This window comes from Grampus griseus (assembly GCF_964374135.1).
Source record: "Grampus griseus genome assembly, chromosome: 17".
Classification (NCBI taxonomy): domain Eukaryota; kingdom Metazoa; phylum Chordata; class Mammalia; order Artiodactyla; family Delphinidae; genus Grampus; species Grampus griseus.
The window spans coordinates 1,200,650-1,269,848 of NC_139011.1; the positions used below are offsets into that span (position 1 = coordinate 1,200,650).

Consider the following 69,199-nt stretch of genomic DNA (forward strand, 5'->3'; position numbering starts at 1 on the left):
CCCGCCGGAGTCAGATGGCGACAGGAGCACGTCGGGTCTGGCAACCCCACCTCCCGGCGCCCCCCGCCCTGGGGCACTCCCACCTTGCGGACGCTGCCCGCCGCCTGCAGCCGGGCGCTCTCCTCGCCGGCGCCCGCACCGTCCGGCCTCCCCTCAGGGACCATTGCCGCCCGCCGTTCGGGCCGCGCCCGCCCGGAAGCCAACGCTGGCGCAGGAACCCCGGGCGCACGGGATCCCGCACTGCCCTCTCCCGGAGCGGGTGGGAGGGGTGGCCCAGTCGGCTGGAGGGGCGGGGCGCTGGGCGCCGAGCGTGCGAAACTTTCCGCTGCCCAATCGGCGGCAACGGAGACTCCGACGGACAGCAGCCTTGGCCAACCAGGGTGCGAGGGAGGTGGGTCCGCGGCCAGGCCCCGCCCCCCGCGCCCGCGGAGCCCCGGGGGAATGCGGTCGCCCCTGGCAACCGCCGGCCGGCGGATAAGGGAAAAACACTGCGCCGTGCAGGGCCCCGGGCTGCGCGGGTTTCACCCGCACCGGCTGGGGGGCCTCCGCGGGGCTAGTCCGAAAACATCCGCAATGGGGTTAACGGTTTTGCTAGCGCGAGCGCCCGTGCAGCTCTTAAGATCCGCTTTCCTGTCTCCGCGCGGGTACCCAGGCTCCGGCCTGGCCCCAGTGAGGTGCCATGGTCGGCCGTCCATTGTCACACCTCCAGAACCCGCTTCCAGAACCTTCCTCTGGAGCCCACACCCCAGAATCCTCCTCCAGAACCCACCTCCACAACCTGCTTCCAGTATCATCTTACCTGACTTGCCTCCAGGACCAGCCTGCTTCCAGAATTGGACTCTTTCCGTAACCTGCTCTCCCTGCAGGGTTGCCCCAGCGATGTGCCTCTGTCCAGGTCCTTTCATAATTTCTCTAGTTATGGTGACTCTGCAATGCATTCAAATTTCATGTGGGGCTCACCTCACCTAAGAACACACCGTTTGTAGGGGCAGGAACACCAGAGTAATAAGTAGCTCTAGTTTATCAAGTTCCGATAAAGTTCCAGCTTGTCCGTCCTCACCATCTCCCCTCCGTGCAGAGCCCTAGGCTCCTTCTCTCCAAACGTGTGCGCCTGATCCAGCAGTTCCCCAGTGCTAAATCCTGTAAACTAAGCTCCTTGGCCCACCCTGGCCATCTGCAACAATAACAACTCCAAAATAAGGTAATTGTTAACTCCTGGGAAAATAAAAAGTAACCACAGAATATAACCTGACTCAGCTGTGTATTTCAGGATGTCCTGGCATCTTGACCTCAGGACCATTATAACGAGTTTCTGTTAGGAAGAGGGGAGAGGGGAAGAGTGAAGAAGTGGGTGAGAGAAGCTGAAGCTTCATCCTCCTGAGGCAAAGTCAGTAGGTAAGGCCTCAGTTAGAAAACAGAGTTCCGGATGCAGAAGTATGTTGTTCGGAACTGTGGAATTCAATACCAAATCGGCAGCTCAAAGAGTTACAAGAGGTCGCCCCTGGGGAGGGCGGTAGGGCACTGGAGGAGGCTCCTGTTTGGCTAATCGGGTCTTGTAGAGCTAAGGTTGGTGAAACTCTGCACCTTCTATAACAAAGCAATCCCAAAGCTTAGTTTTGGAAGAGTGGATGTCTAGAAATGGACAACAGAAAACATCCAAAATGAAAGGTAACCATCGGAAGTGAGAAGGTATTTCTAAACAAGGTTTGAAATAGAAGAAAGAACACTAACTTCACATTACCTACAAAATAACCTGAAGGCTCCCCGGTGGCGCAGCGGTTAAAGAATCTGCCCACCAATGCAGAGGACACGGGTTCGAGCCCTGGTCCGGGAAGATCCCACGTGCCGCGGAGCAGCTAAGCCCGTGCGCCACAACTGCTGAGCCTGCGCTCCAGAGCCCGCGAGCCACAGCTACTGAGCCCACGTGCCACAACTACTGAAGCCCACGCGGCTAGAGCCCGTGCTCCGCAACGAGAGAAGCCACTGCCATGAGAAGCCTGCGCACCGCAATGAAGAGTAGCCCCCGCTCGCCGCAGCTAGAGAAAGCCTGTGCACAGCCAAAATTAAAAATAAATAAAATTTTAAAAACCCAGATCATCTTCAAAAATGCAAAGCAAGAAAAGAGACATTAAAAATATATAAATAAATAAATGCCCGTGACGCCAGGGCACACCTGCACAGTCACTGTCCAGCCCCAAACATCGGCAGGACACAGTCACCCACAGTGGTCATCTTAGTCCCATTCCTTTAGCCATCCATAGGCCTACACGCATGGGCTCAGGATGTAGTTGTGGCCAGTTGGGCAGGGGGGATCCTCAGAGGGCCCCTGGGAGAGCCCCACAGGAGGAGTAGTTTGTAACTTTTAGTTAAGGAAATAATGCAGGGAAACTAAATACTAGGGGAAAGAAGACAAAATTATATGCAAATGACATGATTGCATAATTTAAAATCCCAAGAAATTCAACCAAAAAGAAACCCTATTAGAACTAATTAGATAATTTGGTAAGGTATCTAGTGTTAAGCTACGTTATGGACTGAATTTTCTCCACCTTCCAAATTCCTATGTTGAATCCCTAACCTCCAACGTGATAGGATTTGGAGGTGGGGCTTTTGGGCGGTGATGAGGGTTAGATGAGGTCATGAGGGTGGGGACCCCATGATGCGATTAGTGTCCTTGTAAGAGAAAAAGACACCAGGGAATTCCCTGGCAGTCCAGTGGTTAGGACTCCCTGCTTTCACTGCCGGGGGCCTGGGTTCGACCCCTCGTCAGGGAACTAAGATCCCACAAGCTGAGTGGCATGGCCAAAAAAAAAAGAAAGAGAGACACCAGAGTTTGCTGTCTTAGCCACGTGAGGACACAGTGAGAAGGTGTCCATCTGCAAACCAGGAAGAGAGTCTTTACAAGGAGCTGAATAAGCTGGCACCTTGATCCTGGACTTAGCCTCCCGCACTGTGAGAAGGTAAATTTCTCTCCACGGCAGTACATGGAAAGTGCCGATGGGCTCTGACTTACACTTTTATACTGATCGACACTTTGCAACTATGAGCCAGATAGGCTATCGATGCGAACGTGAACACCCAGGTTTTCGAGTTGGGAGGAAAGTTGGGCTCTGTTCTGAGCCTCTGCAAGTTCCAGAGGAGGGCCTGGCCATCTGGAGTGTCACCGGCTTGCCCAAGACCCAGTGGCCGGAGAGAAGCCAGGACCCTTGCAGCGTCCAGCACCTTCTCTGCACACAGCCCGTTTCCTGGTAGGGACTGACCGTGGGGAATGCCCCGGGTGAGCCAAAAATGCCATCAGGAGGAGGAGGTGGGACAGAAACCTAGAGAAAGCAGCTGATTCTAGAAAATTCCCACCTGGCCTGGATTGGGCCATTTTGACGGCTGCCTCGTCCCCAGGAGGTGCTGAAGAATTTGGGTCTGGGGTCTTTTGGTTCCGTGCTAAATGCTGAATGACTTGGTGAAAAGTGGCGGCACTTCCGTCGACCTTCTCTCTGGTCCCAAGTCTCAATTAGGGACAGTGCTGACACTGTTTATTTACATTTGCATTTTTTCAGAATGAGGGGCAGAGGAGTCAGGCTCTGGAGGCACGGGATTGGCAAAGAATTCCTTTACTCCTGTATTCGCTCACTGTTGTGGCATGCTAAGATTTTGGAGTTTTGGTGTGCGCCTGTACTTACAGGGTACGCAACATAAATTGAAGAATAAATAACCGTGAAGCCCGAAGGGAGCATGATATACTGCTGTGTGCAAGCCGCTCGTCTGTGACAAAGGGCGTACCAGGCACTGCGGGACCACAGGAAGCCTTAATCAATGGAGGTAATAGCCACCAATGCATCAGCCGTGCGGGTGTCACTGAGGGACCGACGCTGGAGAAGAATCAACGGAACGTGAAAAAGGAATCGTTTGTAAACACAATCAACGATTTTGTGTTCGTGAGAAAGCCATTCATCATCTGGAAACCACCTTTAGGAGAAGATGCGCCTGGCTTCTCAGTGAGACGGGCCATCAATCCCACCCAAGTCACGGGGCCAGCTCAGGGCTGTCAAAGGCCCAGGGAACAGACACACATGTTTATTCTTATTTGAAGGCAAGTTGACAGTCATTTGGGAAAAAAAAAAAAAAAAAGAGCCACTGAGAGCATTGGCTGCAGAGGGCACCTGGAAAAGCCACCTGGGAGCAGAGAGCGTGCCTTAGAAGAGGCTTCTTCAGGGCGCCCAGCCCAGGGCCCTGGTGGGAGGGGCTCTGTGGGCCCTGAGTACCCACCACACTCTGGACCCTTCCCAAGCCACGTCTGTGCTCTCGCCCCTCCTGGACGCAGAGGTGCACGTGGGGAGGGAGGGAGAGGTCTGTCTCCAAGCAAGGACGGTGGCTTCTGGGGAAACGGCGCTTTTCGGGAATGAGGTCCAAGGAAAGGGGGTGGGTACAAATCATTGTCCTCGTAAGTTTGGCATCGTGGCCTGGCTCCATGGACATTTTTCTGGCCACTTTGGGGAACTAGCTTTATCCTTTGAACAGTGCGAGGTGAGGATGCCCAGGGCTCCCCAGAGTGTGGTGTTTACTGGTCTGATCCCTGGCAGACGGCTGAAGGCACCTGCATGTTCTCCCCCACTGAGGCCTCCCCACGACCTTCTGCAGAAAATCCTGCTGCCGAAGGACCACCCTGGGCTCTGGAGGAGTGGAGGCCAGGTGAGGCCAGGTGGGGAGCGGGCTGCAGGCAGGGCCACGTGTGGTGGGGCAGTCATGGGCAGACAGCTTGGCAGTTCATGGCAGTGCCAGGAAGAGGAGGAGCAGCTGGGCCAGATGCCCCCCAGAAACCTGGGGACGGACACGGTCCGAGGAGCACCCGTGAATGAGGCATCATCCCACATTGCTGATGGTCAGCGGGATAAGGCCAGGGAAGGTGGTGGTGGGTGTTGGAGACCTTGCTGGGGGCCATCTCAGTGGGGTGTGGGGACAGAAGGCTGCCTTAACGGGGATCAAAAGTGAGCCAGAGGACGGGAAGTGGACACACGTCTGGGGAGTTCTGCTTGGCAGGGGGCGGGGGGCAGAGAACTGGTGGGACATGTGCTTGTGGGGTCAGGGGAGGGCTGAGAGCCTTCAACAGAGGTTCGAACAGTCCAACCACAGCGACAGGAGGAGGCAGAGGGATGGCAGACACAGGCAGGGCACACGTGGGGCTGGGAGGGTGCGGACACTCCCTGTGCGCTGTTTCTATGTGTCGATGACATAGGAAGCAAGGCCCCCGCTGAGAGTGGGCCGAGGAGGGGTGCTGGAGGTCACAGGAGGCAAGGAGGAGGATGGCTAAGGACAGGGGGGTGGGGCTTCCCGGTGGGGCGGGGGCCCCAGCTGGCATGTGGCTGCCCGGAAGGCAGAGGGCTCGGTTTCACCAGGGTTTAAGGGGGTGAGAGGCCGCAGGCAGCCGAGTGACGCTTTGCACACTCAGCCTCACTGATGGGCTGCGACACCTAAGAGAAGGAAAACACCCGTCATTCCAAGGACTCATTCGTGACCCAATCCAGAAAGATTCAGATTCTGGATGGCGGTAACTCTGATGTCACAACTGAATACCTTGTTGTCAGACGGTTTTGGATATAAGTTATAAAGTGTTTTGTTTTTTTTTCTTCGTGGTACGCGGGCCTCCCACCGCCGCGGCCCCTCCCGCCGCGGAGCACAGGCTCCGGACGCACAGGCCCAGCGGCCACGGCCCACGGGCCCAGCCGCTCCGCGGCACGCAGGATCCCCCCGGACTGGGGCACGAACTCGCGCCCCCCGCACCGGCAGGCGGACTCCCAACCACTGCGCCACCAGGGAAGCCCTATAAAGTGTTTTTGACACCTGCCCAGTCAGTCAACTGACAACAAGGCTCTTACCCCAAATCTGGGACCACCTAGACATAGCTAACCTCGAAAATATATATCATTGGAAAATATGCATCCTTTATTTACCAAGCAAAAAAGAGGCATAATTCAGTGGAACCAAAGCTTCCTTTTCCCTGAAAACCTGTTTCTATTTTCCACGTATGACTAATTTTTAATCTCAGTGACTGAGTGGTAATGCCATTGTCACTGATGCTGACAATGGGGTTTTTAAAGAAGCATATGATAGATGTTGCCTTCATGGTATCCTTTTTTGGTTATCGTTCCGTGGCGTTCTGAATAAAATGAGTTCAGCCTCCGTGGGGCTCCAGCAAATCCAGGCGCAATTGTAGATTCGATGCCATCTTTATGCAAAGCTTCCGCAGCACACACTGGGCTGGCAGTGAGAGGCCGTCGACACGACAGAAGGCTTCCGTCTGGCCATTATTCACCAAAGCAGGAAAACAGCCATTTACCTAACGTCCATTTGTTAAGAAGGCAGGAAAATTGCATCTTTAATAACGTCAAACAAAAGCACCAGAACTTATAAAACAACAACCAAATTGTAAAGTAAGGAGCATGTTTGTAATAGCCTCCTCTGTTTTCACCAGAGGTATGTTTTTAGACGGTTTTCCTGTGATGGGGTTTTAGGGTCAGAGGACAGCCCCACCCACGCAACCATGCAAACTGGAGCCCTGGGTGTCATCCTCAACTCCTCTTGTCCCCACCTCCACCATCCTCCGCTGGCCGACCTCATTGCCGTGTCCCAGGAAAACAGGCACTGCGTCTCCCGCGGCCTCTCTGCCCCAATAACTGTCCTGCCCACTGAGGGTCACTCATCCCTCTAAATGCAATGGGAGCACGCTGTCTTTCCTAACCTGACAGTCCCCGCCCCCCCTCCGCCTGCACCATCACATCCACGCCCCGTCGGTCCTTCCCCAATCCCAGCCCGCGCACGCAGGTGCACGTGCACGCTCACACATGCACGCTCACACACCTGGGCCAAGATCTCCCGCGGGGCCCTTGACCCTGGGCTGCCCCCTCGTCGCTCCTACCCACCCTGCCAGGGCCCAGCTCTGCGCCCCCCACCTCCCGCGCCGCCTGCGACTGGGAGTTCGCGCCCCAGACCCCCACCTGCCTTGCCGCGCAGGAGCCCCGCCCCACGCTTGCGCCTCCTCCCTTCCCGGCGGCCCCCGCGGCGCCGAGGCGCGGCACGTGGTGGTGGCGGCGCCGCGCACGCGCGGACCTGACGGCAGGAGATGGCGCGTCGGTAGACGGTGCGCTCGCTGCGGACCCGAGGCTTCGAGGAGCCACAGGTGGGACTTCCGGAACGCGCGGCGGGTGGGGCCCGGAGGGGGACGTTTTCCCCAGTCTCCCCTTCTCCAGGGGGACGTTTTCCCCAGTCTCCCCTTCTCCGCACGATCCAGCGTGGCCCGCGGGGCCTCCTGTGCCTGACCAGCTCCCTAGGAAATGGGCGTGGACCGGCGCGGACGCACGCAAATCCCTCGGTGCCCGGGCTCCAGTCCCCGCCGGAGGCCGCCCTGGAACCCGAATATCCGCCTTAGGGCCTGGGTTGCCCTCCTCGTGGAGCCGCCCGCCCCATTGCCTGAGTTCTGATCTGCCTTCTTTGTCTTTACCACCTGCTGGCGTTCATCTCGTTAACACCACGAGTTTACAGCTTTCTTTTCCTTTTTCCTTTTGGTCTGATGCATCTAAAGCCATAAGTACTCAGCTGGAATTGGCAAACAGGCTATTTTCAGTGCAGCTGTTGCCTGCCTTCAAGATAGTTAATTGTGACGTTTCAAAATGTAAAGAAGATGATACATAAAATGCGGCAAAATGCTCAGGACCTGTTAACTGAAGCTGTTCTTTTTTTTTTTTTTTTTGCGGTACGTGGGCCTCTCACTGTTGTGGCTTCTCCCGTTGCGGAGCACAGGCTCTGGACGCGCAGGCTCAGCGGCCATGGCTCACGGGTCTAGTTGCTCCGCGGCATGTGGGATCTTCCCGGACCGGGGCACGAACCCGTGTCACCTGCATCGGCAGGCGGACTCTCAACCACTGCGCCACCAGGGAAGCCCTGAAGCTGTTCTTGGAGACTGTTTCTGTAGTAATGAGGTCAAGAGTGACACGCATCTCCTGGTGCGCCTGTTCTATAGAGACCTTGTGAACGGTGGACCTTTGCTCTTCTCTTAGTCGTGGGTTGATGTGAGTTAGCTGTTGACCTGTTTTAGATGTAGACTCAGCCAGTGGGACCACCAGCCACAGGCATGACAGGCCATAGAATGTCCCTGCACATGGGCCCAGGCTCACCTCCTTTCCGCCTGACCTGCTCCTTACCTGGGGTCCTCTTTGATGCGTCTCAGCTCTGTTTTCTCACAGTTGGAGACACGCGATTACAGGTAAAGAAGAGGCTATGGGAGATGGTCAAATGTCCGATTTGAAGCCATTCTCGGTGAAGGGTGAGGTTGCCCTCACAAGGTAACTGAATGTTTTTGGGAAGAAGGGGCCTTTGCTTAGTGGATTGTGATTTTTTTTTTTTTTTTTTTTTTTTTGCGGTACGCGGGCCTCTCACTGTCGTGGCCTCTCCCGTTGTGGAGCACAGGCTCCGGACGCACAGGCCCAGCGGCCATGGCTCACGGGCCCAGCCGCTCCGCGGCATGGGGGACCTTCCCGGACCGAGGCACGAACCCGCGTCCCCTGCCTCGGCAGGTGGACTCTCACCCACTGCGCCACCAGGGAAGCCCGGATTGTGATTTTTATTAACGAGCTGGCTCACCTCTTGAAATGCCCTAGTCTAATTGACCCCATCCCTGCACTAGTGGAAAATGGAATGGGAAGAGTGTGTGCACACAGACATGGCCCAGGTGGTGTCGAGCAGGGAGTCTGGCGTCAGGCTGGAGAGGGAGAGGGCGGGGTGATCCGTCGCCTTTCTGTGCAGCTTGTGTTTCTTCCAGACACAGACATCATTTCAGTGTTGGCTTTACATTTCCTCCCTGGGGATTTGCATTAAAATTTGTTTTTCGTTAAAGGAAGAGGGAGAATACTGACCAGATGAACCTAGAAAACCCGAAGGAGCCAAACCAAAAACATCAGGGAAGATGTGGGAAAGACCAGGTTTGAATCTTTCATTTACTGTTAATGTCCTGTTTTTAAACTTAACGGGCTTCAGTAAGTTAAATTCTTCATTTTTTTAAATCTGTAAGCCTTTCTTAGTGTCTATGGCATTTTGATAGTTTTAAAAATGTACACTTTGTGTGTAAAGTACATTTATTTCTAATTTCGGAAGGCGTGCTGCTTTGTGTTGTGCCCGGGCCTTGGAATCAGTTCTGGGAGGGGTGGGTTTGGTTACGCATTACTCAGAATCCTTTGAGTGGCTGCCACCCTCTTGCTGAGTTCTAAGGACCCGGAAGCTGCCGGCTGGGGGCGTCGTGGTGTCCTGGACCTAACTTGCTCACTTCCTGAGGGTCACGTTTGCTCTTCCCGGGGGCCACTTCAGGACACAGTGGTGGTGGTCTCTTTAGTGTTTTAACAGAAGTTCTAACCATTACTGCAACATGGAAATGTTCTCAGTAAAACTCTCTGTCTTCTTGTGACTCGTAGCAGTGCCTGAAGGAAGAAAGTCCATTCTCCATTTCAGAAGATATCAGGTAGGGTTTGTTCTGTGTCTCTTTCCTCTGTGCAGGAGGTGAGGTAGGGTGGTGAGGATGCAGCAGTGGGAGGGGCAGCGACATCACCTTCAGTCCTGAGTCCGGCCTTGGCATTGGAATTGGGACCTGCACTCCCTGTTTTTATCCAGTCTTTGCTCTCACTTGAGCAGAAGTGAAGAATCTGGTAGAACCACAGAACGATTGGTAATGGGAGCTGCTGGCTGCCGCGCAGGAAATCAGTCTTTTGCGCGTTCTGTGAAGGCCTTCTGTGAAGGCCGAGGACTGGCCCCCTTCATCTGCTGTCGGTCCTCTCTTTTGTGGTTTTTATTTTATCAATAAATAAAGGATCTTGTCAGAAATAATTGTAAACTAGGTAACAATCAACGTAACCACATCTTTTTCAAAGAATAGAACCAAAAGTTGTTTAAAAGGCATTAGGCATATGGTTGTCTCTGACCTTTCTTTACCTCTCCTGTTTTCTACCACTTTCTTGTCTCAGAGGACAGTATAAATAGCTCTCTTTGTCCAGTAGAACAAAGAAAAAACCTGATGGAAAAAAACCGTGGTAGGTTTTGCTTTTGGAAACTTTGGTGTTGGAAACACGTGTGGCTTGATGACAGGATTTGCGTATCAGTTCACGGTGAAAGGAGTCCAGGCTTCAGAATCAGGCAGTTGAAGCTGTTGTTCTAAATAGTATTTCCAGTTTTGAGTGAAGCACCTGGCCTCGGAGTACAGGATTAGTTTAATTTGATGTTTTCTCTGAGTCATGTCAAATCATGTTTATTAGTTTCCCGTAATCGGGTGGGGGGGAGTGGGGTGGGGGAGGGCGGGCCCCTCCCTTTTCTGGCTGCCGTTTGCTCCCTCCCTCCCTGCTGGACCCCCGCTGTGAGTGATGGATGAACTTCTGAGCAGGCCCCTGGATATGCAGCTCACACACCATCGACGTGGGGATCGTCATGGTGAAGCGTCTCAGATGTTAATGTTGCTGAAATTTTACAGAACTGCTTGGCCAGACAGACAGAAACGTGTGCGACCTAGGTCTAGCTTGTGGGCCTCATCGTGCGGCCCCTGTGCTGTGAACGGAGGCAGGATTTCTCCTGTGCCTGGTGTTCTGTCCCAACTCTTCTTTTTCTCTCATGGAAAACGTCAGAAATTTTGGGAAACTTTCCTTTTGTGTTTGTTTTTGTTGTGATAACATTCATATAATGTAAAATTCATCATTTTAACCATTTCAGAGTGTACAATTCCTTGGTACTAAGGACATTCACAATCTTGGGCAGCTATCAGCACGATCTAATTCCAGAATTTTTTCATCACCTCAAAGGGAAACCCCATACCCCTCATTTCCCTCCTCCCCCAGCCCCTGACGACCTCTCGTCAGCCTTTTATTTGTACGAATTGGCCTGTCCTGGGTATGTTGTACAAGTGGGTCACACAATGTTTGTCCTTTTGTGTCCGGCTTCTTTCACTTAACATATTTTCAAGATTCATCCACATTGTAGCACGTATCAGCACTTCATTTTTATTTACGTAAAAAATTATTTATTTATTTTTGGCTGTGTTGGGTCTCTGTTGCTGCATGCAGGCTTTCTCTGGTTGTGGCGAGCGGGGGCTGCTCTTTGTAGCAGTGCGCGGGCTTCTCATTGCGGTGGCTTCTCGTTGCAGAGCATGGGCTCTAGGTGCGCAGACTTCAGTAGTTGCGGCATGCAGGCTCAGTAGCTGTGGCTCGCGGGCTCTAGAGCGCAGGCTCGGTAGTTGTGGCACACGGGCTTTGTTGCTCCACTGCACGTGGGATCTTCCCGGACCAGGGCTCGAACCTGTGTCCCCTGCATCGACAGGCGGATTCTTAACCAGTGCGCCACCAGGGAAGCCACAGCACTTCATTTTTATGGCTGAAAATATTTTACTGTTTGAGTGTAGCGCCTTTTGCTTATCCGTTCATCTGTTGATGGACATTTTGGGTTGTTTCCACCTTTGGGCTCTTGTCAGTATTGCTGCTGTGAACATTCCCTCACAGTATTTGTGTGAACACCTAGGAGTGGAGCTGCTGTGTCTCGTGGTAGCTGTGTGCCGCGCTCCGGCACTGCCGCACTGTTTCCCGGGGCGGCTCCACAATTTGACATTCCCACCAGCAGCGTACGAGGAGCTTGAGTTCTCCACACGCCTGCCAGCACTTGTTATTGTCCATCTTTTCGCTGTAGCCGTCCTAGTGGGTGTGAAGTTGGTCAGTAGCCTGGTCGCGGGCCTCCCTTGCCCTCCGTAAGCCAGTGCCTGGCACCCCAGTGCCTGGCCCCCCAGGGCCTGTCCCCGTGGCGGTGTTTGGGTGGCGGCTGCAGGGGCTGCCCCGCGCTCCTGCTCGGGCCTGTTGTGTCTGATCTCTCTGTTTAGTTTGGGTTTTGTTTCTGAATGTGTTTCTTGCAATTACTGCTTCTTCAAGGCTACTCTGGAAGGACCGTTTTTCTAAATTGATGATTTCCTGGCAGTCGTAGTTTTTTTTTTTCTTTAATTTTTAATTTTTTTGGCGGCGCAGCATGAGGGATCCTAGGTCCCCAAGCAGGGAAGCGTGGAGCCTTAACCATGGACCACCAGGGAAGTCCCATGGCAGTCACAGTATTGACAGGGGCCGGGGGTGGGCAGAGGTGGACCTGGTGGGTGACAGGGCTGGCTGTGCCATCTGCTCTTCCTGCAGCCCCCGCGGGTCTCCTGTCGGCAGGACGTGCGCCAGGGGTGCTTTTGCAGCTGCCAGCAGCTCCTTAGTGTCAGACTGGAGTTGCGCTCATTTGCCCCCGCCCGCAGATGTCCTGTGAATATGCTCACGTTCACCACACATGTTGTGAAAAATAGAGAGTCCACTGGAAAGACTGGAGACTCTGTAGTCTGTAATGTAGGTTATTTATCTGTTTTCAGAATGGTAGGCTTCCTAAGTGAGCAGCAGATTTATGTATTTACGTATGGTTTTGTGTTCCAGATCTGCACAGACCGCCAAGCCTGTGAGGACGCGTAACAGTGCAAAGCTTTGCAAGAAACAAGGCCAGGTGACGTCTTCAGGTGTGATTCTCGTGAGCAGCTTTCTAGGCGCTCGTGCTTGCGTGTTTGTTCTTGCAAGTGTAAGAAGACAGTGAATGGGGATTTCCCTGGCAGTCCAGTGGTTAAGACTCCATGCTTCCACTGCAGGGGGCATGAGTTCCATCCCTGGTACCGTGCGGCGTGGGCCAAAAAAAGACAATGAATGACCTTACTGTCTGACTTGTCTGACTTTCTTTCTTTTTTAAAAAAAATATTTATTTTTTTTATTTTTTATGGCTGTGTCAGGTCTTAGTTGTGGCACGCGGGATCTTTTGCTGCAGTGCACGGCTTCTCTCTAGTTGTGGCATGTGGGATCCAGAGCACGTGGGCTCTGTAGTTTATGGCACACGGGCTCTAGTTGAAGCGCATGAGCTCAGTAGTTGTGGCACGTGGCATTAGTTGCCCCGTGGCATGTGGGATCTGAGTTCCCCGACCAGGGATTGAACCCGTGTCCTGTGCATTGGACAGCGGATTCTTTACCACTGGACCACCAGGCAGATCCCCTGTCTGACTTCCTAATAGGAATGTATTGTGAAATGAGTCTGTGGAGCCTGGGTGGGGGAAGTGGCATTGGAATAGCTGCTCCTCCTGTGCCCTTTCCCAGTGGGGTTTGTGCCTGGGGGCAGTGCACTGCCCTGGGTTCCACTTCTGACAAGGGCCAGGAGGGCTGAGACACAGAAGCTATTTTCTGAAGCTCCTTTGGAGGCAGTAGAGGCGCACAGTCTGGATTTGTTGCTCCTCTGATGGAAGCCTCTGTGGGGAAGGGCAGGGCAGGATGTGGTGAGTAAAGCAGTCACTGGGGTCTGCGACCTGGGTGGGTGCTGCCTGTGGGGTGTGGCCCACTCACAGTGTGCTCTTTCTCCTGCACAAGGTTCCGAGGCTACAAGGCCCTGGGGACGAGAGGAAGATGGCCCTTGGTGATCTCCAGGTGTCCTCTGAGGATGGGGCACTGCAGGCTGTGCCCAGCGGCCAGGATGGTGGGAAGGCTGTGTGGCCCAGCACCCTGGGAGAGGGAGACAAGGAGCAAGTGGACACAAGCCAGGGAAAGGATGGGGTGAAAGTGAAAAGCAAACAGAAAAAAGAAAAGGAGCACATATCGGAAGAGCAAAGGCGGGAAGGGCTTAAGGAGAAAGGTGCTGGGAGGCAGACCAAGGCTTCGAAGCTGGAGGAGGGCAGCGGGGACTGGAGGGGTGCACGTGGCCACAGCAGGAGGGCGCCTGCGGAGAGGGGGCGCGGGCCCAGCGGGGAGGCGGTGCATGGAGGCGATGGGGACGCGGGAGCCGAGAGCCGCAGGGAAGACGCGCAGGCGGAGGCGGGGGGAACGTCCAGGACGGGGCAGCTAGCCTACACCGAAAAGGTGGGAGAGTTGGTGGGGAGGAAGCAGCTACGAGGGAATGTCGAGGAGGGGAAAGACATGTGGGCTGGAGAAACTAAGAAAGAAGAAAAAAATGTGGTTATGGTAACGAGTCCGCATCAGAGACTGTGGTTTCCAGAAAAGTCAAAAAAAGGAAGAAGGACAACGTGGGCGGAGCAGGGGCTCCGGAAGCAAAGGAACAGAGACAAGGGGATGGGGAGCTGGAGGGGGATGGGCGGGCGGAGAGGGCCATCAGGTGTGGACTGGGCCGCCCCGGGAAGGACGTACAGTGGGAGAAGCGACGGAGAGAGGAGATAAGTCGGTGTGGCCTGGAGCAGGGCAGAGGCCAAGAGGAGGAGCCGGTCGGTGCAACGTCCCGAGGGAGAGACAGGAAAAGGGACCACGAGGCCACCAAAGGGCCGGAGGAGGAGGGAGAAGGCAGGTGGAGATGGTAAGCCCGCGCCGGCCCCACTGCCCATCACCACCCGCTGTAGGCCGTGCCCCGCCCCTCACCCGGTCACCACCCCTGTAGCCCCGCCCCGCGCTCACGGCCCGCCTCCGCCCCACCCCCACCCGCGGTCTCTTTCACGCCCACGTGTGGGCATAAAGAGAAGGTGGCTGTAAGTGCTGGCTTTTGCTGCGGCTGTGGGCCTGTCGGGGAGGTGTGGTGGGTAACGCCAAAATATTGTAGGGCGGGGGCAGCTTTGAAATGTAGGTGTTACCGGGTGCTAGTGAGAACCAGCGTCCGTGATGCACTTGGCTCTGTGTCTCCATTGCTTTTGGCCAGTCCTTGGCGAGGTAGGTGCTGTTATCTCCACTTACCAGGTTAGGAAACTGAGGTACAGAGAGGTTAAGCAACTTGGCCGTGGTCACAGGGACACTAAGCAGAGGAGCACACATTGGACACCACCGTCTTAACCATTCCTCCTGGGCCGTCTAGCCTGCAGCCACCAGCCGCGTGTGGCTGTGAGCTCCTGAGATGTGGCTGGTCCCGGTGGGGACATGCTGTGGGTGTAAAGTTCATGCTGACTTCAAATAGTAGGAAAAAGAATGTGAACTCATTTTTTATATTGATCACACATTGTAGTGACAATATTTTAAATATTTTGGTTGAAATTAAGTATACTGCAAAAAATCAGATCGGTTTAAAATTCACTTGTGGCTTGTGTCACATTTCTGCTGGTCAGTGCTGTTTCACACCTTGTGAAGGGGTGCAGCAGAGACCACAGGAGGGGCTGCCCGCTTTGGGATCAGAATGGTCTTTATTGGTATCAGATCTTGCTTTCAGCAACGATACGATTCTGGGGAAATTAGATTTGCTGAGCCTCTTTTTTCTTGTATGTGGAATGGGGTGCTCTTTGTGGAGTTGCTAGTATGAGACGTGTGAAGGCTTATGAAGTGGGTGGGTGTGAAGTGGCCTCTCCTTGTGGGTTCGATTTGGATTTCCCGGATGGGTAAGGATGTTGAGCATCTTTTGTGCTTATTGACCGTTTGTATATCTTTGGAGAAATGTCTGATCAGTTTCTTTGTCTATTTTTTTTTTTAGTTGGGTTATTTGTCTTTTTATTGTTGAGATGTAAGTGTTCTTTATATATTCTAAACACTAGATTCACCAGATACATGATTTGCAAACATTTTTTCCCTTCCTGTGGATTGTCTTCTCATTTTCTTGATGTTGTCCTTTAAAGCACAAAAGGTTTGAAATTTTGATGAGTCCACATTAGCTGTTTTATTTTTCCTTGCTTGTACTTTTTTTAAAAAAAAATTGTTTTATTTTTGGCTGCGTTCAGTCCTTGTTGCTGTGTGTGGGCTTTCCCTAGGTATGGCGAACGGGATCTACTCTTCGTTGTGGTGTGCTGGCTTCTCATTGCAGTGGCTTCTGTTGTTGCAGAGCACGGGCTCTAGGCTCGCGGGCTTCAGTAGTTGCGGCATGTGGGCTCAGTCGTTGTGGCATGTGGGCTCAGTAGTTGTGGCACATAGGCTTAGTTGCTCTGCAGCATGTGGGATCTTCCCAGACCAGGGATCAAACCCGTGTCCCTTGCATTGGCAGGCGGATTCTTAACCGCTGCGCCACCAGGGAAGTCCCTGTTAAATCAGAATGTGAGTCCTCTAACCTTGTTTTTCTCTTTCAAGATTGTTCTGGTTATTCTGGATAGTTTGTATTTCCATGTGAATTTTAGGATTGCTGTCAGTTTCTGCAAAGAAGCCAACCTTTTGATGGGGATTAGATTTTTCTGTGGATCATTTTGGGGAATATTGCCATCTTAGCAAAATGAGTCTTCCAGTCCATGAATATGGGATGACTTTCCACTTACTTAGATCTTCTTTAATTTCTTTCGGCATGTTTTGTAGTTTAAAGTGTACAAATATTTTACTTCTTTGGTTAAGTTCACTCCTAGCTATTTTCATTTTTTGGTGCTACTGTAAATGGAGTTGTTTTGTAATTTTCTCAGGTAATTCACTGCAGGTGTAAAGAAAGAAAACCAATTTTTGTGTATTGATCTTGTACCCTGCGACTTGGCTGAATTAATTTATTAGCCCTAATAATTTTTTGTTGTTGTTGTAGAATCTGGTGGGTTTTCTATACACAAGATCCTGCCATCTGCAAATAAAGACAGTTTACTTCTTCCTCTCAAATTTGGATGCCTTTTACGTCGCTTTCTTGCCCGTGTGCTCTGGCTAGAACCTCCAGGACCGTGTTGAATAGCAGTGTCCAGTTCTGACCTTGGGGCCATGGCACCTTTGCGTATGATGTAGCTGTGGGGTCTTCAGCTGCTCTGTCTCAGGTTGAGGAGGGTCCCTCCATCCTAGTTTGTTGAGTGTGGCTTTTTGCTTTTATCGTGAAAGGGTGTTGGGTTTTTTTGTCAGATGCTTTTTCTGCATTTCTTTAGAGATCTTACGGTTTTTGTCCCGCCACATTCCCGTTTACAAAATTGCGGTCTGAATTTAAAACACAGTGGCCTCAGCATTCTGTGGAAGGAACAGTGGGCCTGACTAGAATGTACTTCCTGATTTTAGAAGGATTATGAGAGAATGTGTGCAAGGCCTCTCAGCACGCTCGGCAGAAGGTGGGCCTGAAGGAGTACCGGCTGCTGCAGTCCTAGTGCGCATGTCCAGCCAGCGGATGCGCGACTTATTCCAGAACGGTGATGACCAGCACCATGGCCCGCCTGGGTGCTGAGATCCAGCCCTTGCAGCCATGCAGCTGTGTGCCAGTGCTTCAGCCCCCAGATGTCAGCGGGGACTGCGGAGTTGGTGGCAGTAGTGGGGGTTAGTGAGGATGTGGGCTTGTCTCTGCTGCATTCCTCTGGTGGCGGGAGGCACGGCAGACGTGCCTGGGCCGCTGTGTACTCTCTGGGTGGGCACTGACAGGTGTGCACCTGTCCACTTCCCCCAGTCCCTAAGCCGCATCTTACAGATGCAGGGGAGTTGGACACCTGCCCAAGGCTGACAAATGGTGGAGCCCTGTCCACTGCTGGCTCAGGGCCCACGAGTGGGCATTGTGGCCTGCTCCAGACCGGGACTGGCCCTGGAGGGCTAGCAGCTGGATCGTGCTGCCCAGGGCGGAAGTGCGGGTCAAACCCAGGGACAGTGAGTGCGGGAGGGAGGGCTCAGCTGCAGAGGGGTGAGAGGTAGTAAGGGGCTGGTCTGCAGTGATTGTGTTACAGGACTTGCAGGAGGCCGCGTGGGCCTGGATGGAGGCGCCCCTGGTGTCTGCACAGCTTCACTTGCAGGCCCTCTGACAGCGTGGAAGCGCCCCTCTTCCATGTCTGGCCTGGTGTGCCGGGCAAGCGTGTGATCACAGAGGACCCACCAGGTGCCCTCGGGAGCTGGGGGGTGGAGGGAGGTGGGCAAGCGCTAAAGCCCTGTGCCGGCCCCTCGCGCAGCTCCCAGGCGGCCTTCCGGGAGGAGCCTCGGGCCGGTCATGGGCCAGAGCTTCGGGACGGAGGGGTCGGCAGGACTGGACTTGAATCCAGGGCCTGTCCGCAGTATCAGGAGGCAGGCCTGAGAGCACAGGGAAGCGGGCGGAGGAGCAAGACGGGGACAAGGGACCGGGCGGAACCACCCTGTGCCTGCCCAGTGCCACTGTGCAGCCTGCAGGAGGCCAGCGCGGTCCTCGTTCATCCACCAAGTCCGCCAGGTGCGCCGGGGTGGGGTGGGGCCGGCCCGAAGATGGGGGCAGGGCGGGTGCGCCGGGCCTCTGCACGTGGGGGGCAGGTTCTCACTCCCGGGGCTTAAGAGGGCAAACGCAGGGTGCGCCCCGATGCCCCCCACAAGGCCCCCAGACCCGGCGGAGGGTCGTCAGCTGAGTCCAGTAAGGTGGCCGAAGACCCTGGGCGGAGGCTCCGGGAGGGCGCATCCGTGCTCCTCCCAGACATCTGACCGCTGCATTCGGGCGGGATGGGAGTGCAGGGGGAGCGCACGTTGCTCTTCGGTTTCCCCAAAGGGGATCTGAGACCACAGGCGCAGCACGTGCCCCGTCTCACGCCTGCTCCCCTGGGGGCCCCCATTTGGGAGTTTCTCCCCCCACTGTTTTTTGTTTTGGTAAGGTCTATTGCTCAGGTAGCTGCGCCTGGCCTAAGCGCCGTAGTGTTTGGATTTGAACTTGATGTGTGTGTGGTCTCACACTGGCCTCTCATTCCATGTTGGATTCTCAGTTCCTCCGTTTCCAGGAGCTTTGGTCCACTCATTCTGTGCACGGGCACATAGCCCGCGATCAGTTCCCCTTGGTGGCTTTCGTGCTGCGACCTGAGGCGTGCCTCTGCCCACAGCGCTCCCAAGCTCTTTCCTGCGGGATGTGGGCAGAGGCCCTGTGGTCACATGGCGGGTGAGTTGTGGCGGGTGTGGAATAGCGGGAGGGAGGTGGGGATCTCCTGTGCGTGAAATGCCACCTTTCCAAAGAGCAGGCTGGGTTCACACCCTCACGGGGCTGCGCTCAGGGTTCCTGTTGGAGTTCTGACGTCATTAACTGAGTGTTTCCAGATGGTGTCTCACCGCGGTCTAACTGGTCCCCGTCTGTGACCTAAGTCCTATCAGTACTTCCACTTTACCGCCAGGGGCCAGAGATTTGCCGTGATCACGGAGTCCCGTCTGCCTCTGGGGGCTCGGGCCCTGCTGGTGGGGGTGGGAGGGATGGTGTCCTGGGAACAGAGGGGTCAGGCCCAAGTGTGGAGCTGGGTTGCAGTGGCCGCTTCACTGGTGCACCTTCACTAGATGCATTCCAAAAAGAGCTGCAAATTACATTTGCACAAGATTGGGAAAGTAGGTTGGAGCCAGACCTGGGGACTCTGGGGCGGCCCTGAAGGGACCCAGCTGGGGGAGCCTCTCTGCCCCTTTTCCTCCAGGTCAGGGAGGTGTGGTTGTCTAACGAGAGGCGTGGTCTGAGGTCAGGCAGGGTCAGTCCCCGCACCCCTAGGGGGATGACCCCTCCTGTTCCTTACCTAGCTCAGCTGGGAGGTGGTCACGGGGCGTCCAGAGGGATGTGCGGGGAGGACCTGTGCTCAGGTGTGGCGTGAGAGTCGGAACCGTCTCGTGTGTCCTCCAGGTGGGAAGAGGAGGAGGAGAGCCCAGGCGGTGTGAAGTGGACGCGGCTGGAGCACAGAGGCCCATGGTTCGCACCCCCGCATGAGCCGCTTCCTGAGGGAGTTTGCTTCTACTACGATGGTGAGGACTGCATGGGTGGCTCGAGTGACTGTGGCCAGGGACCTGCTTCTGCACCTGGTAACTGGCGGCCACCCAGGCCTGCTCCGTTGGTGGCTCTCCCACTGGGGTCTAGGCTGACCTGTGCACCTGGGAGACACTGGCCCTTTGCTCAGGAGCCAGGCTAGGCTGCTTCCAAGTCTGCAGGCTGCTTCAGAGGCTCCCTGAGACATCAGGGGGGCCCTGCCCATCTGCAGCCTGGCACCCTCTCAGAACTGCCGTGCTTGCGGGGGCGGGGGCTGCACATCCAGTGCCCGATGAACCAGGCGGTGTCCTTGAACTTGCCCAGCTTGGTTCTGCCACCCCTGCCTTCCTGCTGTGCTGGCCCACGTGGGCCTGCATCCAGAAGGACCTTCTGGGGGAGGGCCTGAGTCTCTGGGTCCCTGGGTGCTTGGAGCAAGCGGCCTGCGGGCTCCCAGCTGTTACCGTGGGCACGTGCTGACTGGCCCGACCCCGCACTGCCCCTCCCCTGGAGCCTGGCCCTCTTCCTCTCCACCTCTCTGGTTAGGAGCGTCTGCTTAGTTGTTTTTTTTGTTATTCTTTTGGCTGCGTTGCTGCACGTGGGCTTTTCTCTAGTTGCAGCAAGTGGGGCTTCTCTTATTGCGGAGCACGGGCTCTAAGCGCGTGGGCTTCAGTAGTTGCAGTGTGCAGGCTCTGGAGCACCGGCTCAGTAGTTGTGGCGCACGGGCTTAGCTGCTCTGCGGCCTGTGGGATCTTCCTGGACCGGGGCTCGAACCCGTGTCCTGTGCATTGGCAGGTGGATTCTTAACAACTGCGCCACCAGGCAAGCCCCTTCTGCTTAGTTTTGTGCTGCTAGTTTGACCTGTTTCCCCCATTTTCTGCATCTCTGCTAGGCTAAGCCTTCTGAAGGTGGCCCTCCGCCTCTCCTGGGTCAGACCAGGCCCTCAGCAGGGCATGCGTGGGCACTGCACACAGGCCAGCCTTGGTCGCTGGCAAGTCGTCCCGGCTCCTGCCAGGCGCTGCCACAGGGAGGCCTTTGTGGACGGCAGGAAGGACTGCCTCCCCTCCTTCCCCTCCTCTCTCGCTGGGGCTCTTGTAGTGCTTGCCCCTTGCGGGATCTGGTGACCCCGTGGGCTCCTGCTGGGTCACACGTGCCTGTCCCTGGGGGACACTCGGCCAGCACACACAGCCACGCTTTTTCTTTGTTCACCGCGACTCCATCGACGTGGGTGTTGGTTTAGAATCTGGTTTTCCGAGCTAGACTAGATTCCGTGACTGTCAGAGCCCGCCCTGCGCCTCGGGGGCACCTGGGCGGCCCAGCCTTGGGGAGGGGGCGCTGGCAGGGCAGGAGCTGAGCCCCTCGGGCTTTGGCTGCTCAGCTAGTTCTCTGTCCTCCCGAGAAGCTGGTTTTGGGAAGAATTGTGCTGTTTTATCCCAAGTGCCTTTTGCTTACTATCAAAGTAACGTATATTTGTTTTTCCAACGTTTGTGATAAAAATCTTCAAACATACACAACAGTTGAGAGAACTCCGTGGTGAAGCCCCCGCGGCCTTTGCGCTGCTCTGCTGCCTCCCTGCCCTCCACTGAGCCGTCTCTCATACTGATTCTTGGAGTAAAATGTCGGAAGTCATTGGGCAGATGGGAGGGTGTTTAAAAGGTTGCAGCTGCTACAGTTATTCACATCTTTCTGCTTCGGAGCTCTAACTTTTGTCTTACTTTTACGTTACGTGGCGATGTGTGTCCTAAAACTTCTCGTGTTTTTCTTTTTTTTTTTTACGGTACGCGGGCCTCTCACTGTTGTGGCCTCTCCCGTTGCGGAGCACAGGCTCCAGACGCTCAGGCTCAGCGGCCATGGCTCACGGGCCCAGCCGCTCCGCGGCATGTGGGATCCTCCCGGACCGGGGCACGAACCCGCGTCCCCTGCATCAGCAGGCGGACTCCCCACCACTGTGCCACCAGGGAAGCCCCTTCTCGTGTTTTTCAACTGTAAATTTCCATGTAAGCGTAGCAGCAAAATAAATCATTAAAGCAGTATAAACGTGGGCGATTCTGGCCGTTGACGCCTCTACAGAGGCCTGGCCTGTGCTCCAGGATGCTTAAGCCACACCTGTGCGTGGCTGTGCTTGTCTTCTTAAATTTAGAGCCTTCTCCTGAACTAAAAACGTCGGCTATGTTACGATACAATACAACGTGTGTAACCAAGCGTGACTTAAGGGGCAGGACGTTGTGGGTCGGCTCCCTAAATCAGTGTAACTTCCGGCGTCTCCAGGGAAGCCCATGGAGTTGAGCTTAGCCGCTGAGGAGGTTGCCACGTTTTATGGGAAAATGCTGGATCACGAATAAACAACTTCTTTAGCGACTGGCGGAGGGTATGCGCTGCGCGGCCGCGGGCTCTTGGTGTCGGCCTGCTGCTGTTAGACGCTTGCCCACCCTCACTTCTCTCCAGTGGCTGGAAGGCCAGGCAGAGCCGAGCTTGGAATCCCTAGGAAAGGGAGGTTGCGGGGTGCCAGGAGTGGCATTTTCTGGCCCCTAGGAAACAGAGATACTCGTTGGCAAGCTATCTGAAGATAAGGTGCTAGTTGCTTTTTCTTTTCTCATTAAAAACACAACTGGGTTCTGTGCGCACCTGCACTCATCTCGGCTATACCTGTGGACTCCGCCCTCAGAAAGCGCACCCCAGCCCCCCTTCCGGCTGCTTTGGGAGGACACCAGCGCCGCGTGTGTCCCCTTCCCGGCTGGCGGGCACCTGGGTTCTGCCGCAGGGTGTGGTGCGGTCTCACACCTACCCCTGCAGGGACCTGGGGGTTGGTGGGGCTGTGGGCTGTGTGTGTGTGTGGCTGGACTGGGGACCACCAAGCATGTGTGTGTTCCACCACGCGGGGGGCGGTGGGCCGACTTCCCTGGTGGTGAGTGAGGGGCCCCTAGTGCCATGCACGGTCCACGCAGCAGCCAGAGGGGGCGGTTCTTCAGATGCGGCCACGTGGCCCAACTCCGAAGGCCGCTAGGAGGAAGCACTGGGGCCTCAGCTCCCCGACTGTCCACCTGCACACCTGGGCCACCTGCCTGAAAAGGCTCTCTTTGGGGGACAACTGCAGAGGCTGCTGGTCGGGGTGGCCTTGGCGTCTTTGCCCAGAGTCTGCTCCTCCCGCTTCTGGGATGTCAGCGTTCCCCGTGGAGTGGGACCCCTGCCGCGGTGGGGGAGGGTCCCCGCTGCCCCTGTGACTGTTGCCTGTTGGATGTTGAGAACACGTGTCTGATTTTGGGGCAGGAAATGACAGCAGAAGAGAGGAAAGTAATCAAGCACCTGGACAAGTGTGACTTCACAGAAATCCACAGATACTTTGTGGACAAGACCGCCGCCCGGAAGGCCCTGCCCAAGGAGGAGAAGCAGGTCGGGCTGCTCGGGGGCTCAGTCTGGCGTGGGCCCCTGGGGCCCTGCGTGGGAGGCTGCTGGTATGCGGGAGACGACCCCCTCCTCTCACAAAAGCCGTTCCTGTGTGATTCTTCTAGACGAGACCCCAACAGGGTGTGGTGAAGGGGCCTCTGATTCCGCTCCGTTATTCTCAGACACTTTTGAGTTACGTGCCCCTAAACACATTTAAAAAGTGCTCCGTCCACCCAGAGCACGGGGACAGTGACCCCGCCGTGTGAACTAGTGGCTCCGTAGTTCATGCTCCGTGGTGACAGTGGACCAGCACAGCGGCAGCCGGGAGCTGGGGGGCGGGCGTCCCGCCCTGCGCTCGGCCCGCCTGCCTCGCTGGGCCTCCCGGGGTCCTGCAGCAGTGAAGGGGCTCTGACGAGTCTTGTGCACCCGGCAGACGTGGGCACCAGTCTCGTCCTGTCTTCACCACTGATGCTACACGCTGTTCTATGAACGCAGGAGCTCAAAGAAGAGGCGACAAAACTTCAGCAAGAGTTTGGCTACTGTATCTTAGACGGGCACCGAGAGAAGGTCGGCAGTTTCAAGACTGAGCCCCCTGGGTTGTTCGGGGCCGCAGCGACCACCCCAAGATGGGGATGCTGAAGAGGAGGGTCCTGCCGGAGGACGTGACCATCAACTGCGGCAGGTGTGCGTGGGGCGGGGGTGGTGGTGGTGGTGGTGGTTGGTCCTTCCTCTCACCCGGGGGAGTGGGGCCCGATGCAGGGTGTGTCTCCGTCACTCCAGGCTCTGTGGGCCGGGTGGGAGGGCACCTTCCCCACAGATGGACGCTCTGCGGCAGCCCACGTGCTGTTTGCTGAACCAGCTCTTGTCACTCTGCCCCCTGCTTGAGGTTTCACTCCGCCAAGAAAGCGTGTCCGTGTCCTTCCAACGCAGTTTTCCGCAGTTCAGGTGATCGAGATGGTCTGGTAACACGTGAGCGTTTGGAACTTGCGGGCCACGCTCCAGCAGGAGCTTCTGTCCCTCTGCTGCGTGGGCCGCGGCCGAGCCGGGTCGGCAGAAGCATCCTGGGAGCCCGGGCCCATCAGGAGCCCAGCGGCGGCTTGTGTCCCGTGGGGCTGCTGAGCTGGCAGTGTGTGTGGCCTTGGGCGTGGCCGTCCCGGTTCACGTGTGGGAGCAGCAGCTCTGAGTGAGCCCCTCACACGCCTGGCGACACAGAGGCCGCGACGCGAGGGTGCGGCCTGGGCGAGGAGGCGCCTGCAGTGCCGGCGCAGTCGTGGGAGGTGGCGGCGTTTGGCCGGTGTTTCAGGGAGCAGGGTCTCGCATTGTCGGGTTTGGGTCACTCTCCTGCTGCAGGGACTCCGAAGTACCTGAGCCTCCGGTAGGCCACCGGTGGAAGGAGGTGCGGTGCGACCGCACGGTCACGTGGCTGGCGGCGTGGACAGAGAACGTGCAGAACTCCGTCAAGTACGTCATGTTGAACCCCAGCTCCGAGCTGAAGGTGAGCTGGCTCTGACCTGCCGCCCCCGGCTGGGCCGGGCCGCTTTGGCCGGGAGTCCCTGGGGTCGTGGGCGTTAGCGGGCCAGTTCTGAAGTGACACCGTGTCCAGCGGCCGTTTGTCTTCAAAAGCAAGGGCTTTAGATTCACACTGTCTTTAAATTTCGCGGAGTTTGGAGTCTGCTCCGCGGCCCTGAGCTGAGCGGGTGAGAGCGGGCCCGGGAGCGGGGTCGGCGTTGCCTATTTGAAGGGCCCGGGGTTTGCTCTGCTACTCGCTCCCTTCGTTAGGGGCAGAGAGACCGGGAGAAGCATGAAGTGGCTCGGCGCTTGAAAGGAGTTGCGGGCGAGATCCGTCCTCAGTACCGGGCCGACTGGAAGCCAAGAAATGAAGGCGAGACCACGCACCGCGGCGCTTTATTTCATCGACGAGGTGCGGATGGTTCCAGCTTTCCCACCTGCTCTTCACAGAGGCTCCAGTCGGTCGCAAAGACCTGGTTGGACGGGCAGCTGGGGGCACCGTGGGGCTCGTGTGTCCTGAGCCGGAGCCTCGGGCAGGTGGAGGGGTGGGTGTGTGCCTGAGTGCGTACGTGTGCGCCCGTCTGTACGTTGTGCGCCTGAGGGGCGTGTCCGTCTGTGCCGCTGTGTGTGTGCACCACGCCCGCTGCGAGCCGGGCATGAGAAGGAGGAGGGCGAGACGGCTGACACGGTGGGCTGCTGCTCCCTGCGCGTGGAACACATTCAGCTGCACCCAGAGGCCGACGGCTGCCCGTACGTCGTGGAATTCGACTTCCTGGGAAAGGACTCGATCCGCTACTACAACGAAGTGCCGCTGGAGAAGCTGGTGAGCGCCTGGTGTGGGCGGTGGGTCGTGCCCCACGCTCGCCCCTGAGATCTGGGTGCTCTCTTTTGGGGAGCATTGGGAGGGCGCAGGGCCACGAGGCCCATTTTCCCGTCCCGTCGCGCTTGGTGGCAAGGCTGAACTCCCGTAGGCTGAACTGGACCTGCCCTGCAAGGCGCCAGCGCCGCCACTGCCTTCCTGGTGGGTTAGGGTGGCATTCTAGAGGCCAGGATTCCGAGAGCAGGGTGTTGGCAGGGCTGTGCGCCCTCTGCGGCTCTGGAGAGAAACCTTCCAGGCCCGTGGTGTCTGGAGGTGCCCGTGCATCCTGGCGCGTTGGCTCGAGGCTGCGGCAGTGCAGCTCTGCCTCCGTTGTCCCCGTGCGTCTGTCCCTCTTCTTGTGAGGACACGGTCCTGTTGGAGTTGTCCCCCCACACTGTGACCTCGTCTTGACTCATTGCATCTGCAAAGACCCTATTTGCGAAAAAGGTCACGTTTTGAAGTTTTGGGAAGGACGTGAATTTGCGGGGGACACTGTTCACCCCAGCGCACCTGGGAAGGGTCTTCTGGCCGCTGGGCATGCAGCTCGCTGTGGTCACTCTGGCGGTGTCCCCGGTCTCCCCTCTGTGAACGATGAGCTTCAGGGGTTGAGCCTGCTGGCTGACGGCCATGCCCACAGCGCCTGGCCTCGCCCCTGCCGATGGAGGGACGGATGAAGTGGGGGGGGGCGTGGGGGCTAAGTCTCTGGTTTGCAGAGGGCTCTGATGGGAAATCAGGATTTCCACTCCTTCTGGAGTGACAAGCCCTAGAGTGTCAGTCGCCCTGGCCTCCGTCCGGGTGGGCCCCGTGTCACAGCAACGAGAGCAGACCCAACACTGACCACCTGCAACTTACACACACCTTACACACAGACGTGGCTGCCCGAACACAGAACGGGAAGTCTGGGGAGACCGTCGAGGGTGACAGAGAAGCACCCACTCGGGAGGGGCTGCACAGCGTGCCCAGGCATCTGAAACCTGTTCCAGGGCATGAGTTGGTGGGAGCCGCAGGTGAGGAAAGGGGGAGGCTTTCCTTGGGGCAGGAGAAGGGGTTTTAGTAACAAGATAATCACCACGTGTCTCAGTTCAGGCCTCCCTGATAGAGTTCCTGGCCTTGGCACCTCGTTAACAGTGTTTCCGTCTCCTGGTCTGGAGGCTGGAGTCGCGGCCTGGTGTGGCCGTGCTTTCTCACTGTCCTCACGTGGCAGAGGGCGAGGGAGCACTGGGACCACTTTCCTGAGGCACTAGCCCAGTCAGGAGTCGCGGTGCCGAGAGCGGGGGCTGTTCCGGTCACTCTGGAGCTGGGCACCTGGCGTCCAGCCCCGTGGGGCACACACACAGCTGCATGGAGAGACAGGCCCAGGCCGACACAAGCCAGGAGAATGTTTGCGCTCCCTTAGAAGGACGGAAAGGAAAGGGAGGGTGGAGGGAAATTGGACAAAGGGACCTTGAAGGTCTTCTGAGGCGCTGTGGTGTCAGACGAGTCTGACTGTGGACGTGGGGTCACCTGGAGGGACCCGGCGTGGGTGACGGAGGAAGGAGCCAGGGTGTGCGTTGTGAGGGGACGGTGCCAGCCTCGCGATGGACAGCAGCCTGGACACGTGGCACGTGACCCTGCGGTGGTGCTGACTGCTCCCTGGGAGAAACCCAGTCTGCTGGTCTCCCAGTTCTGCTGCACAGCTGGCCCTTCGCGCCCCTCGTCTACCTCCATCTCCTTGGCCCCAGGAGGCTTCTTCCTGCCCGGGGCACGAGGGGGTCTTTGTAAAGGCTGCTTCTCTCTGCCGCAGGCATACGAGAATCTGCAGCTGTTCATGGAGAACAAAGGCCCTGGGGATGAGCTTTGTGATAGACCGACCGTAAGCCTGGGGGGCTCAGAGCAGTGCTGATGGGGTGACCCAGGGCTGCAGCGCAGCTCGGCCTGTCTGCGTCCAGAAGGGCCAGGCTGACGCCACGGGGCGAGCGCGAGCACCGACTGGCATGTTCTCTTGCACGAGAAGGCTGAGGGCCGTCTGTCTAACCACCAGCTTCCTTCCACCCAAAGGTGGGGGGGGGGCCGGGAAGAGTGCTATGAAACTGTCCCCAAAGGAGACCACGTTTTGAGACCCACCTTCTTCCCCGTGTTCAGACCGCCAGTCTGAACAGGCACCTGCAGGTCCTGATGGATGGCCTGACGGCCAAGGTGTTCCGGACCTGCAACGCCAGCCTCACCCTGCAGGCCAGCTGAGAGTGCTGACCAGAGGTGAGGGTCCCTGGCGTGGGGACAGGGCGCCCGCTTGTGGGCTGGTGCCCGGCTGCTGGGTTGGTACGGGATGCCTCGTGGCCGGCGTCCAGGGCAGAGGGGAGCTCCCCTGGCCTGCGGGGACGGGTCAGGGATGCGCAGGTCCCCAGGCCGAGCCATCCCCGCGGGGCCACCCGCACGGTCAGGCCCCTGCCCAGTCTCTGCTCCTCGGCAGAGTCGGTTTTGAAGCGCCTGCCCAGCTCTGCGTGTCCCCCCGTTGTGTGCGGGAACCCTCTTCCTGCCACTCCCACCCCCAGCGGGGGCTCCTGGACGTGGGCCCCATGCTCTCGGGGGGGATCTGGGGCGGCCTCTTCTCTGCCTCTGTTGGGAGGCCCTTGGACTAGGTGCGGACCCTGAGTCCTGTCCTGTGAGGTCCTTCCTCGGGGCGGCAGCGGCTGTTGTCCTGTGGCTGCCGCTGCGTAACAGACTCCTGTTTTCTAGCTGAAGACAGCGTAGCCGCTAAGATTCTGTCTTACAACCGAGCAAATCGGGCCGTTGCCGTTCTCTGCAACCATCAGCGGGCAACTCCCAAGACCTTCGAGAAGTCGATGCAGACGCTTCGGTCGAAGGCGCGCGGCGGGCACGGCGGGAGGGCCTCTGGGGCGACTGCGCGGCTCCCCTCCTCTTCCCTCCCTGGGAGCGCACGGCCCTCGGAGGGGCTTGGGCACATCAGGGCTGCCCGGGGCCAGGTGCTGGCCAGGAGGGAGAACCGGCTAAGGGAGGGCCAGAGGCCATCCTGCACGGCCTTCTGGTGTGGAAGGGCCTCTAGCCCAGGAGGGAGGTCAGCGGAGCAAGGGGGCCAGGTCTGGCTGGAGCAGGTGGTATGTCTGGGGCCGCTTGGCCTCACCCTGTCCCCTGGCCACAGAGTGACCAGTCAGGACCAGCGCTCCAGCACCCTGAATGGGCAGACGGGTACCCGGGGGACCTGGTCAGCTGGGCCCTTTCAGGGCATAGGGCCTGCAGGCTGTGGACGGTGGTCCCTGGGGCTGGACTAGCATAGGCAGGAGCAGCCCTGACTGGGCCCCTCTTCTTTGCAGATTGAGGCGAAGAAGAAGCAGGTGGCCGAGGCCAAGGCAGAGCTGAAGGAGGCAAGGGCCGAGCACAAACGCAGAGGGGACGGCAGGTCCAAGAGGCAAGTGTCCGGAGGCCTTGGCCCATCCAAGTCGTGGGGTTGGCCCTGAGCCTGCTTTTGTCTTCACCAGTTCTCTGGTTTTCTTTTCAATCGTATTTTCTGATTCAAAAGATACAAACTATATTTGCGCCCAAACGTGAAGCAGGGCAGAAGTGCAGGAGGAGAAGCGCCTGTCCTCGGGCCCCCGAGCTCCGGGCCACGTGGTTCTCTCCTTCAGAGGCTCTCGGCTCTGGGCTGCGGGCGAGCGGTTCCGGCTCGTTCACAGAGCTGCGCAGCCATCGTCACCGTACATTTTAGAGCGTTTCCATCGCTGCAAACAAACCCCCTCCCCTCCCCCAGCCCCTGGACATTCGCACAAACGGAATCCCACCATCTGTGGACCTTGTCTGGCGTTTCTCGTTCAGCGTAATGTTGCTGAGGTCCACCCGCGTTGCGGCCCGTCAGTGCTTCAGTCGCCGAATATTCCGTGTGTGGCCAGACCACGTTTTGCTGTCCATGTGTCTGGACGTTTGGGTGTTCCCGCTGTGTGGCTTTCGTCGTAGAATTGTCGGGTTACTCTGTAGCGCCGAGGTTTAGCGTTTTACGAAAGCGCGCTCACGCTCTCACCGGCCGCGCGCTGGGGCCCAGTTTCTCCACATCCTGGCTGGCACTGTTCTCATCTTCCCTCGCTTTGGGTACAGTCCGGCGGATGTGGGTTTGCTTTGCGCTTCGCCGCTGGCTGACGACGTGTGAGGCTCTGTTCTCTGCTTACTGGGCATTTGTGTGTGGTCTTTGGAGAAATGTCTGTTCAGTCCTTTTTCCGTTTTTCAGTTGAGTTCTTTGTTTTTTTTTACTGTTGAGTTATAAGAGCTCATTATTCACTCCAGATACGAGTATCTTTTCAAATATATGATATTTTTTTTTTTTTTGGCCGCGCCACGTGGCGTGCGGAACTTCCCCAACCAGGGATTGAACCTGCGCCCCCGCAGTGGAAGCGTGGAGTCCTAACCACTGGACCACCAGGAAAGTCCTCAAATACATGATTTGAAAAGGCTCTCTCCCATTCTGTGTGTTGTCTTTTTACTTTCTTGGTAGGGTGCTTTGAAGCACAGAAATCTTGATAAGTCTAGTTTCCGTTGCTTATTCTTCAGGTATCACGTCTAATAAGGCTTTGCCTGACCTGAGGTCATAAAGATGCATTTCTAGGTTTTCTTGTAAGAGTTTTATAGTTTCAATGTTTGCATTTAGCTAGTTGATCCATTTTGAGTTATTTTTCGTACATGGTGTGAGGAAAGGATTCCACTTCCTTTTTGCTCACCTGGACCCGGTTTTCCCAGCTCCACTCCCACCAGCTGAATGGTCTTGACACCTTGTGGAAGATCAGCTGATGGCAGGTGTTTCTGGGCTCCGTTCTGTTCATGTTCATCTGTCTGTCTGTCTTCCTGCCAGTACCACTCAGTCTTGATGCCTGTAAGTTTGAAATCAGGAAGTGTGAGCTCCGGTTTGGTTTTCTCATTAAAGATTGTTTGGCTATTCAGGGTCCCTTGAAAATCCAGATGAATTTGAGGGTTGGCTGGTCACTTTCTGCAGGGAAGTCAGCCTGGGTTTTGATTGGGGTGCGGAGCCGCTGGAGGTCCGTTTGGGAAGTACCGCCTTCGTAACCAGGCCAAGCCTTCCAGCCTGTGAGCGCTGGGATGTCTCTTTAGATGCATCGTTCTTCGTTCATTTCGTTTAGCAAAGTTTTGGAGGACGAGTTTTGCACTTTTGGGGGTTAAGTTTATTTGAAAGTGTTTTATTTTCGTTGCTGTTGTAAATGGAATTGTTTTCTTCATTTCACTTTTGGGTGGTTCCCTGCTGGCTTTGTTGCATGTCCCCGAGCCCACCCACAGGTTCAGTGATTCACCAGGAGGGCTTCCAGGACTCGGCACTGAGCTGAGATCCCTCACAGTGTCAGGACACACGGACGGTTCTCAGGCCCGCGGGCCGCTGCACACGACTCATTCCCACTCCTGGGCTCAGAGCCGGCGCTTCCGCCCTCCTCCCCAGGGACCAGGATCTCAGGAGTGTCCCCCTTGTTGTTACAAAATCACGTTCGTGGTCAGTCATCATAACTTTGCGTTGCTTTCTTTCCCAGACCTTTCATCTGGGTTTTGTGCACAAGGGGCAGAAGTGTTGCCACAGAGAAACGTTTGTATGCATCTGGGCCAGAAAGACACACCACATCCAGGCGCTGGCGGGATGGACGCTGGATTTTTCACAGATGTTCTCATGTTCATGTAACGTCTACGTGTGTACGGCTGTATCGTCCTGCTGATCCAGTGAGCAGCAGAGACAAGATGGGCTGCATCTGGGGGTCCACCTGCCCCACTGGGCTGTGTGCCGGGGCAGCCCCCTCCGCTGCTACGAGCTCCCCTTACCTGGAGAGTCTCAGGTGGAGCGCCGAGGCATCCCTGGGGCGGCTGTCCCTGTGATGTGCCCCCCCCGCCCCCCGCTGGCACACGTGCAGGATCACAGCCTGGGCCGCGGGCAGTCTCTGCCTCAGAGACACACGGCCCGGCGCACTTGACTTCTGACTGCCCCGCCAGAAAAACGGGCCTTTTCCCGGGGGCATCTGCAGGTGGCCCCAAGGTCCAGCCAGCAGCTGTGTCTGCATGGTTAGGGTCCCACGAAGGGATGCCCTAAATCTGCCAGAACCCTGGGGTCTGAGGTCCAGTCCTGGAGCCTCCATCCCACTCGCTCTCCTGCTGCAGACGGTGCTGGGTTTCTGCCTAGAGCCAGGCCCAGGCAGCAAGGCCCGAGATTCCCAGCAGACCAGTCGCTTTCCTGCAGCAGCAAAGTGGAGACGCCGCCAAGTCCAAGTCACAAGGCTTCCCTGAGCCCTCAGTCGCTCGTCCATCTGGAGGTTAGAAGTTGATCTGCTCCAAAGGGCACACATCAGGCCAGGTCACCAGCCTGGGTCCCATCTCACGAGAGCTCGTTAGAAATCCACCCGGCTCTCCAGACTCCAGGACGTGTCTCCCTCTCGGGAGAACCCCCTTCCTCACGTGGACTCCTTCCCCAGAGACGTCAGTAGGGAACTCAGAGTAAGAAACCATCGTTTATGGAGATGTGTTTGCTGCACTCTAACCCTCCCACAGGCTGCAGAACACGGCTGTTGAGTCCGCTTGACACTTTTCCTGCGCATCCTTTCTGATTGGGACGATTCCTCTGGCATTTATGCAGTTACACGGATTTTCCTTCTTCTTTTGGCCGTGCCGTGCGGTGTGTGGGATCTTAGTTCCCCGACCAGTGGAAGTGCGGAGTCTTAACCACTGGACCGCCAGGGAAGTTCCAGCCATTTTACATTTTGTGTCAGCTTTTTACTCTGCGTCCAGATGCGGTAGCCACAAAATACAGAGCCATTGCAAGAACTGTACTGCTTTTCTTTTTCTTTCTTTTTAATATTAATTAATTTATTTAGGCTGCTCCGGGTCTTAGTTGTGGTACGCGGGATCTTCATTGCGGCATGCAGACTCTTCGTTGCGGCACGCATGCGGGATCTAGTTCCCTGACCAGGGATGGAACCGGGCCCCCTGCAATTGGGAGCACAGAGTCTTACGCACTGGACCACCAGGGAAGTCCCTGTCCTGCTTTTTCTTACTGCTAATTTTTTCAAATCCCTAGCAGGTAAACCTTTACAGGGTTAACGTTACAGCTGCCTGGGAAGATCCCAGCTGGAATGGGGGTTGGGGAGGGAGAGGGGAGAGCAGCCGTCTTTTCTAAAACTTTGTTCCAGGCTTTTCTGCTTGGAGGGGAGAGCCGTGTAAACTTCTAACAGTTTTGGCCGATCCAGAGCTCAGTTTTGGGAATCTTTGGGTCCTTTCTCCCACCTGGAGAACAGAAGCCCAGGCATCACCTGGGCTGTATTTTCGCCCCTCACTTCAGCCGTGGTGGTCAGAAGCAGCCTGAGGATCTGAGCCCAGTCAGCTGGGGTTGGACCTGTCATCTGCAGGCTCGCCTTCTCACAGCAGCTCTCCTGCTGTTGCACACTGGGCGAGACTCTGGGCCACTCAGGGGCCAGGGCGTGTCCTGCCCCAGCCCTTCGTCCTTCCTTTCCAGAACAGAGCTCGTGCCGTGTTTCACGGGTCAGAGTGCCAGCGAATCCCACTTTCCCGCTGACTCCCCAGACCACCTGTAGGTTCCGTGATTCCGTAGGACTCACAGGACCCTGCACGGTCACGGCTGTGACTGCGTACAGTGAAAGGTCTCGTGGGCACCCTCTGCCTGGCACATCCCGACCTTCCAGACTCCGGAGGAAAGCAGGAGTTCAGCGACCTGTACTGTCGGTACACAACTGCGGGCTCCGTGAGCCTCTCTCTTCTTACTGGTTAGGGAGGCGGGCGCCCTCCCGACATCCAGCCTCGTAGGCAGGCCTTTCTCTCCAGGGTTGGTCGGGCCTGCTGTGTTGACTCGTCCTCTGCAGACCACACAGAAGTAGAGTTGATGCGTGTGGGCTGGCCTCACGCCCTGCACCCCACTGAACTCGCCTGTTAGCCTTAGCAGTTCCTTGGTGGATCCCTTCGGGTTTGAGATCACGTCGTCCTCAAGCAGACAGTTTGCGTCTTCCTTTCCAGCCCAGACGCCTTTTACTTCTTCGTCTGCCTGGTGCTCTGGCTGGAACCTCCAGCGCAGGTTGAGGACAGGTGGTGTGTGTGGACCCCTCGTCTTGTTGCCACCTGACGGGCCGAGCTCGACTGCTGAGGAGGACGTCAGCTGTGGGTTTTCTTAGGTGCTTTTATCAAGGTGAGGACGTGCCCTTCTGTTGCTTTTGTCGAGGTTTGTTGTTTTCCTGGAAGGTGCTGGATTTTGTCCGATGATTTTTCTGTATCTGTTGAGACGATGCAGTGTTGCACTAGTTGGATTTCGGGTGTCACGTTCTTGCATCCCAGGGATAAATCCTGTTCGCTCGTGGTGCAGAATCTCTTTTATGCATCCTGGATTAGGCTCGCTGTTGTCGTGACGAGGACTTTTGCTTCTGTATTTACACTGGATAATGGTGTGTGGCTTTCCAGTGACGTCTTTGGTTCAGTGTCAGGGTGACGCTGGTCTCGGAGGGACATGGGAAGCGGTCTCTCCTCTTCTGTTTTGTGAAAGTTTGTGAAGAGTTGGAGTTAATTCTTCTTTAACCATTTGGTAGAATTCACCAGTGAACGCCTCTGGGCTTGGGCTGTTCTTTGTGGGAAGTTTTAAAATTGCTGAGTAATCGCTTTGCCTGTGTTCCCCGTCGCGTCAGCACTGGTGGCATGTCTCCCGGGAGCTGGTCTGCCCCACCAGGACACGGTCGTCTGTGGTTTCCCTCATCTTCCTGGTTTCTAGCGGGGTGCCCCCTTTTATTCGCGGCTGCTGTGGCTGTGAAAGCATGAAAGATTCCTCAGGTGCAGGCAGGTGCTTCTTAGTCGTGGGGTGAGTGTGTGAGAAAGTCCGGCCATTAGACCGAAGGGCATTCGTGTTCAGAGGCAGCTGCTGGGAAGGGAAGCCTCCTGTGTCTTCCGGGAGGACTCGCGTGCGCCCCCTGCCCCTCCGCTCTTGGTGGCACCAGCAGCCGCCTGCCGTTTGCCGCTGGCACCCTGGCGTTCGGTTGGTGCCCTGGTGGCTACTGCAGAGCGGTGCCTGTGGCTGCGGCCCACCCTTGTGCACAGCCTGGGGAGAGACCCGGCCTCACACGCTCCGCTGTAGTGTCTGTTGGGGCCGCTCAGCCTCTGAGAGCGGCGTTTCCTCCACCCGCGGTCCTTCCACACGTGTCCAGGTGGGTTCGGAGCCGGAGTTCCCGGAACAAGGACTGGGGTCGAAGTTCACGTGCACGTGGATGTCGTGGCTGTGCCTGTCCCGTGTCCTCTGCAGGGTGCCCTGTCTGGCGTCTCGGGAAGGGCGTGTGGAGGGTGAAAGGAGGGTCCTGCCTTGATGAATCCGCTTTTCTCTAAGGCAGTAGGGGTCAGGACTGAGCATCTTTCACAGGTGTGGAAAGGCTTTTGGATCCGATTCTGTCCTTTGCCCCCTTTGTTTGCTTGTGGCCTTCGGGCGCTTCCTGTGAGGTCAGGTCTGGGTGGATGGTGCCTGCTTCGTGCCCAGGGGGTTCCAGCCTCCGGGGGCTCCCCCGTCACTGGGCTCGCCTGGCCTGAGTGGGGCTGGGGGGTACCAGCACGGGGGCTTGTGCCCCTCCTTCTCTCCAGCTTCCTGGAGAAGAGGGGATGGCTGCTGGAGAGGCAGGAGCAGCTCGGGAGGCTGAGCACGCAGGCCGCAGACGAGGAGGAGAGCAAGCAGGTGGCCCTGGGCACGTCCAAGCTCAACTGCCTGGACCCCCGGATCAGTGTCGCCTGGTGCGTGGGCCCAGGCCACCGCGCCCACTCGTGGCCTCGAGGAGGGGACTGGACCCCTGAGTGGCCCCAGTTCAGTCCCCTGGGCCCTGTGGTCAGCACAGGTCCTTCCTGTGGTGGGACCCGACTGGCTGGTGTGTTTAATGCTGAGTCCTGGGTCACTGGTCCTCTCTGCCCGAGAGCTCTGGGGCAGTGGAAGGCTGGGGTGGGACCCCAAGCCGCATACCAGCCACAGAGAGCCCAGCCTGCCCACTGGGGGTGGGGTGACTGGGTCGCCTGTGTGCCCTGTAAGCGTCCCCTGAGCACCCCGCTCGGAGGACAGCTGGGCTGCACTGGGGGACACGGCCTCCTCCCTGCTGCCCTGGGCTGGTGGCCGTGCTGTGGGTGCTGTGCCCAGGAGGAGCAGGTTGGGTCGCCTGGTGTCCTGACCTCTGTCCCGCTCCTCCCAAGAACCCCGGTCTCCTCTTGGCAGGTGTAAGAGGTTTGGGGTGCCCATGGAGAAGATCTACAACAAGACACGGAGGGAGAAGTTCGCCTGGGCTCTCGACATGGCAGGCGAGACTTTGAATTCTAAATGAGCGTCTCTGTGCCTCGTCGGAACTTATTTTTTTTCACCATTAAAGCGGATTGGGGAATTTTGTACAAAGTAGTGTCATCACACAGAAGGTGGCTGATGCCCGGCCGGGTGCTTTCAAGTGTCCCCTCCCCCATCAGGTGTCCCCTGGCCTGGCTGGGAGCTGGTGTGGCAGCGTGCCTGGTCCCAGGCTGTGACTTGGGGAGGGCCCGACTGTCCCATGGAGGCCTATGCCTCCCCACTCCCAAACTCTGCCCCAGCACCGGGCAGGGACCCCGAGACACGCTGCACCTGTTACCTCAACAGACGGGACGGCGGGGCCCTGAGTGCCCATTGAGCCTGTCTCTCCCTGGTGGGTGGGCGGAGTCCACGTGTCCCCGAGAGAGCAGCTGGCAGCACGTGGGGCTGTCCTGAGTTCCAGGCCAGCAGGAGCTGGGGTGTCTGTGCCCTCAGGCCACCTGGTGCGGTGCACAGGCCCTCAGGGGCTGGTTTCGGAGTCACAGGGAAAGATCTCGGGTGGGTGTGTGGCACTCAGTGGCCAGGGACATATGGGCGTGGCTGACGATGGATGGGAGGGCCACTGATGTGGGGTGGGAGGGACACCCCTGCCGCAGCCAGGCCTGTGGTCTGCCTGCAGGCTCCTGGAGCTGGAGGTGGGCAGGGGCTGGGAGGTGTCTTCTTTCAAATTCTAGGTTGGGGGGGCAGATAATTTTTCTTCGTAGTTTATACGTCTCTGGCTCAAGAGGCATCTCATCTACACCCAGACCAGGTGAAACTCACCAGAGAACAGCCTTTGGATGGGACTTCCGGGTGCCTTAGGGGCGGGCATGTTTCGTGTGGAAGGAAAAGTAAGTAAGTGTGGCTACAGCGTGGAGTGTAGAAAACTAAGTGGTCCCAAGTCTGCAGATCCTTGTCATTCCCTGGGGCTCTCTGGGCCCTCGCCACTGTCTGCAGTGGACTCCCTGTTTACTGGACCCCACCCACCCCTGTCTCCCAGCTCCTAGTGTGTTAGGGGATCTTCTTTTTGTGGCCTCCTGAAAAAAAAAGTTTCATGAACAGCAGTGAAAAAATTTCAGTTTGCATGTCTGAAAATACTGTCATCCGACTGTCACACTGGACTCACGACTCCATACGTGTAAACTTACAGGTTGCAAATTATTTTCAGTTGTAACTTTCAAAGCATTGTTCCGTTGTCTTCCAACTTGGGACGTGCTGTTGGGAAGTTCCCCGGGATCTGATGCCCAGTGCTCCGTGGGATCTGCCGTCTGGCCTGCCGCCTCTGAGGTCTGCGTCACTGATCCTCGTGTGTTCTCCATGTCGAGACTCCGCATCATGTTCCTTTGTTGTTTGTGGAGGGACTGGGAGGGGCTTTCGCTCTGGTGATTCATGTCTCTTAGTTCTGGGGTAAAGTTAAGATTATTTCTCTGATAATTTCATTCTCACCATTTTGTTTCCTTTTTTTCCCCCTAGAACGCCTGTTAGTCTTAATCTTTCTGTCTTACCATCCACCTCCTTTTTATTCTTTTAAAAAGATTTTCTCAACTTTACCTCTCAACCGTTTTACTAATTTTTTAAAAAAAATATTTATTTTTATTTGGTTGCACCCGATCTTAGTTGCAGCTCGAGGGCTCCTTAGTTGCAGCATGCATGTGGGATCTCGTTCCCTGACCAGGGACCGAACCCGGGCCCCCTGCATTGGGAGCACAGAGACTTAACCACTGCGCCACTAGGGAAGTTCCCTAATTTGTGTGTGTGTGTGTGTGTGTGTGTGTGTGTTTTAGATTTATTTATTTATTTATTTAAGTTGTATTTTTGGCTGTGTCGGGTCTTGGTTGTGGCATGCGGGCTCTTCGTTGTGGCGCACGGGTTTCTCTCTAGTTGTGGCGTGTGGGTTTTTTCTTCTCTGGTTGTGGTGCACAGGCTGCAGGGTGTGTGGGCTCTGTAGCTTGTGGCACATGGGCTCTAGTTGAGGCGCATGAGCTCAGCAGTTGTGGCGTGTAGGCTTAGTTGCCTCGCAGCATGTGGGATCTTAGTTCCCCGACCGGGGATCGAACCCGCGTCCCCTGCATTAGAAGGCAGATTCTTTACCACTGGACCACCGGGGAAGTCCCCCCTGATATGTTTTTAATTTTGCTTATCACATGTTTTTAAGATTTGTTTCCTTATTTTGAATTGTTCCTTTTAAAATACTACTCTGTTCTCTCTTTTTTTTTTCCTGCAGTGCACAGCATGCGGAATCTTAGTTCCTCGACCAGGAATTGAACCTGTGCCACCTGCGGTGGAAGCGTGGAGTCCTAACCACTGGACCACCAAGTAAGTCCCGTATTCTGTTCTCTTTTAGTGGACACAGTTCCTTCTTGATCTCGTTGAAGTTATTAACTACCATCTCGCTCACCTTTTCTACGTTTCTTGCACTATCTCTGTTTCCTCTGAGTTTGTAAAAAGCTCCTTTTCTGGTTTGACCTCGCATGCGCATCGAGAACCTCCTCAGCTGTCTGGTGCTGGCCTTCCACCCATGGGGACGGGGTGGGGGCGTTCTGAACCCAGGGGAGCCTTGCTGCCTCTGGAGCAGCTGAATGCGGTTGCCACTGAGGTTGGTCTTTATGGCAGGACTTTGGTGTTTCTCTGAGATGGTTCCTGTTCTCTGGTGAGGACCCTGCAGACCCGCCGTCTCCAGTCACGGAGCCTTCCCAGAACTTAAATTGGCGGGCGTCTCACCTCCGGAGGCCCCTTGGCCCCTTGGTGGACTCCTGCCTCTGCCTACTTTATCTTCACAGGTACTGTGGTTCTTAGTTACAGGCTCCTCCTGCCAACCTTACTGTTTTAACTGGACATTGCATCTAGTTAGGTTTACCGTGATTAGGAACCTATTTGGGTGATTTCTACCATCTTACTCTGATTAGTTTTTTTCAGATTTTTCTTTTCCTATTTATTTTTTAGTTGATATAGTAAGTTTTTGTTCATTTTAAATTATTGCATTTTTTTCTATTGGACTGGAAACATATACACCGTTCATATTTAGTAATTAAGCTTAAAGTATGCTATGCATATTTAAAGTCTAAAATTAAAGTGTGTTACAGCCCTTCCCAACAAAGGAGGATCTTAGAAAGTCCCTTCTGCACCCGTGCAGGGCCCAGTGGACGTCCTCACACACAGTGTGGGTTTACACTCACATCGATCTTCTTCTTTGCTCCAATTCCATCTTGTATCAAAGGCTGTCATTCTGAAATCATTTTCTTTTTCTTCTTCTTTTTTTTTTTGTGGTATGCGGGTCTCTCACTGTTGTGGCCTCTCCTGTTGTGGAACACAGGCTCTGGACACACAGGCTCAGTGGCCATGGGCCCAGCTGCTCTGTGGCATGTGGGATCTTCCCGGACCGGGGCACGAACCCGTGTCCCCTGCATCGACAGGCGGACTCTCAACCACTGTGCCACCAGGGAAGCCCTGAAATAATTTTCTTTTTGTCGTACAAATTTTAGAAGTCCTTTCAGTGAAAACTGCTTCATGAAGAACTGCCTCAGCTTTTACTTATTTATATTTTACTTTACTTTTATATATTAATCTTTTATATTATATTATATTATATAATTATATATAATATAGATCATATTATAATCATATATAATATTTTATATATTAATATAACTTTTATATATTAATTTACTTATTTATAAATTACTTATTTATAAATGCCTTATCTATAAAAAATAATTTTGCTGGGCGTGCAGTTCTAGATGGACAGGTATTTTCTCTCAACACACTGAAGACACGAATCCACTGTCTTCTGTCTCTTCCTGTTGCCTTGAGCAGTGTGATAGTGTGACTGTGATGATGGTGATGGTGTGACTGTGATGATGGTGATGGTGTGACTGTGATGATGGTGATGGTGTGACTGTGATGGTGGTGATGGCGTGACTGTGATGGTGGTGATGGCGTCTTTCTCTGGCTCCTCAAGGTCTTCGTCTTGCTGGTCTGTGTTCTCATTGTGTCGTGTCCAGGTGTGGATTTCTTTTTATTTGTGCTGTTGCATATCATTATACTTCCTGCATCTGTGAATTTATGTTTTTCATTAAATACAGAGACGCCTTGCTGGAACACCGTGAGTGGGGTGTAAACTGCAGAGTCACAGTACTGTGATTGTGGCACAGGGGCCACCAGAAGTTGCGGAAGTCCATCCAAGCAGTCAGGCCCTCCATTCTCAGCTGTAGGTTGGCACGACTTGTTGGCAGTTGTCCACTCTGGCTTAAACACTGAAGATATTGATTCTGGGTCTTGAGAATGGCTGGAACTTCCAGGACATAGATAACAATTTCAACAATCTCTCCTTTAATTGATTGTTTCATTGGCCTGATTTTACGGGGAGACTGGTTGAGGTTAAAACGGGATGCAGACACTCATCTTCACCAGATGGGGTTGGCTGTTGTTTCTCTGCCTGGATGGCCTGTGGGAGAGGATCTGCATACTCACGGGGGTCAGTGTAGGGTTTTGCTGTATCTCCTCTCCTTCACTCTCTCCTCCTGGGATTCTTGTCACATCTACGTCAGACCTTATTATCTTCTACAGATCTTTGAACATTTCCTTCATGTTTCCCATCTCCTCGTCCCTGTGGTATTCTGGGCCTCCCTGCATGTTTCTTCCACTACACTAATGCTTTCTTCAGCTGTGTCTAATCTGCTACTTAACCTACCCATTGAATTCTATTTCAGTGATTATAATTTCATTTCTAAAAGTTCTTCTTTAAAAGCCTGCCTATTCATGAGTGGTAGTCTCTTACTGCTTTCTTGTCACTGTGTCTGTCTTCTTTTTTATTCTTTTTTTAAAATTGAAGTATTGTTGATTTACAATGCTGTGTTTATTTCTGGTGTATAGCAAAGTGATTTACATTATATATATATATATATACACACACACATATATATTTTTTCATATTATCTTTCATTAGAGTTTATTACAAGATATTGAATACAGTTCCCTCTGCTACACAGTAGGACCTTGTTGTTTATTTTATATATAGTGGTGTGTGTGTTAATCCCAAACTCCTAATTTAACTCCCCAACTTCGGTAACCATAAGTTTGTTTTCTATGTCTGTGAGTCTATTTCTGTTTTGTAAATAAGTTCATTTGTATTATTTTTTTTTTTTTAGATTCCACATGTAAGTGATATCATATGGTATTTGGCTTTCTCTTCCTGACTTACTTCACTTAGTATGATAATCTCTAGGTTCACCCATGTTGCTGCAAATGACATTATCTCATTCTCTTTTATGGCTGAGTAATATTCCATTGTGTATGTGTGCATATATACACGTAGATATATATATTCGTTTGCCCAAAAAGTTTATTTGGATGTATGGAAGAACCTGAATGAACTTTTTGGCCAACCTAATACCACATCTTCTTTATCCATTCACCTGCTGATGGACATTTAGGTTGCTTCGATGTCTTAGCTATCGTGAATAGTGCTGTTATGAACATTGGGATGCATGTATCCTTTGGAATTAGTTTTCTCCAGATATATGCCCAGGAGTGGGATTTCTGGATCATATGGTAACTCTATTTTTAGTTTTTAAAGGAACTTCCACACTGTTTTCCACAGTATGGAAGCCAATTTATAGGCCCACCAACAGTGTAGGAGGGTTCCCTTTTCTCCACACCCTCTTCAGTATTTATTATTTGTAGACTTTTTGATGATGGTCATTCTGACCAGTGTGAGGTATTACCTCATTGTAGTTTTGATTTGCATTTCTCTAATATAATTAGCGACGTTGAGCATCTTTTCATGTGCCTGTTGACCATTTGTGTGTCTTCTTTGGAGAAATGTCTGTTGAGGTCTTCTGCCCATTTTTTGATTGAGTTGTTTATTTTTTCTGTTAATTGAGTTGGATGAGCTGTTTGTATATTTTGGAAATTAAGCCCTTGTCAGTCACAACATTTGCAAATATTTTCTCCCATTCCATAGGTTGTCTTTTTGTTTTGTTTATGGTTTCCTTTGCTGCCCTTTCAAGCTTTTACATTTGATTAGGTCCCATTTGTTTATTTTTGCTTTTATTTCTTTTGCTTTGGGAGACCTAAGAAAACGTTGCTATGATTTATGTCAGAATGTTTTCCCTGTGTTTTCTTCTAGGAGTTTTATGTTGTCATGTCTTATATGTCTTTAAGCCATTTTGAGTTTATTTTTGTGTATAGTGTGAGGGAGTGTTCTAACGTCATTGATTTACATGCAGCCGTCCAACTTTCCCAACACCACTTGCTGAAGAGACTGTCTTTTCTACATTGCATATTTCTGCCTCCCTTGTCGAAGATTAACTGATGGTAAGTGTGTGGGTTTATTCCTGGGCTCTCTATTCTGGTGATCCGTATGTCTGTTTTTGTGTCAATACCATGTTGTTTGATTACTGTAGCTTTGTAGTATTGTCTGAAGTCTGGGAGGGTTATGCCTCCTGTTTTGTTCTTTTTCCTCAGGACTGCTTTGGCAATTCTGGTCGTTCATGGTTCCGTATAAATTTTAGGATTACTTATTCTAGTTCTGTGAAAAACGTCACGGGTAATTTGATGGGGATCACATTGAATCTGTAGATTGCTTTGGGTAGTCTGGCCATTTTAATAACATTAATTTTTCCAATCCAACAGCCTGTCTTTCCATTTTAAATCATCTTCAGTTTCCTTTATCAATGTTCCATAGTTCTCAGCATATGAGTCTTTCACCTCCTTGGTCAGGTGTGTTCCTAAGTATTTTTGTTTATTTTTTTGATGCGATCTTAAAAGGGATTTTTTTTTTTTTTTTTTACTTTCCCTTTCCAATGTCATTGTTAGTGTAAAGCAACAGGTTCCTGTATGTTGATATTGTATTCTGCTACCCTGCTGAATTTATGAGTTCTAGTAGTTTTTGTGTGGACCCTTTAGGGCTTTCTATATACAGTATCATGTCATCTGCATATAATGACAATTTTATCTCTTCCCTTGTAATCTGGATCTTTTCTTTCTTTTTCTTGTCTGACTGCTGTGGCGAGGACTTCCAGTACTGTCTATGTTGAACAGAAATGGTGACAGCGGGCATCCTTGTCTTGTCCAGATTTTAGCGGGAAGGTGTCTGGTTTTTCAAACACTTCATGTGTAACTACTCTCTTGCCTGCATTATCTGGCAATTTCAGTATCTGCAGTTTTTGTGGTTTTATATCTGTTCTTTGTTGACTTTGTAGACCCCCAGTCAATGAGACTCACCTTCCTGTGTACTTGGTGATTTCTGTAAGCTCACTGCTTTGATCTCATGAGCAGGGACACTACAGGGTCTAAGTAGGAAAAATTTTCCTCCAAAGAGCTACCTGCGAGGCACAGACCTGGGCCCTGGCTTAGCATGGGAGCTCCAGGCTTAGCTTTCCACGTTACCTTGGCCCAATAGCTGTGGTGCCTGAATGCACTCTGTGGGCAACTCTGCCCCTACAGGCTGCGCAACCCTGTAGCCTAAGCTCACACCATAAATGAAACAAGGTGCCAACAAGAGCCCTAGAACTGAGCTACTGTTTTGGAAGTCCCAGCCAGCTACAGGACCCAAATAATTCAGTCAGTAGTTAACTAGAGCAGACAGTTCCCACAAAGTGGCACCAAACCACAGCTTGACTAGGACGGATTTGGGTCCTGCAGCTGGAACCCCAGGACTTGTGGCCAGGTGACTGCTCAGATTTGTCTTAGTCATTACAGTAAACTTTCAATAACATGACCTCACTCAATTTGTTACAGCCGTTTTATGACATGTACAGAGTATCATCCCCAACAAAGACACCTGTCGCTTCCTATCTGGCAAATAGCATTTGTAGGTATCTGTAACACTACCGTACTGTGATATGAAATATCAGATCATGAGCAGTGAGCTCACCTAGACTACTGTTTCACATACACTTTTTGTCTGATCTCCCAGCTACGAACTGGAAGGACCTATGGGTAAGCACACTTCTCATGCTCTTCACAGTCCGCTAGTGTGCCCTTACCTTTGCTTTGTACACATTTAATCCATCTGCTCAGGAATCCCCTCCCCTGGGTGTTCACCCCCGTTTTCCCCTTGCCCCAGTCTTGTTTCCTGCCCTCCTGTGTCACTAGTTCCCTCTGTATACTTCTGTTATTGGACTTTTACCTACAGTCCTTGAATGCAGCTAGCACAGTGGCTTTGTGTTTCCTACAACAGTGGCGTAGAGCCTGGACAGCTAAGTGCTTAGGAAATGTCTGTTGGAAGCACAAACATCTTAAACTTGTTTTATCTTATGCTACCTTCCTAAGCCTGAGAAGAGTTCTGTATACTCCGAAATGGCATGAAAACAAGTGAATCAGTACCTCCTCCTTCCGGCCAAGCCTATGGTCTCTCCTATATGCCTGTCTTTCATAAACTCCCCTGCATATTTCATGTACTTATTTTTTTGTGGAGTGCACATCCTGTATCCGGGGCTGTGCTAAAATAATTTTAGCTACAGGGGCTCATACTTTGATAAAAGACACAGACATAAGCATATAGCTTTGATACAGGGTAGAAAGTGATTCTTGACTTCTCAAAAGAGCTATGAAACTGAAAAAAAAACACGAAAGAACCCCCAAAACCTACTGATACATGGATAAACCTCAAAAAACATTAAGCAAAGGGAAGAAGACATAAAAGAGTATAAATTATATCACTATTTATATAACGTTCTAGAACAAGCAAAACTATAGTGACAGAAACGAGATCACTGGTTGCCTCTCAGGATGAGGGGCTGACTTGAAGGGGCATAAGGAGACTTTCTGGGGTGATGGAAATAGTCTACATCTTCAGAGTGTGGTGGTTGTAAAGGTCAAAGCACATTGTACTGTTGAAACTCATAAAACCAAACACTTAAGATTTATGTGTTCCACTATATGTAAATTATACTTCAGGAAAAAACCCAGTGCTGTGAAAATGAAATAAATTAACTTCCGAGGCACACGTTGCCATCACGTCTCCTTCCCCAAGGCTCCTCTTTCCTTTCCAGTGCTCCTGGCAAGGCGGCAGCAGACAAACTGCAGGCCTCCACGGGCAGGCTTGGAGACCAGCAAGACAGTTTTATCCTCTTCCTGTGGGGCAAAGTACACAAAGCTGGGGGAGTGGGCAAAAAGTGAAGGGTGTTGTACCCACACTCCAATCTTCTTTACTCAATTTTCCACTCCATGTTCACCCCCCAACAGGCTCACTCCGTGCCGTGAACTCGCTGGTGCTGGATAAGATGAAAGCTCAGGCGGAAGGCCCTGCCACACCTGGCACAGTGGAAAGGCTTCTCCCCAGTGTGGATCCTCTGGTGCCGGAAGAAGCCCGACAGGGCCCTGAAGGCGCGGCCACACTCGCCGCACTCGTAGGGCTTCTCCCCGGTGTGGATGCGCCGGTGCTCACTGAGGAAGGAGCTGCGGCTGAAGGCGCGCCCACACTCCTGGCAGGCGTAGGGCTTCTCCCCAGTGTGGACCCGCTGGTGCTGAATGAGGTTGGAGCTCTGGCTGAAGGCTTTCCCACACTCTTTGCATTCGTAAGGATTCTCTCCGTGGTGAATTCTCTGGTGTCGGACGACGTTTGAGCTATGGATGAAGGTTTTCCCGCACTCGCTGCACTCATACAGCCGCTCGCCAGTGTGAATTCTCTGGTGCTTAATGGCATCTGACCTCTGACTGAAGGACCTGCCACACGCAGCACATTCGTAGGGCTTCTCTCCCGTGTGGATTCTCTGGTGTCTGATGAGGTTGGAGCTCTGGCTGAAGGCCTTCCCACACTCCTTACAAACGTAAGGCCTCTCCCCGTTGTGAATGCGCTGGTGCCTGACGACGTGGGAGCTGTGGATGAAGGCCTTCCCACAGTCGCTGCACTCGTAGGGTTTCTCCCCAGAGTGAATGCTCTGGTGTTTCACCACATCTGAATAGCATTTGAAGCTCCTGTCGCAGGTGCTGCATCGGTAAGGCCGTCCTTTCCAGTGGCCTCTCCTATCGGCTGTGGAGGCTGCATTCAGGGTGACCTCTGACCCGGACACACTGTCCTCATGGCCATTCTGCCCTCCAGTTTCCTCATAAACAACTGGTCCCCGAGGGGAACCTTTGGGCCTCTCTCTAGCTTCCTCATGCCCACAAGGGTCTGGAAACCGCAGTGTCCGGGGAGGCCCCCGTAACAGTCCTGGCACAGCCTGTCCACGGCGCCCCCCTTCTTCTAAGGTTGCCTGTCGTAGCATCAGCCCTGGGCTCTGAGCCCCTTGCTCAGCCACCAAAGCAGCGTAGCAGGAAGCCGGGCCGCCACTCGGTGCCTGTGCTAGGAAAGCTGGAAAAGGGGGAGAGATGCACAACTTAGAACTCTGCTGACGACACATGGATGGCACGGGAGAGCCACGTGATGACAGGGAACAGTAAGACGCCACTGGGCAGCAGAAACCCATTATCCCGCCTGTCCTCCTCCTGCCCAGCTCTCCTCCCCGACTTCTAACACCTGTGGTCGCAGGAATGGACAAGGGACTGGGAGAGAGCTAATCAGCAGGCTTCCCTGTGACTCCAGAAAAGGCCCAAGCCTCTAACCTCAGTCTGCCTGGTCTCACGAGTTGGGGGAGACAGACCCCCAGGCTCTGGTGACACCCTGGTACAGCCTCGTGGCCTGGAATGCAGAGAGAAGTGGTTGGCAGCAGAGCAGGCACGTGTGGCCATGTTTGAAAACACTTCCGGTGTCACAGTGGGCAAGGGGCACTCCTGGCACCTAGTGGGGAAAAGCCAGGGAGGCCGCCCCCAACAGAGGCACCTCCAGCCCAAGTGACCAGGAGTGTGCCCAGAAGGCAGAACCTGGGCTGCCAGACGTCCTAACCAAGAAGCTCAGTCCCCTGGCACAGATGCTGGTCACCACTCTGACACTGGGGCCCAGCCCTCAGCCTCACCTCCCTTCAGGCCGTACATCTCATACTATATGCTCAGGCCAGCAACCCAGACAGGGTGCTTTCTCTTTATTCCTTTTCTGAATGGGATGTTTTTGGTAACCTGTTTTTTCCTCCACACACTGTGTATGGTGGCACTTGCTAAAATCTAGCCCCAAATTGTGAGACTGAAAAGTGCTGTCTGGGCCAGATCTGGTCAGGGGTAGGGTCAGACAAGGGAGGGAGACAGTGGCCTGGAAGTACTGGGCCTGAAGGGTGGCTCCATGGCTGCACCTCTGGGTCATCCCCAACTCACACCCTGAGGGATGAGGTGCAGGGACACGGTGGCTGAACCACCCGACACGGGGGTTCTGTGACTTCCTGGGAGAGCAGTTCCAGGTGTGTTTGGGGAGCCACGGTCATGTTCTCCCCAGGCTCCCACTGCTGAACCAGAACCTTAGGGTAGAGTATGATGGGGAAAAGCTTGAAATGGCATGTGTCTTTGCCAAGGGAAGATGGCCTGGTTGTTAGGACAGGTCATGTGACAATTCAACAACAGCAACAACAGGCAACTGAATATGAGCCCTCCCCCAAATGTGGCCTGAAATCTTCAGAACAGAGGGGCCTGGAGCCCGAGAGGGAGGTGGCCAGTGGGCGGGAGGCCAGCCAGATTGTCATCCACCACACACTTCCTGGTCACCAACCCTGAGCCTAGGCCAGTTGACACTGCTGGGCCCTGGTGAGACAAAGCCAAGAATTAATACTCTTGTTCCTCCAAGCTGGAGGCATAACCCTCCCTGACTTCAGACAATACTACAAAGCTACAGTAATCAGAATAGCACGGTACCTACCTAGGGAGACAAAAGACCTGTATGCAGAAAACTATAAGACACTGATGAAAGAAATTAAAGATGATACAAACAGATGGAGAGATATACCATGTTCTTGGATTGGAAGAATCAATACTGTGAAAATGACTATACTACCCAACGCAATCTACAGATGGAATGCAATCCCTATCAAATCACCAATGGCATTTTTTACAGAACCAGAACAAAAAATCCTAAAATTTGTATGGAGACACAAAAGACCCCGAATAGCCAAAGCAGTCTTGAGGGAAAAAATCGAAGCTGGAGGAATCAGACTCTACTACAAATCTACAATAATCAAGGGACAATATGGTACTGGCACAGAAACAGAAATATAGGTCAATGGAACAGGATAGAAAGCCCAGAGATAAACCCACGCACCTATGGTCAACTAATCTATGACAAAGGAGGCAAGGGTATACAATGGAGAAAAAGCCTCTTCAATAAATGGTGCTGGGAAAACTGGACAGTTACATGTAAAATAATGAAATCAGAACACTCCCTAACACCATACACGAAAATAAACTAAAAATGGATTAGAGACCTAAACGTAAGACCAGACGCTATAAAACTCTCAGAGGAAGACACAGGAAGAACACTCTTTGACATAAATCACAGCAAGATCTTTTTCGATCCACCTCCTAGAGTAATGGAAATAAAAACAAAGATAAACAGATGGGACCTAATGAAACTTAAAAGATTTTGCAAAGCAAAGGAAACTACAAACAAGACGAAAAGACAACTCTCAAAATATTTGCAAATGAATCAACGGACAAAGGATTAATCTCCAAAATACATAAACAGCTCATGCAGCTCAATATGAAAAAAACAAACAACCCAATCGAAAAATGGGCAGAAGACCTAAATAGACATTTCTCTAAAGAAGACATACAGATGGCCAAGAAGCACATGAAAAGCTGCTCAACATCACTAATTATTAGAGAAATGCAAATCAAAACTACAATGAGGTATCCCCTCACACCAGTCAGAATGGCCATCATCAAAAAATCTAGAAACAATAAATGCTGGAGAGGGTGTGGAGAAAAGGCAACGCTCTTGCACTGTTGGTGGGAATATAAATTGATACAGCCACTATGGAGAACAGTATGGAGGTTCCTTAAAAACTAAAAATAGAACTACCATATGACCCAGCAGTCCCACTACTGGGCATATACCCTGAGAAAACCATAATTCAAAAAGACACATGCACCCCAATGTTCACTGCAGCACTATTTACAATAGCCAGGTCATGGAAGCAACCTAAGTGCCCATCGACAGACAAATGGATAAAGAAGATGTGGCCCATATATACAATGGAATATTACTCAGCCATAAAAAGGAGCGAAATTGGGTCATTTGTAGAGATGTGGATGGATCTAGAGACTGTCATACAGAGTGAAGTAAGTCAGAAAAAGAAAAACAAATATCGTATATTAACGCATGTATGTGGAACCTAGAAAAATGGTACAGATGAACCGGTTTGCAGGGCAGAAATAGAGACACAGATGTAGAGAACAAACGTATGGACCCAAGGGGGGAAAGCGGTGGTGGGGGTGCGGGGAGGGTTGTGGGATGAATTGGGAGATTGGAATTGACGTGTATACACTGATGTGTATAAAATGGATGACTAATAACCTGCTGTATCAAAAAATACATAAAATTCAAAAAAACCCCACAAAAACCCAGCATGGTATTTGCACAAAAACAGACATATGGATCAATGGAACAGAACAGAGAGCCCAGAAATAAACACACACACCTATGGTCAATTAATCTTAGACAAAGGAGGCAAGAATACAATGGTGAAAAGACAGTCCCTTCAGCCAAGTGGTGCTGAGAAAGCTGGAGAGCCACATGGAAGTCAATGAAGTTAGAACACTCCCTCACACTACACACAAAAATAAACTCAAAATGGCTTAAAGACTTAAACATAAGACAGGACACCATAAAACTCCTAGAACAGAACATAGGCAAAACCTTCTCTGACATAAATTGTAGCAATGTTTTCTTAGGTCAGTCTCCAAAAGCAAAAGAAATAAAAGCAAAAATAAATGGGACCTAATCAAACTTAAAAGCTTTTGCACAGCAAAGGAAACCATAAACAAAACAAAAAGACAACCTATGGAATGGGAGAAAATATTCGCAAACATTGCGACTGACAAGGGCTTAATTTTCAAAATATACAAACAGCTTATCCAACTCAATAACAAAAAAACAACTCAATCAAAAAAATGGGCAGAAGACCTAACAGACATTTTTCCAAAGACATACAGATGGCCAACAGGCACATGAAAAGATGCTCAACATTGCTAATTATTAGAGAAATGCAAATCAAAACTACAATGAGGTACCACCTCACACTGGTCAAAATGACCATCATCAAAAAGTCTGCAAATAATAAATGCTGGAGAGGGTGTGGAGAAAAGGGAACCCTCCTACACTGTTTGTGGGGATGTAAATTGGTGCAGCCACTATGGAGAACAGTATGGAGGTTCCTTAAAAAACTAAAAATAGAATTACCATATGACCCAGCAATCCCACTCCTGGGCATACATCCAGAAAAAACTCTAATTCGAAAGGATACATGCACCCCAGTGTTCATAGCAGCACTATTCACAATAGCCAAGACACGGAAGCACCCTGAATGTCCATCAATAGATGAATAGATATGGTACATATATATATAATGGAATACTACTCAGCCATAAAAAGAATGAAATAATGCCATTTGCAGCAACATGCAGCAACAGATTATCATATTAAGTGAAGTCAGTCAGACAAAGACAAATATCACATAATATCACTTATATGTGGAATCTAAAAAAATGATACAGGGGCTTCCCGGCTGGCACAGTGGTTAAGAATCCGCCTGCCAATGCAGGGGACACGGGTTCGAGCCCCTGGTCTGGGAAGATCACACATGCCGCGGAGCAACTAAGCCCGTGTGCCACAACTACTGAGCCTGCACTCTAGAGCCCACGAGCCACAACTACTGAGCCCAAGTGCCACAACTATTGAAGCCTGCGTGCCTGGAGCCCGTGCTCCAAAACAAAGAGAAGCCACTGCAATGAGAAGCCCGTGCGCTGCAACGAAGAGTAGCCCCTCTTCCCTGGTGACGCAGTGGTTGAGAGTCCGCCTGCCGATGCAGGGGACACGGGTTCGTGTCCCGGTCCGGGAAGATCCCACATGCCGCGGAGCGGCTGGGCCCGTGAGCCATGGCCACTGAGCCTGCGCGTCCGGAGCCTGTGCTCCGCAATGGGAGAGGCCACAACAGCGAGAGGCCCGCGTACCGCAAAAAAAAAAAAAGAGTAGCCCCTGCTTGCCGCAACCAGAGCAAAGCCTACGCGCAGCAACGAAGACCCAATGCAGCCAAAATAATTGTTAAAATAAAATAAATAAAAATATGGGGCTTCCTTGGTGGTGCAGTGGTCGAGAGTCCGCCTGCCGATGCAGGGGACATGGGTTCGTACCCCGGTCCGGGAAGATCCCACATGCCGCGGAGCGGCTGGGCCCGTGAGCCATGGCCGCTGAGCCTGCGCGTCCGGAGCCTGTGCTCCGCAACGGGAGAAGCCACAACAGTGACAGGTCCGCGTACCGCAAAAATAAATAAATAAATAAATTAAATTAAATTAAAAAAAATGATACAAATGAACTTATTTACAAAACAGAAAGACACACAGAAAACAAACTTATGTTTACCAAAGGGGAAAGGGAGCGGAGGGAGGCATAAATTAGGGGTTTGGGATCAGCAGCTACACACTGCTATATATAAAACAGGTAAACAACAAGATCCTACTGTACAGCACATGGAACTATATTCATTATCTTGTAATAACCTATAATGGAAAAGAACACGAAAAAGAACACGTACATATAACTGAATCACTTTGCTGTACACTTGAAAGTAACACAACACGGTAAGTCAACTATAATTTAAAAAATAAAATTCTTGTTCTCAGAGGTCTCCAGGTGGGGGGACCAGAGAAAGAGAGAGCAGGGTATAGAGTGTGTCCAGGAGAACAAAGGAGGGAGGGGCTGAGGGAGCACAGCAGGCATGGAGGTGGGGAGCTGTGATGGTTAGAAGCTGTGATGGTTAGTAGCAGCCAGGCAGATGGACTTGGGAGCCCCGATTCCTAAGCTGTCCCCACGTCCCTGACCCCAGGATGGCCCTCTGGGCCTGCCTGCCTCCCTCACCTGTGCACGTGTCCATCAGGGTCACCTCTCTGGGGCGTTCTGTGGACTCAGGCTGGGGCTCTGCTTGCTGCTTGCCGCAGAAACACCAGTAGTAGGACACCTGCCTGGGAGAAAGAGAAAGGAAGGGTGGGGGTGAGGTCAGAGTGCCTTCAGAGAAGGGAGGCTCAGAGCCTGCCCAGAGGGCCCTGAAGGAGCCACCTCACTATAAACCAAGGTCTGAATAAGCAAACATCCCAGAAACTAGTGTTCCACGGGACACCCTCTGGGAACTGTCTAGGCCATGCTGGCTCCCCCACCCCCGCCCCCCAGCAGATCAGGAGCAGAGATAGATGTGGCAGCACCTGTTACCTGCCCACTGTGGTCTCAGCTCCACCAGGAACCAACGAGCACCTTTAGTCAGTCCTCGGATGTGTGGAAAAATTTCTATGCATTTATATTTTTTCTTGATAATAACAAAAGATCTGAATATAAATATATGAAACCAAAAAAGTAACGATCTGAATGGCGCAATTCTGGATTGAGGAACGCTTTTGCTAAGCTTGCCACCAAAGGTAAAGTGTGACAGATCTAACTACACAAGGATATTTACTGTCAAAAACAAAAGGAAAAAAAAAAAAAACGGAGGGATATTTGCAACACAAAGATTCATATCCTCAATATCTAAAAACCCACTATATATACATGAAAAAGCACGAAAAAACTAGTTAAAGTTATGGACAGGTAACCAGCAGAAGAAAATAAACAAGTAGCTGGGACCTCCCTTGTGGTCCAGTTGTTAAGGAACCGCCTTCCAGTGCAGGGGACACGGGTTCCATCCCTGATCGGGGAACTAAGATCCCACATGCCACGGAGCAGCTAAGCCCGAGCGCCACAAGTACGGAGCCATGCACTCCGGAGCCCATGCGCCCGCAACTAGAAAAGCCCAGGTGCCACAACGGGGGAACCGCGTGCCTCAGCGGAAGTTCCCCCAAGCCACAACTGAGACCCGACGCAGCCTAAAATAAGTAAATATTAAAAAAAAACAATAAGGCTTAAAAACAGTGGCACCTTATGAGCATACAGACAATTAGGGGAAACAGGCACCTTCATACACCGCTGGAAGAAGAAAACGTGCACTGGACGGCGGATAATTCGATGATTTACAAAGGCCTTAAAATTAAACTGTGATTTCACTTCAGGGAACTGTCTGAGGCTGTCCCGGGGCCTTCACACTGGTCGTCACAATGGGCGGGGAAGGCTGTCCCCGGGGCCGCCCCTCGCTTCCGCTCTCCTCCCGGATGTGAGCCCTTTCGCAGGGAGAGCCCAGGACAGATAAGGGCCCCATGCCCCGTAGGGACGGCCCGTCCTTGCGCCCATATTTCTACTTCCCTCGCGGGCGCGGCCCATCGTCTGCCAACCCCTGCCCAAGCCCCGGTCCGCCACCACTTACCCGGAGCCCCCGCCGCCCGCCGGAAGCGCCGCCTCCCTCTCCCGGGCGGCTCGGGCACTTCCGGTGACGTTCTAGGGCGCCGGAGGACCCGCACTCAGCTGCCCTGGAGGCCGCGGGGCGGGGGTGGGGGTGGGGGTGGGCCTGCCTTCGCGAGCTATGCGCGGATTTCCTAGCTTCGCATGCAAGACCCTCGGTTGCTGTCCGGCCACCTTCACACCGACCGCTCCCGCCCCTGCAGGGCTTCACTTCCCGCACCTCTGGGACGCCTCCCGGACCCCCGCCCCGGGCCGCGTGGCCTCCACCAGGTCCAGGCCTGTGGTCCGGGGAGTAAGCCGGGTTAGGTGACCTTGCTGACTGCGGAATAAGCGAATGCACGGACGCATGAAGTCAGCGCCCGTGGAGAAAGGGGGGAGGGGAGGGCGCCCCGAGCCTGCCCGGCCTGGGCGCCAGAGCCTCACAGCGGCTGGTCCTCCGCAGGTGGATCCCCCTCCTAAGCCGGGGGCAGCGCAGAAATCCCCTTCCTCCCGCGCGTCGGGCCGCTGCGCCACATTCTCCGGGTTTCCCTCACCGCTGGTTTTCAGTGACCACACACTTAAGGGCTTGAAGCATCATGCGTTTATGATCTCACGGCTTCCTTGTGTTGCACGAGTCCGGGCACAGCCTGGCCGGTCCTGGGCTGGGGTCTCTCCTAGGCTGCAGGCAAGGTGTTGGCCACGACTGGGGTCTCCCCTGGGGTCTCACGTGGCGGTGGGCAGGATTCAGTTCCCAAGGTCGGGAGTTCTCTGGGCTCCACACGTGACGTGGGGCTGCAGGCTTCCCACAGGAACGGTGGCCTTGGGGTCCTCTGCAGAGTGGGTACTCTTGTGTTTAATCCCGGCTGAGGAACCTTCACAGCGTCTGCCTTAAACACGTGTCGTGGGGCTTAGGCGACGAATGTCCTGTCCCCAGCCCATCGCTGAGCTGTCTCTCCGTGCTCTGGGCACTTTCCTGTAGATGACTCCTGTGGTCTCTCCTCAGCCACCTCATTCTAACCTGCTTCCAGAAACCCCACAGCCCAGAGAGCCCTTGAAATGACTCCCTGCTCCCTGACAATGGCCCTCCGCAAGACTCTCCTACGGAAGTCTGCTGCTCTGGCACCCACCCCGGGTTCTTAGCCCAGACAGAAGCACGGGTGCACACTGGCACCCTCACAGCTGGGCTGGGCCTTTGATGGTGGCCCAGTGCCCGGATGGCAGCAGACCTTACCTCCATCAGCTTCCACCCACCTGTCCAGTGTCACCTCTTCCTCCAGCTCCCCCAACTGTGAAACCAGTCACCGCTCCCTGAACACGCCAGGCTCGTTCTCGCCTCCCTCTGAGCTTTGCCCATTCCCTTCCCTTTCCGCATCACTGGACACAGGTCGCACCTCTCCAGCTGGAATCCTGCAACCACGTGTCCTCTGGGCGTCACGTGGAGGGACATGGTGTCCATGGGCTCTTCACTGGCTAGTGACCATTTTGATCACACGGTCAGTGTCCTCTGGTTTTTTGACCATGTGGGCACCATTTTCCCCTTGCAAGTAATAAATCATCTCGGGAGAAAAGAAAGGCTGAGGAACTGCTCCACACTATAGATTCCTCAGGAGACACAGTGACCACAGGCAGGCTAGGATCCCAGAATGGATGCTGGGTTGGAGGGAAAATGCCACGAGCACAACGAGAAGGCTTGCTTTGTTGAGCATTGTATCAATGTCCAATTACCTGGATTTGGTACCTGCACTGTGGTTTTGTAAGAGAATGTCGTTGAATATAGGAAATACACACTAAAGGGTTACAGTACCAAGAGACATAATGGATGCAATCCATTCTAAAAAGATTCGGGGAAGAAATCTGTATAGATATAAAAAAACTAAAAGGTACATTTCTGCCATGTGGTGTGAACTAGTGTGATTTCTTTCTACTTTTCCCCATTTCCCAAATTTTCTATGACATATTCTGTTTATATAATAGGGAAAACGGGCTTTGTCAAAAGTTTTCTCAAAAAGTGAAATCTTGACAAACAGCAGTCATTGATGATCTTGTAAAACACGGAGAAAGCCTGTTTTGTTTTTAAGCCCCAAAGCAGATCATAAATTGCATACTGAGTTTGTTTTCCGATGGTGCAGATGAGGCCGACAACCACACCCCAGGACGCAGGTGGCGAAAGGTTTTTTTCTCCAGATGTTCCCACGTGTCCCAGTTTCCTATCACGCACGTGTCGCTTCTACAACCAGGTGCCCGGAGGGAGCTTTCTTGTTCAGAGGCTACGACGACGGCTTCCTCACGGGACATGCACTGGCTTTTCTTTTCCGACAGGTTCAGGGGTGCATCTGGGGGCCTGTGGCTTGCTTCTGCTCAGGACCCCTTCCTTCTGGGAATGCTCCTCTCCCTCTCTTCCCCTAGATCACTCTGGAACCCCCACCACCCGCTTCTCCAGGAGCTGGGGCGAGAGAGGGCGCTGTACTCTGCAGCCCGGGCTGAGATGGTGTCAGACCTGGGGAAGGCCGGTCAGCGGTTGGAGCCCGAGGCCACATGGGGCCTGCAGAGATGAGAGGCAGGGAGGGGCCAGAGACCTCTCTGACAGCCTAGAAAATCCAGATTCCTGGGGGTCCTGAAGCAGCTCCTTAATCCTGCGCGCTGCCCGAGCCAGTGCCGAGGGGCTTCTGTCGCTTGCTTTGTTCATGGGTAGTGGGACCACTCAGCTTCCAGGACCAGGCCCTGGCCGGTGCCCAGAGGGCCGGACAGGCTTCAGTGGTGCCAGGGCTGGGCCGGCACGAGGTGCGGAGGGCTGAACTCAGGCTGGCCTGAGGCCCCAAGCGCGCATGTGGTCTGTCCCTCCACTAACAGCCCCAGGGGGACGGTGCAGATACCACTCAGTCTGCCTGCTCCCAGCCACACTCTCCTTGAACAGCCCTGCACTGTGTTCATCTCCTCTTCGGATATTAACCCCCAGAGAGGCTGTGTTTCCAGAGGAAGGAGCTGGGACATGGAGAAGGCAATCACCACACCTCATTCAGTCAAGCCTGACTGCGCTGTGCTGACAGATGGGCACTGAATCTCCCCGCTGGAAGCCAGGGGTCCCTGTTCACCACTGGTCAGCGGCTCTGCTCTGCCCGTCTTCCTCCATCCAGGGCCAACAAAACAGGTGCCACTGGAATGCTGCTGCTGGTCGCTGCGGGTGCAGGACAGAAAGGTGGACGAAGCCCGCTGGGTCTTCCCAGTTCCCTTTTACTGCCCTGAGCAGCTGGGGAGAGATGAAGGGCCGAGCACAGTGGACAGGCCTTCCAGCGGGCGGCTGGGTGGCAGCAGCAGGGCCAGGAGGGGAGGAACCAGGTAGTCTGGACCCCCACCAACAGCCTAAACAGTTTTCTCTTTGGGACCAAAACCAGCTTCAGAATGCAAGAGCTGATGCCGGAGTAGCCCTGAGCTTCCTCAGTACCTGCAACCTGCAAGCCGCAACCTTCCCAACTCTGGACTCCCCGCCATCCCCGGGGCCCCTCTGGAGCCTCTCCCGCAATCCCGCCCAAACGGGGCTCCCCGCACCAGTCTCCTGCCAGCCCACCCTATGTGTTGAGGCTTTTCACTGCAGAGGCATCAGTAAACGCTGAGTACATGCCCACCACGCACTGCATTTATTTGTAACAAATTATAAAAATCATAAAGCACACATAAAAATTAAAACATCTTAAAAAGATGATCTAGGGACTTCCCAGGTAGTCCAGTCGTTAAGACTGCGCACTTCCAGTGCAGGGGGCCTAGGTTCGATCTTTGGTCAGGGAACTAGATCCTGCATGCCGCAACTAAGAGCCGGAAAGCCGCAACTAAAGATCTCCCGTGCAGAAACAAAAAGATCCCCCACGAGGCAACTAAGATCCCGTGTGCTGCAACTAAGACATGGCGCAGCCAAATAAGTAAATAAATAAATAAATATTTAAAAAAAAATGATCCAAAAACTAGAAATAAGCTTGCCGACGCATCACAAGGGAAAACCTCCAGTATCGTGAGGGCTACTCTTAGCAAAAGCAACACTCCAAAAACGCCAGCCCGACTTCCGCTCCTGAACATTCGCTCCCACAAGCCACGAGGCAGTCGAGGGGACTCACCTGAGCGCAGGCAACCGGAGAGCCACTGTGGCCACTTCCCACGAACGTTGTCCATGTCCGGGCCTGTGCTCTAGCCTCTTCTCACGGCACCACAACCAGAGAAAACACCCACTAGTCTCAACTAAGCTCGAAGCTCCAAACTCTTGAACGGTCTTCTGCTCCTGCTCTCCCAGGATCAGGCGCCCCCTTGCGGCGCCCCGCCCCTTGCGGCGCCCCGCCCCTTGCGGCGCCCCGCCCCTTGCGGCGCCCCGCCCCTTGCGGCGCCCCGCCCCTTGCGGCGCCCCGCCCCTTGCGGCGCCCCGCCCCTTGCGGCGCCCCGCCCCTTGCGGCGCCCCGCCCCTTGCGGCGCCCCGCCCCTTGCGGCGCCCCGCCCCTTGCGGCGCCCCGCCCCTTGCGGCGCCCCGCCCCTTGCGGCGCCCCGCCCCTTGCGGCGCCCCGCCCCTTGCGGCGCCCCGCCCCTTGCGGCGCCCCGCCCCTTGCGGCGCCCCGCCCCTTGCGGCGCCCCGCCCCTTGCGGCGCCCCGCCCCTTGCGGCGCCCCGCCCCTTGCGGCGCCCCGCCCCTTGCGGCGCCCCGCCCCTTGCGGCGCCCCGCCCCTTGCGGCGCCCCGCCCCTTGCGGCGCCCCGCCCCTTGCGGCGCCCCGCCCCTTGCGGCGCCCCGCCCCTTGCGGCGCCCCGCCCCTTGCGGCGCCCCGCCCCTTGCGGCGCCCCGCCCCTTGCGGCGCCCCGCCCCTTGCGGCGCCCCGCCCCTTGCGGCGCCCCGCCCCTTGCGGCGCCCCGCCCCTTGCGGCGCCCCGCCCCTTGCGGCGCCCCGCCCCTTGCGGCGCCCCGCCCCTTGCGGCGCCCCGCCCCTTGCGGCGCCCCGCCCCTTGCGGCGCCCCGCCCCTTGCGGCGCCCCGCCCCTTGCGGCGCCCCGCCCCTTGCGGCGCCCCGCCCCTTGCGGCGCCCCGCCCCTTGCGGCGCCCCGCCCCTTGCGGCGCCCCGCCCCTTGCGGCGCCCCGCCCCTTGCGGCGCCCCGCCCCTTGCGGCGCCCCGCCCCTTGCGGCGCCCCGCCCCTTGCGGCGCCCCGCCCCTTGCGGCGCCCCGCCCCTTGCGGCGCCCCGCCCCTTGCGGCGCCCCGCCCCTTGCGGCGCCCCGCCCCTTGCGGCGCCCCGCCCCTTGCGGCGCCCCGCCCCTTGCGGCGCCCCGCCCCTTGCGGCGCCCCGCCCCTTGCGGCGCCCCGCCCCTTGCGGCGCCCCGCCCCTTGCGGCGCCCCGCCCCTTGCGGCGCCCCGCCCCTTGCGGCGCCCCGCGCGTGCCCTGGCCTCAGAGCGCAAAGTGCTCGCTGCCAAGTGTCGGTTAACCCCGTGCATTTCTATGAAAGGGACAAGACTGTTTCGGGTCGGGGATAAGTACCCGTAGTACAAGCCCGCAAATATTTCGTTCAGGACATGTGTTCGTTCGTACATGTCTTTTGGGCATATTAATCCTATTTTTAAAATAACCCTTAACATGCAAGTCCGTTGGTCGCCTGACAGCTGTACACCATCTTCCCTAGTGCCTGAGCTCTCCTGTAGGCCTCGGCCAGGGCTACCATTAGGGGGACCACGGGGCGCTCAGGCCCTACATTTCCCTTCGTGTCTGTCAGCAGCAAAGCCGCTAGGTCTCCCAGGGAGAGAAAGGGCGTGGCCGCCTTGCGTCGACCTTCTGTCCCGCCCGCGACCGGGACTCTGTTCGCACTTGTTTCCCTGGGCGGCCCTGGGGCGGCGAGGGCTGGGGGAGCGTGCGGGCGAGGGGGCGAGCGCCGGCATCTTAACTGGGGTGCAGGGGCCACCTTCAGCGATGGTCCGCGTGCTGCTCTCCCCGCGCCCCCAGCAGCGCGCGGCAGGCATCCATGGCGTCCACAGCGCCCTCTAGTGGAAGGTCGGCTTGGCGCGGCACAGGCCCCGGTGGACCCCTGCGGTCCCAGTCAGCGGAAAGGGTTCTCCCGGGTGAGGACGCGCTGGTGCCAGAAGCAGCCCGACAGGGCCCTGCAGGCGCGGCCGCGCTCGCCGCACTGGTAGGCCTTCTCCCCGGTGTGGACCCGCTGGTGCTGAACGCGGCTGGAGCTCTGGCTGAAGGCCTGACCGCACTGCTGACACGCAAGGGGCTTCTCGCTGTTGTGGAACCGCAGGTGCTGCGTGAAGTGAGAGCTCTGCACGAAGGCCTTCCCGCAGTGGCCGCACGCGTAGGGCTTCTCGCCAGTGTGGACCCGCTGGTGCTTCACCAGGTCCGACTTGCGGCACTGGGGAGGCTTTTCCCTGCTTGGAGGCTGCCACTGCTCCAGGATGTGGGCCCCTCACGGGGCGGCCTCGGGGCGCACGGCCCGGTGCAGTGCTGCTTCGCCCGCCGGGGCTCCCCACGCCTGCTGGATTCGGAGTGGCTCCTCCAGCTGGGTCGCAGCTACCCGGGCTCCCTCCTGCGCGGTCTTCCTGGCGGGTCACCAGGCTGGCTTCCTCGGGACTTGCCTGGTGCACGCAGGCCTTGTGTGGCAGCCCTGCCCGCCCCTGTGAACCCCGATGGCTTCTGCACGGCCCGGCAGGTCCCTGGACCTGTGGCCCGGACCTTAGAACCTTTGTCCCCGGGACACCCTGCGGTTCTGCCCGGAATCTGCTCCTCACTCTGAACTCCGTCCTCATGGTCTGAAACCAGAAAGGGAGGCAGCAAATGACACCAGACTCTGAACCAGAGCACGGAGAGACTTCGACAAAGGCCGCATCATCTCATTTAAATCAGCGGGGCGGGAACAAGGAAATTAGGCCCTCTGTCTGGGATGGGGTTATGCAGGGATCAAGGTCAGGGAGCGGAAGGGTGTTAGAAGGACACAAATTCCCAAAACACTCTTAAAGAAAAAGAAATCTGGGAGCGCTCCTAACCACTTCCAGTTTGGTGCTCTCTGATTCCAAACGATTTTTGCTCAAAAACTCTTAAAGTTAAGACAAAATTTTAAAAAAAGAAAAGAATTCTGTTAAAACCTGTCCTCCTTGAGGACTAGCCTTCCATTTCCCCTGAGATCCGGGGCCTCGCTGATCCCTGTGGCAGGGCAGCAGCGCTGGGGGGGGGGGGGCGCTGGGAACAGCCCGAGGAGGCTGCACACTGAATGACAGATGTTAAGGTCAGGATCTGTGGCCCAAGGGACAAAGACTGGGGCTCGAGAGGGGTGTACCATGTCCCTGGGTCCCCGCCTCCGGAAGAGGAGAGCCTGGCCCGGTCCCCTCGGCAGGCAGAGTGGGGGTGAGGTCACAGCGGGTGACAGCGCTGCCATCGGTGAGATGAGGATTCGTGCTGATCCGTGGAGAGGTCCTGGGGAAAACACACCCCAGCTGTGCAGATGGGGCCGTGCCCAGAGCCAGATGCTCTCCCCAAGGGCACATTGGCCTGGACTTAGCAAGGTGCACCTGGACACTCCAGGATGAGCTTCTCTGAAAGGGAAACCCGGGCTTTCCCGGGATTTTCAAATCTTCCAGCGGACTCCCTAAAATAAGGAGTGGGAGAAGCATGGTTTGGGAACCTGGCCTGTGGCCGTCCAGGCCCTGGGCCCAGCAGGCCGGGGGCGCCCTCCTCGCGCACGGACGAAGCTCGGGCGCCGGGGGTCGAGGCCGCCGGCCATGGTACCGAGAGCGGCAGGGGGCGCGGCTGGCTGGTTGTGCTGACGGCGGGAGGGAAGGCCTGAGGGAGCCGGGCGCGACGCCGCGTCCCCCGCCGGCCCGGCTGCAGGGCCCAGCGACCAGCACCGCGGGGCCTCTCACCCACCGCTCCCCGGGCCCCGGCGGGAGAGCCGGAAGCGCGCGCCGCGCCCACAGGGAGCCCCGCCCCGCGCCGCGCCGCCGGCACTTCCGGGAGCTCTAGGAAGCTCAGGGGACCCTCTCGGGGGTCCCCGCGGGGGGACTCGCCCAGGGGAGCCGCCGGGGGGAGGGCTCCTGGGGCGGAGTTCCGGGTTGAGGCTCGGGGGACCCGGAGAGCCTCAGGGCCGTGGACCTGCGCCCGGAGGCGTGCGCACGTCCCTGGAGCTGTCCGAGGTGCTGGGCTGCACCGCCGATGGGGCCTCGGAGAAGTCGGCGAGGCAGAGACCTTGGGAGGGAAAGAGCAAGGGGACCGGGCGTGTAGGGCCAGGAAGGCCGTAGGAAGGGCTCTGGGGAGGAATGACGCACGCTGGCTTGGACTGAGGTGAGAACATTACCGTCCATTGCTAAGGCAAGTCCACAAACCCTGCGACCAGCTGAGGGAACTGAGTGCTTAGAAAAGAACCGCAGCGGGGAGATGGACCCTGGCCTGACCACTACCTTCAGATCCTGAGGGTTCTTCCTACCAGTGAGTACAGCCAGGCTACGACAGGCCCAGAGGGCAGAGCTGGGAGCAGCTGGCGGTGAGAGGGCAGATCCTGGCGCAAGGCAGAGCTGTCCAGCAGTTCGGGTTGCCTCTCCAGGTGGTGTCTGAGTGGGGCTTGGACCACTGCCTATGCAGATGCACCTGCTTTGAGGGACTAGATGATACCGGAGGTTCCCAAGCCTGGCACACTGTCAACTTCACTGGGGGTGTCAGAACTAAATCCGGATTCCCTGACTCCACCCCAGGCCTACTGAATCTGTCTTCCCTGGTGTGGAGCCTGGGAATCTGTGTTTTTCAGCAAACTCTGCCCCCAGGAGGAGCCTCTGATACTCTTTCCTCAGGGGTCTGGGTCTGGCATAACCCCTCCTTCAGCTCAGAGACCCCTGTCAGAGACCCCTGAAGAACAGTTTGTCTCACTTTCCCTAGTGGAGTTGGAAAAGTCCGGCCAGATCTGATTTAGCCTGCAGCCTTGGGTTTAAGAGATAAAGTCAGGGGATCTGACCATTGATACACTTGGGTGACCCCAGTGACTGTTTAACCGTGCATCAGTGCACAGGCCGCCACCGTGCTGCGCACCGAGGACAGAGTTGGGTGTGATGTGCTGTGTGGAAAGCAGCCTCCTAGATGGGGACATGCACAGCCCAGAGCAGGTGCTCAGAAAGGGTTTACTGAATGAATGGGATGGAAATAAATAAGCGTAATAAACTATCATGAGGGAGGATGTGTATTTTCCAGGTGGGAAGTGGATGTTAACTTCTGCTTCTGGCCTGTGCTCTGCTGGTTCTTCACATGATGGTCTAATTTAGCGCTCACAGAACCTCGTGATGTATCCCATAGAATCACTATCGCCAATTTACCGATGCAGCTTAGAGAGGATACGGACCTTGCCCAGGTGGCATAGAAATGAGCGGCAGAGCTGGGCTACGAAGTAGAGTGCGTGTCCTTAGAAGCTGGATGTGGGGAGAGCCTGCCTTCCTGCCCACCTGCTTGGGGCACACGGCACAGGGCAGATGAGTCCATAGACCACGTCTTGGCTTCCACCTCTGGGCCATCATTAATCTGGGGGTCTCTCAAAGTCCGAAACCCTTGGGATACTGAGGTAGCCCGATATGGAATGTTGCATAGCAACTGAAAAAGACAAGCGCGTGGACAATACTGGTACTGAAAACGTGTGCAGAGGACCTTATGGTTCTGTTTGCTCATCCCAGCATCCTGCAGCCAGCCATGGGTGTGACCTTGAATCAGGCTGAATGACGATCTCTGGGCCACCTCCCTGATTACAGCCCTTGGCCCAGGGACGGACAGCGAGTGCACAAGAGCCCAGCAGGAACCAGCAGAGCCCTTCCCTGGGACGCTTCCCTTACCGTTCTAGTGGTGAAAATAGATACGAATGGGTCTGGGGCTGCTTTGAGCTCTGCTCTGCGTCACGGGGAGAGAGCACATCCGTATCAGGAGGAATGAGGCCAACCCTGTGGCATTAAGTACAGTCTTATCCTTGCTTGAGACGGTTAATTCTATGCGTCAACTGGATGGGGCCACAGGGCGTCTAGATATTTGGTCAAACGTTATTCGGAGTGAGATCAACATCTGAGGCAGCAGACTGAGTAAAGCAGGTTGTTCTCCCTAACGTGGGTGGGCCTCAGCCAATCAGCTAAACGACTGAATAGGACAAAAAGACAAAGTAATACGGAACTCCTGCCTGACTGTTGAGCTGGGGCGTCAGTCTCACTCTACCTTTGGACTTGGACTGAAACACTGGCTTTCCTTGGGTCCTGGGCCTGCCGGTTTTCAGACTGGAACTATGCCATCGGCGCTCCTGGGTCTCCAGCATCCTGACTGCAGGTCTCAGAACTTCTCAGCCTCCATAATCTCGTGAGCCAATTCCTAAGAATACCTACCTACCTATCTACCTATCTCTCCAATTGAGTCTGTTTCTCTGGAGAGCCCTAATACATCTTTTTCTTTTTCCTAATTAGAAAACAAATTTGGGGACTAATAGCTTGTCCAACCTTACACTTCAGTGTAGAGTTGGACTTTAAGTTTCAAAGTCGATTCTCTTAACCATCATGCCACACTGCTTATATCATGTAAAAATAAAACCCCTTGTATCCAACTGAAAAGTGTCCACATTTAGGCCCAGCTTTGTCGTTATTTCCCGACTCACAGGCACACGCAGCCCGCTCTGCGCCGCACAGAGCCCGAGATGGACTGTCAGCTCCTGGACCCTCTTCCCTGTGCGGGGCCCTGGGAGCTCCTCACAGGGCCACCTTTCTTTAGGGCTCAAGCTCCTATAGGGCTTTTATTTACTTCTAGGGCCGAAAGGAGATACTGCCCCTACACAAGTGACCACTTCCTGGGCTCTGAAATGCACAGGGACCGCTTTCCTGGTGCCTCACTCTGTCTCCCTCAATGTTTACACTCGCCGTGGCCGGCCCTGGCCCCAGGTGGCTTTCTGCTGAGGCTGTCCATTAACAGTGTTCCTGACCTGTCCCTGGTTGTCGACAGAGCCTTTCCAGGAGCCCCTTTTATGGGTTTTTGCTGTGTGCCTGGTGGCGTGCAAAGGATTCTATGGCCATCCTCCCAATCACCCTGTGCGGTGCCAACAGACGGCTGCCCCTATTTCCAGAGGAGGAAACAGGCTCTGTGAGGGACAGTAAGTGCCTGGGCTGGCATCAGGGCAGCCTGGGCAACCCTAACCCTGGTCTCCCGGAGACCAGTGGGTCACTTTCAGGGAACAGCATGAGGCTGGCTGGAGCCGAGGACACGGGCCCGGGTGGGAGGGAGCACAGCCCATGGGGTTGGAGATAACAGGGTCAGCGGGAGGCGAGGGACAGTGGCCGCTGAGCTAGAGACACTCGCAACCAGGGCTGGATAGAGGCTCCAGAGCAGGCCGGGGCACAGAGCTGGAACCGGAGGATGACCATGGCGGGGGAGGAGGGGCGTGACGCCTGTGCCGGACACGAGGCAGGAGGACAGTGCAGAGACTCCGGGCTGTACCCACGTCCCAGGAGCGGTCAGGGGTCGAGAACCATAACGTCCTGTGCAGCCAGATACTGATAAACCTGGGCAGCCACAACGGGCAGAGAAGATGCCCTGAGGAGTCCTTGTCTCGGTCCTGCCGGGCGTTCAGGGTTCCCGGGAAGTGCTGAATGCATCAGACGGAACCCTCGAGAGAGAACCGGTCCCAAGCCGGCAAATGCAAATGCCATTCAGCCCATCTCGGCGGGCCGCATGCGACAAGGGAGGACACACAGCCTTTGCTGAGAGTTCACCTCCTGGCACCGAGGAGCTGCAGCTGGGGGCGGTTGATTCCACGCTCCCCTCCTCTGGGCAGCCTTCCTAGCTTGCACGCCTGCTGCTCAGTGGCCTGGGAGCTCCCGCCCTGTCCCTGTCCCGTCACCGAGGGTCTGCTGGGCCACCTCCAGGACAGTCTAGGACAGTGTGGAGGACCGCCAGGCTCTGCTCTGGGGCTGCCCGCTAAGTCCGGTTGTGGTGCAGGTATCCGAGTCCAGCCTTGGTGCTGAGGCTGCAGGATGACCCTTCTGGAGCACAGGCTGAGCCACCGCTCCCCGGAAAGCCCTGGGGGCTCTGCTCGCCCGCTCCGCGGCCTGGCTGCCCAAGGTGGAAGCTTCACGATACCCAGTAGCCACGTGGTATTAGGGACAGGGGGCTGGGGAGAAGGCGGATGTCCCCCATCTTCCAGGGTGTCACAGTGCACCAGCAAAGACGACTCAAGGAGGTGTTCTGACCCTCGTGGGGGAGTCCAAAGCGCTTGATGGCCTCGGGGCCCTGGGAGTGTAGCCTGGAGAGGCGGGGCAGCCCAACCACAGGGCTCTCCATTGGGGTCACTGGGAAAGAGGATGTGGAGGCGAGGCGGAGTTATACCCTGGAGAGGGGCCGGGCAACTCCTCCGTGTGTGGTGCAGGCGGCAGGGGTGGGGGTCCAAAAGCTGTCCAGGAAGGAGCAGGCAGGAAGGCAGACAGAAGGCGCCCCACCCAGCTGGGCTCTCCCCTTTACCACAGGGGCTGGGGAGCTACAGGGCAGTCATGGCAGATCTGAAGCCGGCTACAGCCAATGCCCAGCTGCAGTCGCCTAGACCTGTCAAGCGGGGAACCCCCTGGGGCCCCGGCTTCCTGGGGCTGGAGGCAGCTATGAAGGCTGGGCAGGGCCACCTTCCACTGAAGCCCGCTGGCCTCAGGCAGCCACCAGTAGGTGCAGAGGCAGGGTGAGAAGGCAAACAGAGCAGATCCGAGGGCTTGCTGCAGAGAGAACATGCCACACACATTCTCCCAGATGCATGAGGAAACCAAACCGCCAGAGACTACAGCCCAGGGGGAGAGCGGGCAGCCCGGGCCCCCCCACCCCAATCTGGAAACCACCCGTCCTGGGGTGCCTGACCCCGCCCTGGCTATGGCTCTGGTAAGTCACGACGCCCGCAGGCCTCGGCCGCTAGGGCACGCGGTGGGCTCTGCCGACAGGAGCCCTCAGGGATAGGGGGCAGCCACGTGGCCTTCCTCCCGCGTCCATCAAGTACACAGACTTTATTCGGGACACGCACGAGATGCCGGCTGCGCCAGCCAGGAGACGCGAAGGCAGGAGCCCTCCGCGGGAACTCGCCTCGACCTCAGGCTGCTGACGCGCGGCCCCGCGCCCGCTACTCCCGGTAGTGCACCCTCTGGTGCTGGATGAGCTGGGAGCTCTGGCCGAAGGCTTTGCCGCAGGCGCCGCAGGCGAAGGGCTTCTCGCCCGTGTGGGTCCGCAGGTGCCGGAAGAAGTGCGAGCGGCCGCGGAAGGCCTTGCCGCAGTCGGGGCACTCGTAGGGCTTCTCGCCCGTGTGGATGCGCTGGTGCTCGATGAGCACCGAGCTCCAGATGAAGGCCTTGCCGCACTGGCTGCAGGCGTACGGCTTCTCGCCCGTGTGCAGCCGCTGGTGCCGCACCAGGTTGGAGCTCTGGCTGAAGGCCTGGCCGCACTCGCCGCACTCGTACGGCTTCTCGCCGTTGTGGATGCGCAGGTGCTGCGTGAAGTGCGAGCTGTGGCTGAAGGCGCGGCCGCACTGGCCGCACTCGTAGGGCTTCTCGCCCGTGTGGATGCGGTGGTGCTGGATGAAGCCCGACCAGCCGCGGAAGCGCTTGCCGCACTCGTGGCAGGCGTAGGGCTTCTCGCCCGTGTGGATGCGCTGGTGCTTCAGCAGCAGCGAGTTGTACTGGAAGCTCTTCCCGCAGGCCTCACACCTGTGCGGCTTCCCGCCCCGCGGGCCACTCTGCCGGGCCCCGAGGCCCGAGCCCCGGCCGAGGCTGCCCGCCAGCTCGTCGGCGTGCCCCGGGCCGCCCTCTGTCCCCGAGGCTCCCTGCAGCCCGAGCGGCCCACGCCAGGTGCCTCTCTTCTGGGGGCGGGGCCCGGCCCCCGGCGGCTGGCCTAACGGCCGCTCCAGGCTGCACTCCTGCCCCAAGCTGTCCCCACACCTGGGTCTATGGGGAAGGCTCCTCAGAAGGGTCCTGAGCACCCCCGTGTCCTGGTCCACCTCATCTTCAGGATTGTGCGGCTGGGGAGACGACGGGGCCCGCTCGCGCTCCAACTCGGGATCTGAGAAACGGGAGAGGCGGAGAGCACTCAGCCGCCCACCAGGCTGTCCGTCCGCGGGGACCCCCGCCCCGTTCCAGACGACAGCACCAGGGTGAGAACACACAGGGTGCGCGCGCATGTGGAGGGGGGAAGCCTGACAGGAGATTCAGACTCAGAGCCAAGCAGAAAAGCCCCTGATCCTGAGGACGCTGCCCACACGGCCCCGGAGCTGCTCCACGGATCCCCAGAGGACACCCCAAGGGCTTCTCTAGGGGAGAGAGGCGGGGGGTGGGGTGGGGAGGGAGAGAAACGAGGAGCTGAGGGCCTGGATGAGCGAAGCCCCAGGGGAAGGGGGTGGGGACCAGAGCTCGATTTAGGGGACAAGTGGAGGTCAAGGGCAGTACACAGGGGTGCCAGGACGACTCCCCGATTGCTGGCCAGTGTTGCCAAGTCGGACACTCTAGCCGGACAGGCAGGTGGATATGGGGGTCTGCGCTGCTCTCACAGCCCAGAAAGTGTCAGCAACAAGACCGGGACTGAACGGGGGGGAGGGGCTGTGGGGGACAGAAGTGAGCGCTGAGCCAGGGACAAGTGGGGCCCCGGGGCCTGGCAGCGGTGGTGGGCGCTGCACAGAGCCTGGAGTGCAGCAGCCGCAGGTAAACGCGCTTCTGGGCGGGGCCCCGCGGCAGGTTCCGCTTGCTCACCTGGCCAGCAGGTGTCTCTGCCAGCCTGGACCTCCTCCACGTCCCGGAGATCCTCCTCCTGTGGTGGCTGGGAGGGCACCTCAGGGCTGCAGCCGGGGAAGCCTGAGGGTCACAGCGGGGCTGGGGCTCATCTCCCCCTCCTCTAGAACGGGTTGTACCCCCCAACACACCTCGTTGCCCTCTGGAGGCTCGCTGAGTGGGACAGAACACATCTACCTGGGTCCTCGTCCTGGCTACCAAGAGCTGATTTGTGTCCTCGACTGTGAGGGGAGTGAGGCCAGGCCTCCTGTGGGACATGGGGCAGGGAAGGGACCCCGGACTCCCTGACGGCTGCGTGTGAGCAGGGTCCAGGGGCACCACACACCGCAGGGCTTGGACATCCTCCCCGACCAGTTGTCGGCTATTTCCACACCTGGACACCCCCAGACCCTGCCGGGGGGCGGAGCAAGGCTGATGGTTCCATCCCTGCAGGTCCCTGGGGGTCCCCACCCAAACCAGCTTGCCCAGAACTCTGGAGACCATTTTCCTGGCGTGGGATCAAAGGCTCGGAGAGGGAGATAAGGTGACTGACTCCTCTCACACAGGCCTGGCCATCGAGGCTTCTTTTTTTGCACCCCTCATCCCCTAAAGAAACATACTCCAAGGGACTGTCCTCTAGGGAGCCACTGCTCACACAGCTCGACCCCTAGCCTCAAGCACTGCTGCCCGAGTCCCGACCCAAGCACCAGGGTGCAGGAGCCCCAGCGCGCAGTGAGCTGCCTGCCCGCAGTGACGGTGCAGGGAGGCAAGTACCATGTTGATGGCCGTGGAGGTGAAGCTGGGCCTCGTGGCGGTGGCAGGCTCCAGGTGTCTCCGGTGACTCGAAAGTGACAGTGGACAGGACATGAGGGGGCTCCTGATTGTCCCCCAGGGCTGCCATCTTCCCCCAAGGCCTGCTGGAGGACTGCACACCTGAGAGCCGGGGAAACGAAAACCACGGCGACATGAGGGGGTCAGAGGGATGTGCGGGGTGGGGCCGATCAGCCACAGGTGAGCTGGAGGCTCCTCCCCCGGGGGAGGAACTAAGCGCCAGGAGGTAACCTGTGGGGCCCACCGTGCGAGGCCACCGGGGCCCCTGGTGTGTTCTACCATGTGCACAGCACCAGCGCACCCACACGAACTGAGCCCAAGCTCTCCCCCCAGCAATGCCCGCAACGTCCTCCCAACCCAAGGCCTTGCCCATGGAGAAAAGCAAAGCTGGTTCTCCCGGAAAAACCTCCCCCGCTGGGGGCCGCTGGCCCTGGGGAGCGCAAAGAACTGACTTTGCCTGCCGGAGCAGGAACGTCCTAGGTTAAATCTTAACGAGACATGTCCAGAGAGGAAAACCCCCCTCAGAGGCCGCAGGCTGGGACCCCTCACATCCCAGCCCCGCCTAGGGTGCTCCGAGCCTCCTCTGGGGTCAAAGATACTTTTCTT

General features: G+C 55.5%; 4 protein-coding genes across 4 annotated transcripts in view; 1 reads left to right on the forward strand and 3 right to left on the reverse strand.

Moving 5' to 3' along the window:
- RHPN1 (rhophilin Rho GTPase binding protein 1) overlaps positions 1-181 on the reverse strand; it is a 9,425-nt gene extending 9,244 nt beyond the window's left edge. The window contains exon 1 of the mRNA XM_082674805.1: positions 84-181. Within this exon, the coding sequence (XP_082530931.1) occupies positions 84-164 (81 nt within the window). The 5' untranslated portion in view covers positions 165-181. The remainder of the gene's footprint in view (positions 1-83) is intronic.
- Positions 182-4,740: 4,559 nt separating this feature from the next.
- TOP1MT (DNA topoisomerase I mitochondrial) lies at positions 4,741-35,985 on the forward strand (the record flags this gene model as incomplete). Its single annotated transcript, XM_082675304.1, is given in 23 exon segments — positions 4,741-4,876; positions 6,923-7,171; positions 8,235-8,254; positions 13,440-13,925; positions 18,695-18,750; positions 19,468-19,586; positions 21,853-21,921; positions 21,924-21,952; positions 22,852-22,974; positions 23,464-23,569; positions 23,572-23,650; positions 24,319-24,463; positions 24,748-24,836; positions 24,838-24,889; positions 25,115-25,300; positions 27,120-27,188; positions 27,458-27,545; positions 27,548-27,571; positions 28,052-28,179; positions 28,648-28,742; positions 34,931-35,077; positions 35,547-35,629; positions 35,789-35,985. Coding segments are annotated over 23 exon segments (2,775 nt in total).
- Positions 35,986-44,289: 8,304 nt separating this feature from the next.
- On the reverse strand, positions 44,290-57,186 carry ZNF696 (zinc finger protein 696; the record flags this gene model as incomplete). Its single annotated transcript, XM_082675305.1, has 5 exons — positions 44,290-45,942; positions 51,583-51,686; positions 53,012-53,068; positions 53,267-53,324; positions 57,132-57,186. 5 exons carry the CDS (start codon positions 57,184-57,186, stop codon positions 44,837-44,839), a joined length of 1,380 nt encoding a protein of 459 aa, XP_082531431.1. The 3' UTR covers positions 44,290-44,836.
- An 8,840-nt stretch (positions 57,187-66,026) lies between these two features.
- Positions 66,027-69,199, reverse strand: part of GLI4 (GLI family zinc finger 4) — a gene marked incomplete at its 5' end in the record, with an annotated part of 6,665 nt that continues 3,492 nt past the window's right edge. Inside the window, 3 exons of the mRNA XM_082675306.1 lie at positions 66,027-67,061; positions 67,745-67,846; positions 68,537-68,695. Coding sequence (XP_082531432.1) covers positions 66,130-67,061; positions 67,745-67,846; positions 68,537-68,695 — 1,193 coding nt within the window. The 3' untranslated portion in view covers positions 66,027-66,129. The remainder of the gene's footprint in view (positions 67,062-67,744; positions 67,847-68,536; positions 68,696-69,199) is intronic.